We start from the raw sequence: 71,127 nt of genomic DNA, 5'->3' as shown, positions 1-71,127 counted from the left end.
CATGGAGAGGAATGATTGGGAGGAACGGCCTCCCTGATCTAAACCAGAGTGGTTGTTTGTTGTTGGACTTCTGTGCTAGTCATGGATTGTCTATAACCAACACCATGTTCGAACATAGGGATGCTCATAAGTGTACTTGGTACCAGAGCACCCTAGGCCAAAGGTCAATGATCGATTTTATAATCATTTCATCTGATCTGAGGCCGAGGAGCTGTGGTCTTAGGATCTTAGGTGCCTCAAGGGGCGGTAACCCACGAACACCATGGTGGACACCGGTGGTCAGGGAAGCCGTCCGACTGAAGGAGTCTCTCCGGGATATGTTATCCCAGAGGACTCCAGAGGCGGTTGCAGGGTACCGAAGGGCTGCAGCCTCTGCCGTGAAAGAGGCAAAGCAGTGGTTGTGGGAGAAGTTTGGAGAAGACATAGAGAAGGACTTTCGGTCGGCACCAAGGTGCTTCTGGAAAACTGTTCACCACCTCAGGAGGGGGAAGCGGGGAACCATCCAAGCTGTGTACAGTAAGGATGGGACACTGTTGACCTCAACTGAGGAGGTAATAGGGCGGTAGAAGGAGCACTTTGAGGAACTCCTGAATCCGACTAATACGCCCTTTATGTTAGAGGCAGAGCTGGAGGATGATGGGAGATCATTGTCAATTTCCCAGGTGGAAGTCACTGATGTAGTCAAACAACTCCACAGTGGCAAAGCCCCAGGGATTGATGAGATCTGTCCAGAAATGCTCAAGGCTCTGGGTGTGGAGGGGCTGTCCTGGTTGACACGCCTCTTCAACATTGCGTGGAAGTTTGGGACAGTGCCAAAGGAGTGGCAGACTGGGGTGGTGGTTCCCCTTTTTAAAAAGTCGGACCAGAGGGTGTGTGCCTATTAAAGGGGTATCACACTTCTCAGCCTCCCTGGTAAAGTCTACTCCAAGGTGCTGGAAAGGAGGGTTCGGCCGATAATCGAACCTCAGATTGAAGAGGAACAATACGGATTCCGTCCTGGTCGTGGAACAACGGACCAGCTCTTCACTCTCGCAAGGATCCTGGAGGGAGCCTGGGAGTATGCCCAACCGGTCTACATGTGTTTTGTGGATTTTTCTGCGACCTTCAGCACTCACTGGATCGGTTCGCAGCCGAGAGTGAAGTGGTTGGGATGAGGATCAGCACCTCTAAATCTGAGGCCATGGTTCTCAGCAGGAAACCGATGGAGTGCCTACTCCAGGTATGGAATGAGTCCTTACCCCAAGTGAAGGAGTTCAAGTTTTTGTTCGCGAGTGAGGGGACAATGGAGCGGGAGATTGGTCGGAGAATCGGCGCAGCAGGTGCGGTATTACATTCAATTTATCGCACCGTTGTGACGAAAAGAGAGCTGAGCCAGAAGGCAAAGCTCTCGATCTACCGGTCAGTTTCAATTCCTACCCTCACCTATGGTCATGAAGGCTGGGTCATGACCGAAAGAACGAGATCCAGGTTACAAGCGGCCGAAATGGGTTTCCTCAGGAGGGTGGCTGGCGTCTCCCTTAGAGATAGGGTGAGAAGCTCAGTCATCCGTGAGGAGCTCGGAGTAGAGCCGCTGCTCCTTCGCGTCAAAAGGAGCCAGTTGAGGTGGTTCGGGCATCTGGTAAGGATGCCCCCTGGGTGCCTCCCTAGGGAGGTGTTCCAGGCACGTCCAGCTGGGAGGAGGCCTCGGGGAAGACCCAGGACTAGGGGGAGGGATTATATCTCGGGACGCCTCGGGATCCCCCAGTCGGAGCTGGTTAATGTGGCTCGGGAAAGGGAAGTTTGGGGTCCCCTGCTGGAGCTGCTCCCCCCGCGACCCGACACCGGATAAGCGGACGAAGATGGATGGATGGATGGAAGGTTTTAGCGTGTATAGAGCATGTAAATTGGTAAACTGTCTTTATTTCAACCAAAACTAGAGTTGTGATGGTTGGAAAAGTGGAAAGACGACCCAAAACGGCTTTTCATAGTTTTATTTAGTTTCTGTCGACTTTGAATGAAGTGTATTTTAAAAGGCTAAAATTATTTATTTGCATGGAGTCTGGTGGCTTTAGTGAAGGCAATTTTGGATGTTTTATATTTAAAAAAAGATCTTACTCTTTAACAGAAAGGTCGACCTCCTTAGAAATCCTTTCCATAATGTTGTGTCACAAACCGGCTCACAGCCTGTGGCAAAAAAAAATGAGGGGACACCAACAACAAGTATAGGCCAATCGCAAAAATACTTTATTGTAAATCCAAAACTATTAACTTTAAACAAAGAAAAAGGAATGAGATGTGAGAATGTCATAATGTAAGGTGTATGTAAAGTGCATGGGTGAGTGAATCTGTATGTGTGTAAATGACTGAATGGAAACTAAGTAAAACTATAAAGGAACAAACAAAACAGGATCATACCTGGAGGAGCAGAGAGAGAGAGAGAAGAGTGGTTAGAAGCAGTTTAAATACCCTGAGCCCAGGTGGCTCCAATCACTAACGACCCTCCTCTGCCTGCAGGAGGAACCACCCCTGCACTGCAGAGGCGGGGTCGTAACAGTTGTCAGACACTTAAAATATAAATCTGAGCCTGTCAGTGGCAAAATGAGCACTTTTGTGAACGTAAATACAATCTGCACAATTGACCAATTAACTTACATTGTAGCTTGTTTCGCTGGCTATCTTGCCTAATACTGGACCAATGTCAAAGATGGTTGTTCCCATCATTCACTTAGATACAAAAACATAGGAAAATAGGGTCCAGGTTGAAAATAACGGTAGTTACCCTTTAAGGACAGAAAAGGCCTGACTTTGTGAAGCAAAGTGCTCAGCTTATATGAACGTTTGCAAGGGTCGTGCCACATGACAGTTTAAAGCGCTTATGTTAGCTGACATCTTTTACTGTATTGTTTTTAATAGGATGACTTGCAGGAAATCTCACTAATAATATCAGTGTAGCGGACTCTTTGAAAGTTCTCATCCAGCATCTTTAAAATGGATGAGATTCACGAACACACACATTTGATCATTTCTGGCAACGCAGGCCTCAAGCCTGCCTCGCTGCAAAATCTGCAAGTCAGCTAATCCAAGGACAGTAGGTCTTTACTTTTGGATTCACAACTTAGTTGGTTGACAGCGATACATGATGTCGACGCTGTCGGGTGAAAACCTTGTATGTCCAAAACTGTTGCTTTTCAGGAAATGAAAAAAGGCTAACGTGAGTTTCATCACTGTTAAATATTTGTAAAACCCACAGACAGACATAAAGGGTGACCAGTATGAAAAAAATTGAAATGGTCAAAATATGGGGATACAAGGTTTCTGCCCGACAGCGACAATGTATACAGTAATTTATTATTAAAGTCCAATGGTATTGCTATTGGTGCAACAAAATCCTTTCATACCCCAATGTTTCCATGCTGATGTTTAGCAGATATAATGTTTACCATGTTCACCATCTTAGTTCAGCATGTGTGCAATTGGCTAATTAGCAATGAACTAAAAGTACGGCTGGAGCTGACAGGACTGTCGTTATGTGTACAGTCAGTCATAAACCAAAATAATAAAAGCAATGGACGTGTTGACCTGATGATGGTGCTTAATGAAAAGTTAAGGCATCGCCGAAGATGGAACAAGGCGGATATGAATCTGTGTTCCAAATGTTATAACAATTCCTCCAACAGTTGCTGAGACATTTCACTTAAAACCACAAACGTGAATGTCATAGTGGTGCTCGAGGAGAAGTTAGAAGATCACCAGTCATCAGGATCAATTCTCTGGGGGCCACGAATGTCTGTACCAAATGTCATGGCAATCCATCCAAGAGTTGTTGAAATATTTCAGTCTGAACCAAAGTGTTGGACCTACTTAGGCTGGCTCCGCCCTCCTACGTACTTCAGCTCAATTTTCATTTCCCTTCAGTACTCCGTCTGGGTTCGCGGTATGTTCTTGGGTTTTCTCCGGCCAAATATTTGGCGGTCCAATCAGCGAACAAAGGGAATGGCTGAGAACGATGACGTTGAGGACGTGCGTTAGAAAGATGCGAGCAAAGCCATTCGGTCCGTTGTGGCAACGCTGCTGAATATCCAGAAGTTAAAGCCCGAGCAAGAACAATCTTTGCTGAGTTGTGTTGGTGGCCATGATGTTGTGGCCCTCCTCCCCAAGGGGTTCGGGAAAAGTTTGATTTTCCAGCTCGCTTCGTTAGTGGTGAAGGAGTTGGCTAAGGCTAATGCTAGCGATGTTAATGCTAAATATAACCCGATACGTCACGACCAAACGTCAGCAATTGGTTATGGCAGATCCAGAATGGCTCTGGGCAGATCCAATAGTTTTAAACTTCAACAGAGTACCCTCCTTCAAGGAAGTCAACACTTGTCAATGGAGAGTGGCCAGACTCTCTGTACAAACGAAATGTACCAGAGTCTGATATTTTGATAAATCTTCTATTGACTTAGCTCAACTTTACTAAGTTGGACTGATATTTTTTATTTATTTTTTTACTTTATAAACATTAACATTATAAAATCACACAAATTGCTACAGTCCACTTGTAGTGTGCTGCTGCTTGCTTGCTTGCTTGCTTGCTTTGCATATTGGCTGCGCTGTGAAAAACACTGTTACGTTTGCAGTTTTTTAATTAGGTCATCATCACTTTGAGTTTAATCTGCTCATGTTTACTGCAACTAACACACTCCCCGAGGAGCATCCCAACATATTTGTCCCCAAGTAATCTCAGCCACTGCTCACATTCATTTATATCAACAAGACTTGCACTCATTGAAAAAATGTTTAATTTGTTTTTGTTGATATGAAACCAGACTGCAGGAAGAAGCGGGGATGTATTGTATGCAGGCGATCGCTGCAGAATGTTAAGCAGGAGATTTTTAATGTGGAGGAGGTCATTTGCTTTGCTGTGGCAACTGACCGGCAGAGGAATGTAGTGAGGGGGGAATAAAAAATTCTTTAAGGTCCAATTGTGTGGCTGGTTCAGATGAGTTTTATTCACTGCGCATTGGAGACAGAGGTCCACAACAAGGCTGTGGAATTCTCTTTGACCAGAGGGAGCGTTCAGAACAGTGGGAATTCTGAGTTTTTGGCTCACAGGGATTTCTTTTAAAGACGTTAACCTTAATTATTTGAACCCCCGACATTGTAACATTATAGATATTACAGAAAATGTGGAAAAGCATAGTAGTTCTCCTTTGATAATCAGTGAGCAGGAAAGACAATAGGACAAGATAAAACTGAAACTATTAGGTAATGCATTATCTTCTACATAAAAAAAAACCGAGGCAAGGTTGTGGTTCTCCTAAAGGTAGTTTAGAAATCTAGATGTAGAATCAAGTTCGGCATGTGTTAGTCTATATTAAAAGCCTTTTATGTACCTCTTAACAGACAGAAGTGTATTATAGTGACACAACAGGATTGACATTTATATGTGTAATATCTCAAACAATTTCTTCTTATGTTGAAGCAGTGTGCCATGGAGCTTTCACAGATGTCATGTATGTGCCACTCCGAAACAAGATCATACAGTATATAACTTAATATACTTAATTATAACTATAATTGCTGACAATGATGTTATGCTTTTCACTGAAAAGCATTGAGATTGAAGCTAATTGTGTTGCATTCATAGTAACCTTTTAAGCATTACATGTACATCAATGACTTTCCTTTTGCTCTTAAATCGGAAATGTTTTTTGTAGAGTTTTTAGTCAAACGTGTGTGTGTGTGTGTGTGTGTGTGTGTGTGTGTGTGTGTGTGTGTGTGTGTGTGTGTGTGTGTGTGTGTGTGTGTGTGTGTGTGTGTGTGTGTGTGTGTGTGTGTGTGTGTGTGTGTGTGTGTGTGTGTGTGTGTGCTCGTTTAACTACGTTCGTGGGGTCCAAAAACTCGGAATACACTATACTTGTGGGGTCCGGACAGCTTTGTGGGGCCAAAATGCTGGACCCCACAACTTTAAAGGGTTGTTTGAGGGTTAAGACTTGGTTTTAGGGTTAGGGTTAGAATTAGGTTATGGTTAGGGTGAGGGTTAGGGTTAGGCATTTAGTTGTGATGATTAAGGTTAGGGTAAGGGGCTAGGGAATGCATTATGTCAATGGCGGGTCCTCACAAAGATAGTAAAACTCACTGTGTGTGTGTGTGTGTGTGTGTGTGTGTGTGTGTGTGTGTGTGTGTGTGTGTGTGTGTGTGTGCCTGCCTCTGCGCCTCTTTCACATTAAATCCATCATTAGAATTCTGTTTGATCAACTTTGGCCCCGCCGTATTATGTATCGTGAGCTCATCTACACACAATGACAGTTAAGATATGAAATGACTGGGAATCATTTATTGGTACACATAAACAAAAAAACATCCGAGTGTTGGTTTTAGGCAGCACTGACAAGACTAGTTGATACGTTGGTGATAATTTGATGAGATCGATGTCATGTTGTGTGAATCACTCCCTCCTCTAACCCGCTGAAGACGCAAAGTCACAGAGCTCGTTTGGATGTGTATTACAGCATTATTTTATGTACAGTAGTGGATAAACAACATCGTCTCTTAGAAATATTTGAGTTACGTTATTTCAGGATAATGCTTTCGCTGCAGAGTGTCTGTCAGGGAGAATTTAACAGCGGGGGATAAAACTGTCTGCTCGAGACACTATATACCTCTTGTCCTGGAATAGGTTGAAAGTGGTGCCAGCTCTTCTCCATGCTATTCCAAAACTTGACACAGTATATTGAGAGCCTTTTAAATGCTATTGATCAGCTCCCCATTTAGCCTCTGTCTCTATTCCCATGTTGCTGTTTCTGCTCTTTATTTCAGAGTAGACAATTATTTCAATATAAGAAAAACACATAATAAAACAGGAAGCATTTATTGCTTCAAAAATGCCTTCTGCAATGTTGTCAAGGCATATTTATGGAGGTATATTTCCAGTAGAGAGAAGGCCGCTGTAATATGCTGTAATGCATTGTTCCCGGTGCTAAAAGATGCATCACATTTCTGCCTTGCCTTGAAGACGTGACTCACTCTCTGCACGCCTTGATGACAAGATGAATGAAATTAACATACCAGTCACTTGTAATCACAATATTTAGCCAGCTGATCAAGTTTAGCCCCCCTCACAGCTTTCAAAGGGCAGCAGGTGAAGTGTTGGGATGCAGGTAAAAGAGACAGGGGTGTCAAATTCAATGAGCTTCTTCCTTCGTTACTCATTCAATCCTACCCCACTGTTTGCAAATGAAAGCCCGTCCACAAAGACGTACAATCACCTTCCACCTGGTGACACTGCAGTATCTTGTCAGAGGTGCTTTTCATCTCTAAATGGGCCCCAGGTTTTCCCACTGCTCCCCTGCTCTCAATATACTGGCTTTGAAGCATGCAGGATGCAGCCATCTTTTCTTATTCCTGCATGGTATTGCACCGACTGCTTCTCTGCATGTCATTTAAGAAGCTTGAATCCCAAAGACTGCACACTTTTTTTTGTCATTCTGTGGGGATAAAAAAAAAAGTGCTTCTAGTAATTGTTTCAACCCTGACTTTGAGCATGAATAGACACCTGTAAGAGTGGGAGTTTGAAGGACTTGCAGAAGGCATGATTAGTTCATTTATGATCACTGACAACGATGAACTGTCTTGGAGGAGAAGAAAGAGTGGTCATTTGCCTTCGTTTGGAAAGGAAATCTTAAGATGGCCCAATCTGTACTTGTGCACTAATTAAAGGTGATTGTGTCTGGCCATTTTGAGTCCACATGCTGGGTCACCGCTGGATAGCTTGAAGTCGTTAGCGATTCATGATTGGCCCAGTCAGAATCCCCTTTAGAAAAAGCATCAACTCCGGTCCCAAGAAATCCGACTTCATCTTTGTCTTGTCAGAAGGATGTTGGCGAGATGTTGCCTCAAAGTGCTGAATGAGTATTTGATTTTATGTCCAAAATTAAATCTCATCTGATCTCCTCCTAGACAGCCCGTTGGGAATAATTAGACGAGTTGAATGAGGGTGGGTGGATAAGGCAGATTTATTTGCCTCTGTGATGGACTTTTGTCTCGCTGCAAAAGGTATGGGAATGTCATCATCAATCCAGCTTTGTACAGTGTCTGTTTTTTATAGAAATATCTTTGCATATGCACTGTGGGCCTTTGGACTGACAATTCAAGCATAGCTGTCAGCTATTTTCAGCGAACAACATGTTTGAAGTGATGATTTGCATTGCCAAACCTTTTTTTTGGGGCAGCGTCAACTCTATGGAGGAAGATTTGCAGCAAACCGTGACCAATATGTCACAATTGTTAGTTTGATTTGATGCAGCACTATGTGCATTTTTGGATGTTCTGACATGACATTTGTTGGGTTGTCGTAGTCAAATCAAGTTTGACCTGCGGTACTCTCTTTATCCAGTCACTTAAAGCGACATGGCCCGTCTCTTTGTCGTTTGAAACATGTTGTCTAAAATTGTAATTTCTATGCTAATGTGCGACAAGAGTAAGTGATTTGGCCTCATTTTTATATCGACAGACACTGAACATGAAACACACGTTGCTGGTGTTGCTCTCTCAGTTTGAAATCATTCCAACTTCTTTCAAACATGAACACCATTTGCTTTTTTTCTGCCTACATGTCAGTTTAAGTTTCTACCCTTTTAAACGTGTTTCTCCATTAAACAGGTAGAAATAACTCAAAGAAGAATAGAAATGAAAGTGTCTCTTAAAAGACTTTTGAATATATGTTTTTGACTCAGATCAGACTTTTTTTTTTTTTTTTTTTTTTTTGCATTTTTTGGACTTCGTGCCAAACTTGCTTTACAAAACGGGTGTAACACCTTGCACCATGATTCTTTCCTCCTCCCCGATCGTCACCACCTCCACTCCCCCCGTGTTTGGTTCACACAGCACCACCATTCTCCAGCATGCTCACATTCAAGTAACGGTGTGCCGCTTCACTCACTGTGTATCCCACTTCTGCTTATCTTCATCACTTCAGGTATCATGACAAACAGGAAGTGACCAGTAACTTCCTGGGAGCCATGTGGCTCATTTCGATTACCTTCCTCTCCATTGGCTACGGGGACATGGTACCACACACGTACTGTGGGAAAGGCGTGTGTCTGCTTACAGGGATTATGGTGGGTTCCTTTCTTTCTTCATAAGTACTAGGGCTGCACGATATGAAGAAAATCTCGAATTGTGATTATTTTTGACTGATATTGCCATTGCGGTATGATTCACAATATTGGAGGGAATGATCATTTTTTTAAATCATTATTCTTATTTTAATTGAAAATGATTAAAAGAAATTAAAAATGATTATGGTAGTATAGGGATTTTTGCGAGGATCTATGCCAGACAAATATTTTTTCTTTTCTCTGTAGGATACGATTTTGTAGGCCGTAACGTCAATACTTAATTCAGAATGGTTTGACACATATTTTGCCATTAACAAATATTGCCCCCCCCCAAGCAATTTGTGATCGACAATCAAAAAGTCTCCTGAAACCAAATAAGGTGTGCAAAATGAAAATGTCAATTTGTAAATATTCATGTTTGAACTCCCCTCCATCAGCTGTTTGAGTCATGCTCCACTTTTTTAATGAACTGAATTTCAAAATATTTCTGTCTGAAAAACTTGAATACCGCTTGTTATAGTTATTTTCGCTCTCCTTTACTGATGTGGAGTTAGCATTCAGTATTGAAATAAAAAGCTGGTGATTCAAGATTTACGTGAAATGCCAAGCACAACGTACTGTTCCTACTGTAGTTAAATAACATTCCAAGACAGCTGCTTTGTCTTGTTTCTTTATTGCTTCATTATTATTATTATTATTATTATTAATGTAGTACTTACTACATTAATAATAATAATAATAATAATAATAATAATAATAATAATTAATAAGGGCTGCTCAATTAATTGCAATTTAATCAAAATCATAATATGAACTAGTGCAATATCCAAATCACAGGGGGGCACAGAATTTGTTAAAGGCAAAATGTGTCAAAATACCATTCTAATTTAATGAAATATTTGGCTGATTTAAAATCCAGCTCTGTGTCATGGCATTGTGGACAGTGTGTGTTAAGATGAACATTCGGCAGATCACAGCGGTGCTTCGTGGGTAAACCCGTACCGGTGCCATGGAGAGATCCAAACACAGTTCATCTAAACACACTGCCCACACAAAGATGACACAGAGCTTGTTTAAAATTGGCAAATTATCCCTTTAAGTATTGTGGTGCTGTCCTGGCCTACACATAGTATTCTACGGACCAAAGAAAAGAAATCCTCACAAACGGAGCCTCGCAAAAATCCCACCATGACATTTTTATATATTTTTCAATGAAAGTGAGAATAATGATGCAAAAAATGATAATTTAAAAAAACTTGCAATTAGATTTTTTCCTCATATCGTGCAGCCCTAGCGGTAAAGTTGCATTTTGAAAGCTCCCATGCAAAATGTTGCAGTTTGTTTGACCCTATCTTTGTGCAACAGGGAGCTGGTTGCACTGCACTGGTGGTTGCAGTGGTAGCCAGGAAGCTGGAGCTGACCAAGGCTGAGAAACATGTCCACAATTTCATGATGGACACACAACTCTGCAAACGAGTGAGTCACAGCATGCCACTGCATTTCCAGTAACTCTGATAATATATTGCTGTTTTTTACAACAGGGGAGTTGGATCGAAGAGTCATTTTTCATTTTTCAGGCTGTTAATTCAAATGCCAGTCATTTAAATGGTTTGTAGAGGCCCATAGAATGTTACTGAAACTAGACCTGCAAACATGTGTGTTGGGTTCCAAACACAGGATGCAACTATCTAGAGCTATGTCGAGGTAAAACGATGCAGATAAAAGAAAAGACAAAATGGAAAGTTTTAAAAATATATAAGATAGATATAAATATTGTTTATTCTCTATCCCACTAATAATCTTTCTATTTTGTATCTTGTGATCCCTTTTGGGTTATGACCCCGTCACTTTGAGAGCCACTGGTTTTCAGGGCGTCCGCCTCATACGATATATTCAAATGTCCTACATTGATACTAATCTTATAATCTCACAGTCAGAATTGTAAACTTGTAAACCCCCCCACACACACACACACACACACACACACACACACACACACACACACACACACACACACACACACACACATCAGTAGATCACATCAGTAGAGTCTGGCACATTTTCAAAAGCTTTTAAACCCCACCTGCATAGACCGGCATTTTAATAACTTTTTTATAATTCATTACTCCAGTAGTTTGCCGATCCCCATGATGTTTGCCGATCCCCTGACATTCCAGTATTTCATGCTTCATATTATATGTTACACCTTGTCACTCTGCTTTTGAAAAGCGCTATAAAGTTCAATTACTTTATTACTTATTTCAGCTTTCTCTGTAGTTAATATTTTCAGACAGTAACATTAGTCACAAAATCTGAACATATCAAACGAGTGCAGCCCCTTGGATAGGCACTGTACATCTTATGTCTTTCTCAACCTCGCTTCACAGGTAAAGAACACCGCTGCCAATGTACTCAGGGAAACATGGCTCATCTACAAACACACTAAGTTGGTCAAGAAGATAGATCACGCCAAGGTGCGGAAACACCAGCGCAAGTTTCTCCAAGCCATTCACCAGTGAGTCCAGCTCTGTGTTTGCTTTGTGTTACCTAATGTGCAATAAAACATTTGACAAAAATATGACAAAGTTGTTCACCACCAAGCACCAAGGGGAATCACTCGGTGGTCACTCAGCATGCCCAAAAACGTTTTTATGTTATTGCAAAACAGTTTTTAAGATGTTGAATCCATGTGATGGTCTTTTAATGTTATTTGTGGTACATACATATTTAGGCTATATTATTAATAGTTGTATTATTAAAGGCAGGGTTGGTAACTATTTTCAATATAGACTTTTTTTTTTTTTTTTTTTTTATATTGTTTGAAATGGCCTTTACACCCGACAGCAATAAAAAAACTTCTGGGCTCCAAAAAATGAGCCAAAAAGATCCGTCATCTGTAGCTGCTGTAATGCTGTAAAAACACCCACCAATCACTGCCTCGCGGTCCGCTTGGAAAGAACCAATGAAATGCCTCCTTGCCCCGCTGCGCGTACTCTACCCCTCCCATGTACGAGCCTGAGTCATCAGTATGATATTAGCTGTTTGCTTACTGGTTAATGAGACATGAAGTAAAAATTGCGCTCCCTTCTCCGCTCTGCTCCGAAGCAGCAACGTAGCGGTGCCCGTGCACGTCTGTGTGGGCGGAGCCCCGAGGGCAGCGGGGAGGGGGTTGGACGGAGCCCCGAGAAGACTTTCAAATCGCGCTTTCAAACGTTACCAACCCTGCCTTTTAAAACGAGCTGATGAAATGTAGTCGTACAGTACCTGAGAATAATTGGTAGCGTTTGTTACGATGTCCTCTCCCAGAGTAGCATTTACTGTGACTGTTATGCTCACACACATGTAATCTCACACTCACACAGACACATACACAAGCACACTGCAATCTAGTGTAATGGTCCTTCCTATTCCCCTCCCCGTGTCCCTCTCCCTCCGACCCCCTTTGACCCTGTGCTTACAGTGAGAAGTGTAATGGTTTCACTCGTTTCGTGAATGTTGTGGGGTTAAAACTCTGTACTGTGTTCTGTCTTTGTTTTGCTCTATCACTGCAGAGCTCAGAAGTAAGTTGAGTCTTCTATGTATCCTCCTCCTACTGTTTCTTCAACATCCTCCTCCTCTCTCCATGTCTGCGTTTGACATGCATGAAAAAAAAAAAAAAAAAAAAAAAAAAAAAATGCTGGATGCTGAACTGTTATTTTTTTGTTTTGTTTTTTTACTTTACTTCAGTGTTCCATTTACTTCCCTCTTCCTCCCATCCCCCCTTTTGAATGGAATGAAACAAAAGAAAAAAAAAGATATAAGCATCAACATTTTGCCACTGGTGTCAATAGTGGAGGGTTGTCTGGAGAGAACGTGTGAAAGTAAAAGCATCTTGCACAGAATGAGCTTGAAGCTTTGTTGGCCTGGTCAGCGGTTCATAATCATCTACGGTGTACTGTATAATGTTGCCCATGATTAATATAGCTGCTCTGGAGGCTATATTAACCTGCATCAACAGAACTCATCCTACACTCCTGATGGCTTTGTGATGACATGAAAACACACACACGCACACACACACACACAGAGAGAGTGACATTGATGACATAGCACACAAAGACAAGACACAACACGTAGGCTGTGGTTTTGTAGAATAAGATTGTACTCCTAATGCGTTACACCAATAAGTAGCGCTTTTTAGCTTTTAGCCCCTATTCTTCGACAGCCATAAGGGATGACAAAGCCCGAGCAAACAGACCCATACGAGCTGAAACGGTTTCCCACAGAGATAGAGCCGTAAGCGAGCAGTCTCACTCTGCTCTGATATACCGATTTGCACATGAATAAATGCCCTTGAATGTCATCCTGTCTCATAATTTGCCGAACAGGGATATTCTTCCTCTCCCACATCCAAATGATGGCTGTGTGATGCCACCGTGAACAATGACACATTATTGGCATCACCGTGAACGGTTCTTACAGGGCCGTAATGTATTTGATAAGAGATAAAAAAATAAATAAAAAAAAGGCACAATGTTGAAGGCGTCACAAAACATGTCCGATGTATCGTTGCGCAAGTTAATTGAAGTGTCTTATGTGGCTGTATGTTTAGCAGTGTCATTAGACTTCATCTTTTATCTGTGGCACACACACACACATCAACCCATGTACATACACACAGACAGACACACATTGAAAGACTCACGTTTCATTGTGCACAAAGTCACTCACAGTCACTGCACGCTTACCGAATGACCAGTGTGTATATATGAAGTCCTACCACTGAGCTGTGTGTAGCACTGACAAAGGGCATGTCATTTATTTCCTTTGTTGATGTCTTACTTTTGGGTGGAAAGAGATGGGAATGTTTTGATTTGAAACAAAGATTTTGGGGTTTTCTTATATGGAAGCATATTGCATTCTTGCTGGGGAAAAAAAAAGCATCATGTTTTGTCATTGTAGTTATACCTTTTTGGCATTCTATTGAATTTGTTTCCTCTTATTGAGAAATAAGTACTTTTTAGGTTGTAACAAGACCATCTCACAGCATTAAGACTTTCTCATTGCAGGGAAAAATACTTTCAAGGTAAAAGGTGCTACTTAAGCACTGCACTATAATGAGAATAAGATCTTGTTATAAGAAAAACGGATAAAACATGATAAACAGCCTTTTTTTTTTTTTTCAAAATGAGCGTAGTATGCTTCCGCAATTTTGCATGTTTCGGTTGGTATTGCATTGACCAAGAACAGGAATGCTTGTATGTATATATATGCATATATATTTCTATATATATTTATACATATAGATATGTAAAGACCATATATTTCCCGTGCATGCAGGCAGTCTTCTCTCTTTTCAATGTCATCAGTGAGAGACCAAGCCTGATAAAAAATGTGTTGTTGTTCCTCCTCCTTCTTTTCTTCCCTATTGGCACTCTCTGCTCCTTCATCACCCCACACAACCTGTCTCTCTCTCTCTGCTCCCCTCCTGCAAACCACCCTCTATTCCCTTATTCCCTTATCCACTCTTCTTCCCCCTTTCTCCTTTGTCCATTTCCTCCTTCCCCTCCTCTTCCTGTCCTCACCTCCCTGTGCCTTCACAAGACTGCGTAGTGTAAAGATGGAGCAGAGGAAACTCAATGATCAGGCCAACACCTTGGTGGACCTGGCCAAGGTAAGTCTCCCTTCTGGTGTCACTTTGAAGTGGATGTAGGGCTGGGCGATATGGAGAAAATCAGATATCACCATATTATTAACCAAATACATCAATGTCGATATTGGGTTGACAATTGGTGCTTTAACAAAACAGTTTCACAAAATAGTTTCACAATGAGATTTTAGATGAATAATCATTGATAATGTGGATATAAGGACTAAGCGGTTAATGACAAACGATAGAACAGCTAGAACTTGGTGTAAGTTCAGAAAATGACATCACTTTACTGTAATGCAGCCTTTAGAAGCAGGAAAAGACAACACCAAATAACGATATTACGATCTCCAACAGCTAAGATGATATCTAGTCTCTGATCATGATATTGATATATCGATATATTGCCCAGCCCTAAGTGGATAGAATCAATACTTAAGTGATTGCATGACCAATTGTATGCGAAAAAGGCGTACTGTACACCACCTGCCCAGCACCAGACGGCATACAATAGCTAGTATTCAATGTAGACCAACTGTCTCATTCTTGGTAGGGTTAACATGAGCTCTAAAATCACAGGTGACAATAATGGAAACAAGTCCAGGACTACCAAGAGTATTGATATTTGTCAAATAACTCAAATCAATCTCGGCAAAGACTGAACTCCTGTTTCCCGTAACATCTTATTGCAGTGTAAGAGTTGGCACACAGCGTAAACGGTGTCTGTCTGTGAGAGGGTAAACGGTGTCATGCCTGGGTAGCTTCTGTCCCGCTGTATAGACGTCTGCTGAGCCACCCGAGCAGAGCAGAGAGGGGATTCAAAGGGAGGTGCACGACTGCAGCCTCATTTGATGTGGATGGCATTTGCACTCCAGTGTGTATTTTAAAAAGTTCTAAGGCCAACTCCTTTTAATGTGTGTTTACTTGCCCTTACTCTGCTCGACGGTCAGACCCATCTGTGTACAACCTACAGTAGTTCAACGGCTCAGTGTCTCTTTGTCAAGCCCCATGGCGAAGTTACCTTTTGATTTCTGGGTTATACATAAAACACAAATCATTTGATTGTCTAACAAAGGCCATAAAAATGGGTAAAAAGTATTTTGTGTGCTCTACTGGTGACCATTAAAATGTATGTAATGTCATTATTGTATATTTTATAACGTATACAATTGCCATAGTTTAAATTGGAAGAATTGCATGCAGATTCCACATACATTAACATTGGCCCTACTGCATCCAGCACAGGACAATAAGTGCCTGAATAATAGAGATGCTTTTCATTATATGAATGAGTTGTGCCAAGCATGTACATAAAGCATAAAAGACCTTCTCCGGCTATAAATGGATTGGAGAAGCTGGTTGTGAAACGGTGGGAAGATAAAATCAATGCTGACTTTCGGAAACTATGGTAGCTCCCCTTCACACTGCTGCCTGTCATTATTTCCTCGTCAGACTCAGTAAGTCAGATTTTGAATGTCTATTCATGTCAGGCTTTTTTTTTTCTATATATATATATATATATATATATATATATATATATATATATATATATATATATATATATATATACACACACACACACACACACACACACACACACACACACACGAAAGTTACGTATTGTAACTCCAGCTTCTTTGAGTATAGGCATAGCCCTCGAAGAGCTGTTGCGCGAAGGGATAAACCCAATAGCAACAGCTCCTAGAGTGCGAAGCCTATACGAAATAGAACATCTCGCACCTCCTGTAAAAGTCATTTGTTGCATCTCTCCTTGTGAATATTAAGTTTTTTTTATCTTTCATCTCCCGCTTTACTCCGGCCCTCCTCATCTTTCTTCTCTGTCCTCCTGTTCTTGCACCGCCCCAAACACATTTCCTTTCTCTCCTTCATTAGACCCAGAATGTGATGTATGACCTGGTGTCAGAGCTGCAGGAGCGCAGTGAGGAGTTGGACAAGCGCATCGGCACATTGGAGGACAAGCTGGACCTGGTGACGGGCAGCCTGCAGGCGCTGCCCTGCCTCATCTCCCAAGCCATAACCCAGCAGCAGCAGGACTTCCTGGACGGCTTTGTTCACCGCTTTCGGCCCGCCTCACTAGCCTCCGAGCGCTCTGAACGCTCCGAGCGATCCTGGACTTCCACCGCCCGTAGGCGGCGCTCTCCCTCCACAGCACCACACACCTCCTCCGATAGCGGATAGCGTTGACACACCCCTCTGCAATCGCCTTTGAGCGCCACCTTTCCCCAAACCAACTCGTCACCTCGTTCTGTCCTATCCAAAGCCACCCCCCTGTATCCGCTGGCCTGAGTCCATGTCTGGACTAATAATGAACCCATATCCTGACCCCCTGACCTGATCCTTGCACTTCTTCTTTTCCCTCCCTGCCACCCATCCCCTCTCCCCTTGCTCCACACCCAACATCAAATCCAAAAACCAATTCCTCTGTGACTGAGCCTCTCAGCACAGGACTGGATCAGAGCTACTCCAAAAGAACAAACAAAGACTCAAATCAAGACAAAAACAAATGCATCCAAAAAAAAAGTAAAAGAGAAAAAAAAAAATTTAAAATGACTGAAAAACCGAGATAAAGTAGAGATATGGTTTATGTTTTAGCCATTGTATGGCTGTTCAAGTTAGCTTTTTTGTAAAAGCCCTTGTATAGTTAAAAAACGACTGAGTTCAGGGTTGCTGGGGTGAGAGCTGGCTATCACACCGGAGAGTCCTTAACCACGATGGGGGGGAAGTTGGTCTGTGGAGCTGAGGGCCTCGCTCACCTGATGGCCCGCCGAGGCCACGGAGGACATTTGTCCACCCATCCGTCCGTCTATCTGTTTGTCCGGTGAGGAGAGCGGGACAAACCATTGGATTTCCCTTTCAAAAGACTAGTGTCATGGATTCTTTCCCGTAGGTTAAGCTGAAAGCTTTAGACAAGGCTTCAAAAGCTCTGACTCCAGGTCAGTGTTTGAAAATGCACTTAAGGGGGAGGGGAAACTGTCACACATAAGAAGAGCAAAGGGAATGCATATGGCATTACTACTGGGTAGGAAAAATTTACACAGTTGCCAACTTCAAGGTTTCAGCTTCCTTGTTCTTACCAAGGGAAAATGAGAGCGACTATCTTTTTTAGTTACATATTGACATGTGATTTTTCAGTGCCTGAATGTATAAATAGTAGAGGGTTATTTAATTACTAATTTCAGAGCTTTTTTACGATGTTAACAGTCTAAATACAGCATTGCATTCCTTTTTCAGATACATTCCTCTCCAAAAATGTAAAGAAAATGTCTTAATGTAATGCATAACATTGCCTCCATTACACAGCAACTCTAAATGTTTAGAAAACCTTTTTTTTTTTTTTTTTTGTTCTTTTCTATTTCTACTAACACGGTGAGAAATGGAAAAAGTTCAGAATAAGCGAAAGTGAGACCGACTGAGAGAATATTTGTGAGCGTGTTTGTCAGAGAACGAGTTCACTTTTTAGCTCAATGCTGCACACTCATACACACAATAAGGAAAAGTGTTGTAGTCTGCCTTTCTCAGCACCGCTAATTAGAGCTTCCTGTGGTCCTCAGATGGTGGCACAGCCCGAGGTCCGCTGGTATATATGGCCACACAGGGGCACACGGCACTGGTCAAACCGAGAAACAAACTCTGCCCCTACGCATGGTTCCGTGCAAAAATGACAATGGAAAACAATCTTCCTCGGATGACTTGATTTTTCCATGATTTTGATTTTATTATGTTTACTTTGGTTTGGTTTTCTTTCTTTTTACGGAGATACTTAGGGGTTTTTAAGAATTGCAGAAGCTAGAGAGTTTCAGTAATATCAATCTGCAATGCATTCCCTGTTTAAAATATGAGGTGAAGAAAAATCGCTATTACAAAAGAATCTTGAAAGGATACAAATAAAAGTAATGAACAAACTTTGATGAATGGGTCGCTCTGCAAATTTAAAAGAATAGTTTTGGGGAATATAATTATTTGTTTTCTAGGCGAGCGTTTCGATGAGACGATTGATACCGCTCTTGTACGGTAATTATGAAGCTACTGCTAACTAGCTAGCTTAGCTGAGTGTAAACACTGGAAACATGGGGAACACCTAGCCTAGCTCAGTCTAAAATGAACACATATCTTGGTTGTTTAATCCGTACAAAAACTGAAATGTATATAGTGTAGTCACTTCCCTGAGTCTCCGCTGGTTGCCTGGCAAACTCACATTGACAACACAACTCCAGGAAATGGGTCATGAAACCACAACTTGTCATTTATACACTTGGGTTTTTGTACGGATCAAACAAACATAATATAGCTTAATTAGTGAGCTTTGGAGGTGCTTGTAAGTGGATTTTATGACCTTTGTACAGCAGAACCATACTTTTTGCTGTCTTTATGCTAAGCTAAGCCAATGGGCTGCTAGCGGTAGCTTAATATTTACCGTCATAGCTTGTTTATTAATAATGTATTCATTAATATGACCTACGTGAGCGTTTGATGAATCAGCGCCCCTAGCGGTGGCAGGAAATACGATCCACAGGGAGTTTTCTGTACTAGAAAACGTAACGGTCCCGGTTTTAACCACACCGTTGACGTTGTGTAACAGTCACAGTTTGGTTAGGTGTAGGCACAAAAAAACAAACCGACATGACATGCAGAACGTGACGTGAAGTTGAAGAAAATATTGCCATTAACTTTTATTTTCAAACGGGACGCAAACCCTCTGCCACAACCTGCCACAACCTTACATGGAATTTGGGGCTCTTATACCATAGCCTGTTCTCTCCCTATTCAGCCCCATTGTACCGAATTTGGTTGCAGTGCCACCAGAGTTCCACTGGGGGTGATCGCAGGCGAGTGCAAAATAAATTGGACTCTATGGAGCTAGACGGCTAAATTTGTCTCTTTCACCTGATTGTCGTTGAGAAATCTCAGATTTGATTGTAGTTTTTGAAAGTTCAACATGGATTATAGGTCGAAAGTTGAATGAACGAGTACTTATGTCCTTTAGATTTCTTACAGGTTGAGTTGTCGTTGCCCATGACATGCTAGCATTCTGCTAATGAATGCTGGTTGGTCAGTGAAGGACTGATTACGACCAGAGATCCTGCTTGACGGCATCCGAAGTGGAACCAGAATGTCAGAGTGAATATTTCGGCGTGGTCTTTAAAACATTAGCCAACCTTTTTCTAGCACGTGTATTGACAGGGAGAGCCTAACCTGTCAGCTGTGTTGTCGACGCCTCGAGAGAACAAAGGAAGTGACTCAGAGCTTGCTGTAAAGCAGTATCTCTGGCCGTACGATGTATAGGACGCCGTTGACATTTTAAAAGGCTTTTTAGAAGAAAAAAAACACTAAAAATCTAACACCCAGCAGTGTGTATTTTCTTAGCCTCCCCTTTCGAATGCAACATTCAAATTACTAGACAAAAAAATTATATCCTTAGAAAAGTTGATTTTGAGGGGTATAGCTCCGTAGAGTCCCATTCATTCTGCACTCGCCTGTGAGCGCCCCCTATATGGAACCAGAGTGGAACTGCAACCAGTTCAGAAGCCGGAAGTATCCCGAGAGTGGAACTTCTCCCCTTATTAGAAATTCTCTTCTTATACTTTATAAGTCCTCTTATTTCCTGCTTTGCTCCCGTCATAACAACTACGGCCACTAGAGGGCGCCGCCACTATAAACGTAAATCGTCACCTTCCTAAAATAATTGCCTAAATCATTTTTTCAGGTTTTTCAGAAAAACACAAAAAATAAAACTGCCTAAGTCACATGCTTGACATAGGCAATTATACTAAAGGTGTAGAATCACATGACCTGTTCAACTGAGGATGTAGGCAATTTTACCAGAGGTGGCCATCACCATGAGGAGATGATTTAGGCAACAAAATCATTTTTGTTAAAAAATGACTTAGGCAATTATTTTAGGAAGGTGACAAAATATGAGTCCTAATTGCTGCTTGAAGAAACGACTTATGTGGGCGTTGTTTGGGGGAGGACAGTCTCCATGAGAGTGGTATCAATCTTATCATCAAACTCTGAGCAACAAAGTGAATAATCGTATTTCTTAAAATGTCAAACTATTCCTTTAACATTACAATATCATGCCTCCGTTTGGTCCTTCTAAAAGACACGAAACACATTCACTATGATAAAGGAGAAGTTTTTTTTTTTTTTTTTATGTGAAGAGAAATATTTCAGATCTTTTAAGTAATTTTTTTCCAAAGTACATATAAAAAGGCAGATCAGAACGCCAGTGGGTTAGCGGGTTAGCATGCTGTCCTAAAGTAGTTTGAATGGAAGATAATCAGAGTCTCAAAAGGATGTCAGCGCTAAGAATCATCTTGATGGCCCCTTAAGCTAACAGACAAATAGGATCATTATTATTTGCCGGGATCCCAATTATTTCCAAGCTGTTTTGGGTCGAATCGGGGGGGAGTCTAAGCCCTGTGAGACAGTGACAAGTCCACTCTCCCACCGGCTCTGGACTGGCCAGAGAGCCCTTCATTTAAGAACACATTCAGTTTGCCACGAGTGGAAGTTAATCAAGCATGACTATTAGCTTTTTTTTTCTTTCAACTCGAGTTGATGAAGCATGACTCTTTACTGCCCCCCACCTCCTGCCACTTCTCGTACAGTGCTACACTGCGCCATTCCACTAGGAAGGGATCTATCACTACAGCCATTCCAGTCTCTCTTTCAATCAGTGTCGTCCAATGAGTCAGGGCGGCTAATGGAGGTCTGTCTGCTTGATTGCGACCTTACCTGCCTTTTCATGTCTAAGGTTACCACCTCTTCATTACATCGCGGGTTTAGCCTCGCGTTTGTCATCTGTCATCATTGAGAACATCAGGTCCCCCCACGCTCAAAGAGGCTTCCCACATGGCCCGCAGCAAAGACCTTAGAGTGGTTTGAATGACAAAGAAATAAAAAAACAGAGAAGAGAGAAAGATGAGAGCAATAGCTCAATTACTGACAGACGTCCAGTTTGGCCCGGGGCGGGGTGAGGTGAAGGGCAAGAGAGCGGGTGTCCTGTAAATATGACCTCATTGTAGATGTCGCGAAGTAAACGGGACAAATGGTGAACCGCAGGGCTAAAGGTAGCTGGGTGCATTACACAGCTTGTTGCAGGTATGCGGTAGAAAAAACATCTAGAAAGGATACAAAGGATTTGAAAGTCTGTCAAACTGAATTTAACATTTGATTAATTTCACTTTTTTTTGTTTTCTGCTGATGGAGGTATAATCAGGTTCTGTTGTTTTTACCCTGTTGTAAAGGTTTGTTTTCCTCTTCACCAACAAAGTCCTGCCAAAACACCATTCCAATATTTAATAGTGACCCAATTTTCTCCGCCAGAAAATAAAAAAAATAAATAAATGCACAGTATTTTGTAGTGAAGTGAGGGACATTCATGTTATTCTGATGATGGTAGATGAGTCAACGTGATAAACGCATCCCAGAGTCTTTTATTATCCTGAAAAGTAGGCTTTCCTCATAGAGCAGGAATCAGAACACACTTCTACTGAACAAAAACAGAGTAAAAAAAAAAAAAAAAACCCCAATAAGTGAAGAAATGTAACCCAATCAATGTTCTGTGTCACTGCCACATGATGCATAATGTACGTAGTAGCACTGGAATAAATCAACTTTTAATGGATGGCAAATGGGTTTTAACATGTTCTCTGTATACTGTTCGCTGTCTCTTCGTTTTGCAGGTGAGCCTTTGTCCTAGCAAGGAGAGACACCACGGTCAAACCATTAAAGACTTATCTTCAGCTATGACCACAACTCTCTTCTTCTTTTTGGCAGCTGGTAGACGAACCTTTTATTTGAAATCACAACTTATGCTTTTATTTTTCCGTTGCTAAACCAACGCGATAACGGTCCAAACTCCTGCCGTGTATGTCCTCCAATCTGAAATTATTTTTTTTCTCACACAGGTTCCACCCCTTTTGAAAGGGAAATTGAAGCAGCTTAAAGCCAATTGTGACAGTGAAAAGTGAGTCGGCACGTGCGTTGACAGATACAGACATCACGTGTCTCTTCCTGTAAAACTGAGGCAGGGACATCCTAAAACCTGATTACAGGAGGATGTATTGATATAAACATAAACATCGCTCCAGAGGACACACAGCTGCTGAGGCGCTGGTCCAAGGTGAACTATGAGCTACACACACACACACACGCGCACAGCCATTAATGTTCAAATAACAAGCTACTATTCATGTCCACATGCACAAACAAGGCGCAGCCTGGTTAATTACAGCCAAATCAGGAGGGACTTGGCAGCAGACCGATATCCCGCAAGAGTGCTAGAGTCAGTCACCCTGTAGTTGTTGCTATACAACCCCAAAGACATGCAGCAGTGGAAACACAGCTCCTCTGCTCCTCATCCCTCCCATGTGAGCGCAGCATCATTGAATGATCGTTTCGTACATGATGTGGCGGTGACGGAGTGTTCGCTGTTCTCTGAACTCGTGAAGCGACTTGGACTCGCGCGCTAATGACTTGGACTCGAGGATTTATGCAATTCGTGAAATTGGATTTGAAAGTTGGATGAAGTTTCGGGCTGCTTTCATGTGTAATAGGCAGTGAATGGAGTCCCGGGCGCAGACTCGAATTGCTATTTTCTGGACTCGACTCAAACTCCGGTAGTGGTGACTCGGACTCTTCTTTAGTGACTCAGACTTGGACTCGCACTCGATCACTGGGGACTCGAGAGTTAACTCTGTGACTCGACCGCAATGCTGCGATAAGGATACGGTGTGATTTTCCAAACGTGCACTAATAGATCACAATCTTGTTTCATAGTGCGAGCCAAAGTGGAAAATTGGCTCCATTAGGACTGACTCAGCCACAGAGACCCAGCTTAGTTAATGACCTTAGCAGGTAAGGTTTCCAGTATTTCCTTCTGTAATAATGTCAGTGTCTTAATGAGCACATGAAAGGCAAGAAAAGAGGCATCAAATTACCAGAGATCTCCCCTAGAGGGTACTGAAGATGAGTCCACGGCGAGGAAAGACAAGACAAGACAAGACGCGAAGAGAAGGAAGCAGGTTGCAGAGGGCTGAACATGACCCCTTGGACTGGGGAAGAACAAGGGGGGCGGAGTGGGCTTGCAGGGTGTTGAGGATCATCCCAGAGTGTGAAAAGGTCCTTCGGGGACAGCTTGAGGCAGGCACGGCAAGTCATTTATTGAATTTATTACAGGCCCCACTTTTCTCCCCGTCTGCCCTGCGAGCTAATAGCTAGAAGCTGCATTATGCTTAATGCCCTCCCTATCATTTCCAGCTTACGTGGTTTGGCATACACTTGGGGAAATCAGAGATAATAGGAATATTGATCTTGGTTTTTGGCCTTTTTTTTTTTTTATTTTATTAATGCACAATGCTGTAGTGGTGGTGAGTGGGTGCGAAGGGCCTTTTCATTCCAACGAATGTTTTTGAGTGTCATGGATTTCAACATCTATCTTTCTATCTCTACCTATCGGTCTCTCGTTCTCTCCGAGAGATCTGAGGCAGAATGAACAGATACAAACGAGGTAGTCTGTTGGAGGCTGCCGTAGCTTCCCTGCTTCATTTAGCTCTGAAGGAAGAAAAGAGCCTCTTTTTTTTTTTCTGGGCCCTCGAGCAATGTGGCAGGACTTCGAGCATGGACGTGTACATGTATGTATCTACAGTGTTGCGTGTGCACGCTCTGGTACACACACATAATGTATACATGTGGCTTCCCATTTGTCCTCCATTTGACAGAATCATTTCAGCCAAGGCTAGAAACCCAGATCTATGATCCCATCTAACGTCACAGTTTTTAATCCGTTAAAAAGATGAACTTTCTCTATACAGCCACCGATACTTGCATCACTCACTGCCTCGTCTGTTGATGCTTGATCACCCAGTACGTCACTATTTAATGACGCACTCAAAGACGGGCTATTGATAGATACCTTTGACCACTTTGAAAGGAACATAAGATAAGATATTTCCGGCCAACACACCACATAAACTGTAGCAAAAGCAAAACATTGTAAAGCCACTGTAAAATATCAGAAATGCATAGAGCTCAATAAAAAAACATTACAATAAAGGCAAGTCAAGGCAAGTTTGAACGTATAGCACCTTTTGAACACGTAGGCAATTCAAAGTGCTTTACTTAAGGCAAAGCCGAGGCATTAGAACAATATTTAAACACACAACAAAAAGAAATGGTAACACTTTACTTAAAGGTATCTACATAAGAGTGACGTGACACTGTCATGAGCACATGACACGACACTGTCATGACACTGTCACGACACATGAACTCTAATCCTAACCATAACTTGTCATGACAAAAACCGAATGACCCTTACTAAAAGAAGCGTTATGTCATAAACCCTTTGTGACTTGTTTATGTTTATGACACGTTCATGACAGTGTCATGTCACTCTTATGTAGAGATACCTTCAAGTAAAGTGTAACCAAAGAAAGTAAATTAAAATGGAATGGCACACCGACGAATATTAAATAAAGTGAGTTGCCCCAAATTAAATAAAGGAAAGTCCTGTAGCGAAAATCAATAACAGGAACAAGTTAGATGAGTTTTAATAAAGGATTCCTGTTTAACAAAAGGAAAATAAAATCTCCTCCTCCGTTATTATAGTTTTACACTAAAACTGAAACAAACAAAAATAAGCTATGACAAATATTGTTAGTAAACTGATAATAAAATCTTGGTTAAAAAACTTTTTTAAATAAAAGTGAATGTACATTTTAGTTTTTTTTAGCTATAATGTTTCACTACCGAAAAAAGGAGAATGCATTTATTTTCATCAACGGACTTGACATTCCAGGAGATGCCGCTGTGTCGCAATTTCTTCACATCCGACACTAAAGTTGCACGAAGATTAAACATTAAAGCTATAGTGCGTATAGTTTCTGTCGCCCCCCCCCATGAGGAATTCTAAGTAACGACAACAAAACTGTCGAAGCATCCACAATCAAAATTCAAATCCAATTTATTTATTTGTCATACACAGTACAATGTGCGGTGAAAATCATTGTGTACCCGTTCCGTCTCAATAAAAATAGTAAACACGAGAAAATGAGGTGGTGGGTGGGGGGCTAGCCACAGTTCTCATTCAGCGGACGGACAGCCTGAGGGAAGAAGCTCCTTCTTGAAGGGTGAGTAACAGTGATCCAGGGTTCTCTCTCCTCTGGTGGGGCATGTGATGTGCTGCCGAAGGTCAGGTCTGACTCCTCTTCAGGTTAGCACTGTTAAAGCCGTTATAAACTAGACGCATCTAAGGTGGCGCGCGACATCGTGATGTCAAAATGACGTAAAATCCGGCCGCCGGGTCCAATTTATTATTATATAATTATTTTTCTTCTTCTTCTAGTCCGTAGAAAGGGCAGCGTCGGTAGCCTTCGCTCATTAGCGCCACCGCTGTTCAGGAGAAGACTGCGGCTAGTGTCACGACCACCACGCGCAAGTATAAATAGTCACGGAGATTTCATGACGTCACATTTACGTGCGCCAGCTGGGCTGCGGTCACTGTAAAAACGGCCTTTAGGGCCCTATCTTGCAGCCGGCGCGGTGAAGCGCAAAGCCCGACGCAAGTGTCTTTGCTAGTTTAAGACCGCCGTAGTTGTCAATTTCCCGTCCAGCGCCCGCGGCCTTTAAATAGTAAATGCACCTGCGCCCATCTTTGCGCCCATGGGTGTGCTGGTCTTACAGGGAGGTGTGTTCAGGTGCATTCTTGGCGTATTGCCATCTTGAGGCAGCGGGAAGTGATCGCGCCATTGACCAACAAAAACCTGGTCTAAAGTCAACAGCGCAGCATTTCATTGTTATTTTAACAGCAAATTAGTAAAAAGCACCTAGGCTCACGCACAGCACGCGCACACTATGCCTGTTACACACACAGGGACGCACAGCAGCACACAAACATGCAAAAGATTACAAATAAAAATATTATGGTGCAAATCCGCCATCATAATAGCAATGCGCCAAGGTCCAAACGCGCCTGGCTTTTAAAGGGAATGGGAGATGACACTCTGATTGGTTTATTGCATGTTACGCCCAAAACACACCTATGAATTAATGAAGACTCTAAGTACAACCCTTTAGAACCACGCGCCCGGCATACGGACCCTTTTTTTGCCAGGAGCTTCACGCCGTGCGCTTAGATTGTTAAAATAGGACCCTTACAATCCCCGGCTACGATGACAGCTGCATCCTGATGTTCAGCCTGGTGGTTAACGAGAGCCTCCTCCCCTCGACTTTCAGTCTTGCATGTCCCCCTGGTAGTTAATTCTGGCTCTGAGCACGTCCAGCTTGTTTTCCATTGACTGGACGTTAGCTAGCAGGATGCTGGGCAGTGGTGTGTGGTGTGCCCTGTTCCTCTTTCTAATGCCTGCACATTTCCCTCTTGGCTTTCTCCGTGACCTAGCGCATCCGTTGTTGTCGTTGACGGCTCTCCTCATGATCTCGCTGGGCCAGGTTGGATCAGGAGTGAAACTTTCAGGGAGACAGCATGAGTACCGTGTATTTAAAAGTGTCTTTTTGTCGTATGTAGATGACTTAGCTCAGGTTAGATTAGTAGATTTAGTAAAATAACAGAAAAAAAAAACCAGACGGAGCAGGTACTATGGCTCCCGCACTCACCGGCGCCATGTGTGTGTGTACCGGCGCCATGGAAATCTACAATACAAGCCTTCCGTGATTGTGTACCCCCCTCCCTCCTCTTTGCATCAACTGATTTGACAATGGCTTGAATGTAACGGACGTTAATAAAAAACATTACGCACTATAGCTTTAAACATCATGTTCACAGTTCTCCAACCATGTGTTTTGTATGTATATGTAGCTAAATTCTTTTGAGACATTAAACAAACTAAAAAATAAATATATAAATATATAAAAACTAAAACTAAACCTTTCTGGATAAACTCGAACCAAATTAAAACTAGCAAACACACTCTGAAAACTCTCTTAAAACTAAACTAAAAATGAAATTTAAAAGGTCAAAATATTCTAACCTTGCTCGGGTGGGAAGTCCTTCCCAGCTCAGGCTTCTGACTTCCGAGGTAAATGGAACGCAGCATTAGTATGGTTTGACCTGTTGAGCAGCAGGGCTAGCTGTTTCCCCGTTTGTTTTTGTGCTAAGCTAAGCTAAGCTAACCGTCTCCTGGTTGTAGCTTAGTGCCAGTGGTGATCTTCTCATGACTTTCAGCAAGAAAGCAAATGAGCATATTTTCCGGAAAATTTCAAACAATTCCTTTAACATTTGCATTACTTAATCTATCTCATAGACATTTCACATTGATTTAAACACTTCCATCCATTCATTCATGACTTATTTCAAATATTCATGTTACTTTTATTAGTTAGTACTAATTAGTGTTAGTTAGTTAGTTAGTTAGTGTTACTCAGGGCAGCGAGACCTGTGTGTGCGCTCATTTATTAACTATTTGGCATGTTAGGCCTTGGCTTTATATAGGCCTACACAGCCGATAACATGACTCTCGCATTGTTCCGCATATTATTTGCAGCTGAGCAGGCCCCTGTGCTGGCAGTAGAGGACATGCACAGCAACAACAGATGAGCTAGCCCCGGGCCAAGGCCACTGGTGGGAATCGCTACTCACTTGAGGAACTGGGTTGCATTGTGTGTTTACTGTAATGTATTGGCTATGAGTACTGCAGTGTGTGTGTGTGTGTGTGTGTGTGTGTGTGTGTGTGAAGGGGGTGGGGGGGTCACTACAAATGTCCTTGCCTTGAGCCTTCTCTACATGAAAATCTGCATTGCTCTGTGAGAATGGCTGGCACACAGTAACATCGCATTATACAGCAGGAGTCCGACACAGAGGGTTAAATCTTAATGAGGAGAAGACTCACTGCTTAAGGGGAGTGTTGCAGTATAAAACAGATCGGACACTGGTGGTTTTATTAAAAATAACCACCTGCACTTTGCTACTTGGAAACATTATGATATCTCAACATCAGAATGTAGCCGCTATTTAGTTCTATTCTTGACACAGGACTGAAGATGCATGGTTAAAAAAAAAAAAAAAAAAGACCTACGTAGATGTTGGTGTTTACAGGGTTAGCCAGGTTCGGGAACATTAAATGCAGCAGAGGGAAAGGGTAAGTGGGAAAAAGAGAGACAGTAGGTGGGATTGAGAGAGCCGCAGCAAACTCTGAAAAGGGAAAGAGAGAGGTCTACGTGAGAAGCACAGGAGCTTGCTGCCCTCTAGTGCCACACACTCCAGTTCCGTCCGTGGCAACAACACAATATGACACAGTCGAGAAGAGAATGAATTATTCATAAAGGACGGGATGATAAAGCAGTATTTCACAGATCTTGGATATGAGATGTAATTGATATCACACGGCTAATATCAAACACATGCTTGTCTCTACAAATGAATGTAATCTTGATGACGAGCCGCTGTTTTTGATACTTCAGGACAACGGCTTGGCTTGTATATGTACACAGAAGCAGTATTAATGAGAGGATTATCATATGTATCGAGTCAATGATATGTGATCCAAGCGGCCTAAATGGTCAATCAGGCCCTTTTTAAAGCCCCTGGGTTACATGCCTATTTTTATGTTAGCTCACCAGTGGTGGAATGTACTCAAGTACTGTACTTAAGTACAAATGTTGAGGTACTTGTACTTTACTTGAGTCTTCCACTTTCTGCTTCTACTCCGCTACATTTCAGAGAGAAATCTTATGCTTTTTACTCCACTGCATTCATCTGACAGCTTTAGTTAGTAGTTACTTTACACATTAAGATATTTGCCCACAAAACACATGTAGTTTATAAATCATATTTGATTATAAATTAAACTACCCAACAATATACAGGCCTACGCGTCCAGCTGAAATCATTAGACCATTTAACACTTGGGTAATTGACAGAACTGTTTGGATCGTTTCCAGTTTCTAAAATGTGAGGATTTTTCTGCATTACTTTTGATAATTCAAGTACATTTTCCTGATGATACTAACATACCTTTTACTTAAGTAATACTTTCAATGCAGGACTTTCACTTGTAACAGAGTATTTTTACAGTGTGGTATTAGTACTTTTACTTAAGTAAAGGATCTGAATTCTTCTGAATATTTACAACACTGTAGCACCTCCTCTCCTCTCATTTTTATGAATGTCAACAGTTTCAGTCCTCCCACACACACACACACACAGATTACCCTAGTAGTGCCAGTCAGCAGCAGCACAGGGGCGGTTCTGGTTTAATGTTTAAGCTTTTACTCCCCCCCCCCTCAGTTCTACACACACACACACACACACACACACACACACACACACACACACACGCTGGCCAATGGCCCTGCGTGTGCGGAACTGAGCACCCGGAGTGAGTCACCTGAGAGACTGAAGAGGCTGAGCTGAGCTGAGTGGGCCTGCTGGGCACGGTGGCCATTTTACAGTACGTATCAGTTCCTGTTCCCTTACAAACAGCCTCTCCAAGTCCATCTGCATGACCAGAGAGACAAGTCGGGGTCTAAAAAGGTGAGAGAAGTAGTTGGTTTTGAGATTTTTGTCTTTGTCTTAAAAACAAACATGCTCTGTGTTATTAATGTGTTCCCACTTTGTGGCAGTTTCCATAACTGTTGGCTGTGTATTAAGAGGTCGTGCAGTAGCTTGCTGTGAATCACAGCGCAGCTTAAACTCCTCTGTTATTAGTCGGGCCGGAGCTGGGCTGTAGTCATGCTGTGGTTCCTCTCCGAGTTGTTCTGCCAAAGCAGAGTGTGGTGTTTGTCTAATACCAACCCACACTATTTGATTCTTGTGTTTAAAGGTCTATTCCGCTAATTCTTCTATTCTATTTTCTTTATGTTTACCGTGATGGATTATAGGCCTACACGAGTCAATAAAGTTTAAAGCTGCTATAATCAATATTTTTATTTTAACAAGGAATCAAATGACTACTTGTAAGTGAAAATGGTAACTCACAGGACACATTTACACCTGGTATTAACATGTGATCTGCATCTGGATATGATATATGGCTAATGACTCCGAGCCAGGTGCATTTACACCTAGTGTTAAAAGGCGTTCTCATTATCTGGATTCTGCATACATTGTGATAAAATATCAAGACGCAAATAAGTTATGTATAACTTATAATAATAATAAGTTTCTTGTCAAAAGACATAGTGTGTCCCAGGTCAAGGAAAGCGATGACACAACCATCATTCATTACTCTTTTTTTTTTTTTTTTTTTTTTTTTTGGTGGTTTTACAGTTTATCACATACAGGTCACAGACATTTACGTCATATAGACAAATACTGTACTTATAACAACAACCGCAAACCCCAACCCTTTCCCTCCCTACAAAAGCCAACAGGCAAACCAAGAAAGTAGATCAATAAAATGAATAAATCACAAAACGGAAAGTGACAGACATAGTAACAACGTAATTAAAAAAAAAGACAAAAAAACTACAAACTTTAGTCAAGGCATTATTCATAGGTCAAGTATTTCAGCATCCTCAGGATTAAAAAAAGGTACAAAAGTGTGTTCTTCTGGTCCTTGATGTGCTGCAGCGCTGGGTTCCATGTGCTGTAGAACCTCTTGCCAGACAGTTCATATCTCAGTCTCTCTATGTGTAAGAGGCGCATCATCAGTTCTACAAACGTCATTCCTTTCTCAACAACTTTTTGGAGGGAAGACTTGCTAACTTGCTAGTTGTAGCTTCCACTTGTAGCTGCATGTTTTGTCTAAATGAATGTGGGCACACTGTGTGGACAGCATGGCTGAGATCCGATCACAATGCGAGCCTGACCAGTTAATAAATATGACTCTTGCACATTCACAGTCGTTTGGATTTGAGTCAAAATGAGAAACGTGTGAGCTACCGAGGCCCAGGTGTGTTAATTATACATTTTAGAGCATATAATTATGGCATAGGCAATGCTTACATGCTTATTATACATAACAAATGATTTCTCGTTTTGCCCCCACAGTTTCTCCCTCTCCATGCCTCACAAGGACTGCGTGATTATCTCTTTCTCAATGAATCACCCAGATCAGCCCGCAGCATGAAAAGCTGGAGCAGGAAATTCAAGAGACGAGAGCCTGACAGTGTGCTCGGGTCCTCCTCTAGCAAGAGGAACTCCATTAGTGATCCACCAGTGCCTGTGTGGGTTACTCACACACCCACACCAGATAATATCACAGATGATGGTGGTACAAACTCCATAGGCTGCACATCCAGCACATCCGCACCGTACGCCGAAAAGGAGGAGCAAAAAGGGAACATGAAGGACGGGCTGAAATCCCTCATCCTTCAGTCATGGGGGGGCTTCATCCATAAATGGACAAAGGAAAATGACAGTTTGAGTGCCTCTGAAGCCAGCACCAGTAGGATCCAGATCCTTCCTAATGGCACCAGGGTGAGCCCTCCTGTAAGTCCCCTTCTGGAGCGCAGGAACTGGGGGGAATCACTTGGCAACTCGAGCCAGAACTCCCATAAGCCCTTGTTAAGGGAGAGCCCTTCTGATGATCTGTTCGGTCAGGGCTTGCGAGAGGAATCTCTCCTGACCAGTATCCACCCTGCAGAGTACTACGCCGAGAAGCTGGAGGCCTATAACCTGAAGTACTCTTATTTGAAATCCTGGCCAGGGTTGCTCAGACTTCTTGCCGGACTTCAGCTCCTATTTGGGGGCATGGTCTTAGCCTGTGTCATCTCCTACGTACACAAAGACAGTGAGTGGTCCAACAGCTACGGAATCTATAACGGTGCATATAACAATGGGCTAGGCATGTCTGGGTACAGCTACAGAGGTCCTATGACCCCCTTTATACTGGCAGTGGCTGGGGTCTCCTGGATTCTAACCTTCATGCTCTTAGTGATAGGAATGACTATGTATTATCGCACCATACTCCTCGACGCCCCCTGGTGGCCCCTGACAGAGGGCTTCATCAACGTGGCGCTGTTCCTGCTCTACATGGCAGCGGGGATCGTCTACCTGAATGACTTGAACCGCGGGGGGCTGTGCTACACGACAATCGGCGTTAATCCCATTATAGCCAATCTTTGTCGGGTTGATGGGGGCCAGATGGCGGGAACAGCTTTCATATTTATCAACATGGCAATGTATCTGGGAAGCTTCCTGGTGTGTCTGAAGATGTGGAGGCATGAGGCCGCACGTAGGGAGCGGGAGTACTTTGAGAGCAAGGTACAGGTCATTAAACCCATGGAGATTTTAGATGAAAGACAAGCTCATTGAAATTCAAAGTGTGTGCGTGTGTGTGGGGGGGTCATTTTCATAAAAAATAATGAAGTTCTAAGTTCGAGAGTTGAATTTAGCTGGATAAGGGAATAGCTCCTCATGGATTCAGTATAGGAGTATGGTTAAATTCACTATATAAGGCCTGTCTGTGCTGCTCAGTCCAGACTCATGAACCGTTTGCACATAAAGCTACAAAAAGTAATGCACTTTAATACGTTGTTGTTATAAGTTCATTTTTAGGTATTAACTTACTCAACACAGAAGGCTGAGATATTCAAACACAAAATGTGTGCATGGCCTTCAGCAACTACCAAACTTTTTACTGTTTGCAAATAGAGTCCATGTCATCGAGCCTCACAGCCACCACCTACGAGCAAGAAACAGCATGGACAGCTAATATATTTGATGTCAAATAAGAAAGGGTGAGAGGTCAGGAGTGAACATAATTCCATCTCCCAGCTGAGGGAATGCAACTTTAGAAGCTTAGCTTGTCAAAAGCAAAAGAATGGGGCAGTTCTTTTCTCCGGCTGTAGCCTACATTTATTTATTTTTTAAATTAGGAGTAGCTTAACCCAAATTTTGCTCCTAGGCCTTATAATAATGGTGACACAGGCCTGCACACATAGTGGTGTACTATCACATATTTTCATTTTGCTGGACTCAAATTCTTTTAATAGGCTAATGCTTTTTTTTTTTTTTTTTTTCTTTTACCTTAAGCCCCAGGAGGAGTTTCATCAGTCCATCCCACTCACCCTTCAAAAGACAAAACACATATCATTCAAGGATGAAAACGATAAAGATTATATCAATCCAAATGCACTCCCCACTGAGCTCCATAAGAACCCAGTCAGCCTGTGCAGAGCAACAGCACCTGAATACACCCCCAAAGTACATATCGTCGCAGACTACATCATGTGAGTGAACATTTAAACTATGCATGGTAAAGGGTTATATAAATATTCCGACTTTCTTTTCTCCACAAAATATTTCTCTCTATATATTAGCCATACGTGCTAGATGTCGAGGCACGTATTAATCTTCCCTAAAATCCTTCCCTGTAGAAAGTATCCGGAGATCAGCTGCGTGGAAGAAAGGGAAAAGTACAAAGCCGTTTTCAACGACCAGTATCAGGAATACAAGGACCTTCACAGAGAAATGAGCACCACACTAAATAAGTTTAGAGAGCTGGATGCCACGATGGCACGACTCCTCAGAGAGGGAAAAAGCCAAGAGGTGAGACTGATGTAAAACAACCTTTATTTAACCATTTCATTAACTGTATAAACCATTTCTGTGATTGGCTTGCACGATTTAGCTTGAGGTGAAAAAGGTCCTTATCAGGCCTTCTCATTTACATGCTAAATATATCTTTTTTTCTCGATGGCTGTTTTATGTCATGTTTTGTGCAAACCATTTGGTTTTCATTCTATTTATCTTTTAGGATCAGCAGAGGATTCAAAGCATTTTGAAGAAGTATCAACAGAAAAAGAGGGTAAGTTTGTGGAAAAAGTGAGGGCACTATTCCCCTCATGTTTCCCATCTGTTCACTCTCAAACATTTGGAAAAAAATAATTGGGCAATTATATCATTTAACCCAGAGATATGTTAGAATTGCTTACTGTTGTGTAAACACCCAGGTCACATTTGCTTTTCTTTAATAAAGCTGTGCACTGATGCAAATAATATTGCTTCCACCGTTAAAATTGACTTGAAATTCTAATTTAACGCAGCTACATTACAGAATGAATCAGGCAAGACGACAGTTAGCAGAGGGAAGGAGAAGAAAGGGACAGATTTAGGTAATGGAGAGGTTGCAGCCATTAATCAAATAGATTATTTAATGTGCATGTGTTTTCACAGGACCCCGGCTTCCTCGAGAAAAAGGAACGCTGTGACTATTTGAAAGCTAAATTAAGCCACATCAAAAACAGAATCCGCACTTTTGACCAGGAAGCCATGGAAAACGGTCGGACGTGAAGAAGAACAGAGTGAAATATCCGCAGCGCCAGATGAGTGGACAAAACAAAAATCCTTTTTGTCACTGATTCTTTGTCTCTTTTTTGTGATTTGTTGCTTCCGTTCATTGATTGCATTGAATGTATTATATTTTGAATGGAAACCGTGTTTTGCACTCAGGATGGACTAAATTGATTATTGGACATGTTTGTATAGCATCAACATGGAACATGGTTTTTATGACACTATTCTTACAATTCTAACATTATAAGGGCTAAATGATACATTCCTTTCGTACGGCGTTCATGTCATGTTGAATTTTCCTTGTTTGTAACATGTTGATTCTAGTGTAAATGAAAGTTCTGCCAGTGATTGCAATTTTTATAAAATAAAATAAATCAGTGAATGTTTGTATGATAGTTTCTTTAACTTACATGCTGTTTCTAATTTGCACTGCCATTTTATTTTGCCTCTACAACTTATTTTTGACCCTGTGTCGGCAGTTGTTTGTATGTTGTAAGTATGTGGGCTAAATTGTTTTGCTGCTACCTCCAAGTGTTAAAGGGGTGTTTGATAATCCATGATTTTTTATTGTCCTTGAGCTTCATAATTTCCTTAATAGGCTTCAGAGGGGTTTAGTGATTGAAAGCCATGAATCATGGCACTAGTATTTTGAGTTGTTACCTTATCAAACTCAGTAAACAGACACTTGAAATATTTGTTAGTCAACCATTGACTTGAGATTGTGCCGGTCCTCTGGCTGTATATTTTAGACAGCAGTTAGCCTCCATAGAATTAGGAGCCTGATAGGGTTAGGATTAGGTTATTTGTCAACTAGTCTCGCTTCTGGCGTGTCCACACAGCATTCAGGGGTGGGAGAAAAACGTACTTTGGTTTATTGGCATTTCTTTAAACCAATCACAATCGTCTTGCTAAGCGAAATAGCCTCGGGAAGGAACTTGTGTACGTTCACAAGTTGTTATAGTCGTGCAACAGAAAACTCAGAGAGGACAGATAGTCTAGCTAGCTGTCTGGATTTACCCTGCAGAGATCTGAGGAGCAGTTAACCATAGTTCCCTATTTTAATTCCAAAGGCCAAGGGAACTTTATCAGGATGCATAGTATCCTGGATCCATGAAATAACTGGCCTTTAAAAATAAAAATCTGCCTGCCTCTATGGGAATTTAACATAGGTGTGTACTGACTTATGCCCCCTGTATTTTAAGGAAGAACATTTATTTATTTACGATACGTTATTCATTCACAAATAAAATTGGTGTCCTTAAAAGTTGGATTTTTCCTCATTTTTTTTAATTAAGGCATTAAGATCAATTTCCAAAAGATAATTGTTTTATTCCTCTTTTCAGTCAACTTTAGCATCGGTGTATTCACTTATCCTTAGCACTGTATATATACACTATAAAAGTTCAGAGAGAAAAAAACTAAGGTGACATCTTCAAATTCTTCATTTTTGTCTGAACAACATTCACCCAAGAATACATTTCTATATATAAAAAAAAAAAAAAAAGTATATATAATGTTATGGTTTGTCCAAACCTCCCTAAATGAACTGCACTGAGAGTAGTCTTTACTCTTTCATTTGAAGCCAGCTGTAGCCTATAGAGGCTCTGTAAGAGACCACGTGACGCCGCCGGGTCATTACCGGGTGAACTGTGCTCCCGCTGAGACACAGTGCCGCTCCGCAGCTTTCATTTACGGGCTTTTTTTGTTAAGAAAAAGTATCCATCATGGGAAATGACTCGATTTACGATCGTAGCAGAGGAATAAAAAGGACCGTGTGCTGTTAAAGAGACTCCCATGAATGACGCGACATTAGATCAGCGGAGCTGGACGGGTGCCAAGTTTTGGGGAAGGTTTTCTATAGTAGTCAACCTGGGTAAGTTTACACTCCTAACTTTTTTTTTTAACATTGCTTAAGTTGTTAGAATGTTCAAATAAATTTGTCATTTTTTATTGTTGATCAATTATCTGATTTGTTGAATGTTTGCAGAAGTAATAGCCTAATAATGGAAGTTTAAAGCATGCTGTAGATATGAAACCGTTTTATATCTATGTTGGAAATGACTAAAGTGGTCAGATATTCGGCTACACGTGGAATAGAGAGTGGACAGAAGCTTAATATTTAGTCAGAAGTTGAATTTAATCTTAATTTGTTTTCATGTATTTTATCTAGTTTGGATGAATGACGATTAAAGAACAGAGAGAGAGGCACGTTATAACTTACATGTTGCTATGTATTCTCTTAACTTATACTTATTTATTATTTGTTTATTTTTAGAGCGTCTTGTACTTTTCCCATATTCCTTGCAGTGTGAATTTCCCCATTGCGGGATTGATAAAGGATTTAAAATCTTGAAGTTATCAAGAAAGAAAAGCTCTTTCCGTTTAGTTTATTCTGACTTTCTGAGAGCAAAATTGAAAAGTAATGTAAACCATGCCAATGATTAAAACAAACAGACAGTTCTGCCACACCTGACTGATCTTATTTTGGAGCTTCCCCTTCTCTCTGAGTGAGCACAGGTGCCCACAGCAAAGGTAACAGAGCAGGGCAAGGAACAGGGCTATGCTTTTCCTCCATGCATGGCTGCCCAGGCTGCCTCTGATCTGCTGTCTGTATGAATTATTGAAGCCTGTTGGGTTGTGTTCCTCTGGGGTGATGAATATAATGGGTCTGCACTACAGAGAGAGAGAGAGAGAGGGGGGGGGTTCATGGATGGGCTCAGGTGAATGAAGGGCAGAGAGGTGCATGCTGGACACTGGTGGAAGAAGTAATCAGATCCTTTACTTCAGTAAAAGTACTGATACCACACTGTAAAACTACTTTGTTACAAGTAAACGTCCTGCATTTAAATTGCTACCTAAGTAAAAGTATGTAGCTATCATCAGGAAAATGTAGTAAGTAAAAGTACTCAATGCAGAAAAACACTCACATTTTAGAAACTGGAAACAGTTCTGTCAATCAGTGTTATGTTAGCTAATCATTTCAGCTAGAATTGTAGGCCCGTCTATTGTTGAAACTACATCTATTTTGTGTGCAAAAAAATCTTAACGTGTAAAGTACCTAGTAACTAAAGCTGTAGTAGAGTAAAAAAGTATTACAAAAGTATTGCTCTCTGAAATGTAGCGGAGAATTAGAAAGTGGCATGACAAGAAAAGACTTCCTCAAGTTTGTACTTAAGTACAGTACTTGAGTAAATGTACTTTTACTGTTTCATTCCACCACAGATGCCGGACAGCAAAAACTGTTCACACCAAATTAACAAAAGTGCTGAAAGGTCTAAGCAACAAGCATTTAGAGTATTTGATTTACTGCATTCAGATTTTCAATTTCAAGAGTCTAGTTTACTTATCAAGGCATCACTCCAGAGGATTGAGATAACTCAAGGTTAGAATAAGTTGCTGTAGAATAAAGCTGTTAAATACCTCACTTTGAAGTGGTGAAACATGTATAAGTGATGTAAAGTGATGACAAGGATGTTGCTTTTAGCATAAATTAATTGAATCCTATTTTCCCTCCCTCCTCTAGGTGAAATTGCAGGGACAGCCTCTAAACCATGTATGAGTCTCGGTACTACGATAGCCCCCCTGTGTACAGCCCGCCTTACAGCACTCACTCCCACAGCTTCTATCCCCCAAGGAGCGTCCGCTCCCCCCAGAGCCAGTATGTCCCCTACACCTACGATGTCCCTCCGGGCTCCAACTACATTGAGGAGAAGCCTCAACACTTCTACCGCTGGTTTTCTCCTCCTGGTTTCGTCAAAACCTTCCAAGGAGTTACAGTCCTCATGTGTTTCCTCATCTTCGCCTGCGTGGCTTCCACCTTGGTGTGGGACATGAATGGATTTGGGTACGGGGGCTACGGTGTCGGGGCCACAGGGAGTATCGTTGGGATGGAGTCAGGATATTATGGAGGCAGCTACGGCTACGGTAGCTCCTACATGACACCACAGTCTGCCAAGGCGGCCATGATTTCCATGGTGGCCATTAACTTCCTGGTTTCACTGGGCTTCCTGGTGGCAAGTTTCTCACGTTCACGGATCATGAGGGGATGCAGGTTCTACCTCACCGTGTTCATTTGCGATATCATCTTAGCTGTCCTTCAGGTGAGTCTCACTAAATGTTGATTCCGTTTCTCTTGTCAGGTGACTTTAAACATCACACACATGCCAACATGCTGCAGTTAGGTGAGAGTTAAGTAGGTGGGAACAGAAAAAACTTTGCTTATTACACATCCAGCACATGAAGCAAAGACACATTTGGAGTCATGTTTCTGGCCATCTGATGAATTTGATTCTAATATTCACTCTCCTTTTAGCTCTGTTTTGGTCTCCACCAGCTCCAGAGGGAAATATCTGTCTCTCCAGCTGCTAAATGTGTTCACCTATGTTCACCAGCTAGTCGTTAACTGTGTCTGTCTGCTGTTTAATCCTGAGCAGGTAGTGTACAGTCTGTTTATAAGAGCTTTTTTCGCAGATAGCTGCTTGCTGTCTGGAAACGAAGTCGATAAAAATGGTGAGAATAAACCACAACAATAAAGTTGAGTCTAAACTATGAGCTAAAAGAGGCTAACGAGCTCCGCAGTGCTGAGGGGAACTACAGATTAAGGTTTACACATTTGATCCATTGTTTATGTAGCCTATGTAAAAAGATTGATTAGCACAGCTTTAAGCTTGATGTGTCACTATTAGGGGTGTCACGATTCTCCAAATCCACTATTCAAGTTGACTTTCCATTTTAGAGTCACGATTCAATTACATTTTCGGTTTAAATATTTTCTTTTCAGCAGTGACGACAGTTCCACAATAAGAGCCTCGAAATGGCAGGAGGGTACTTTACAACAAAAGTTTCTTTCTCAAAATGAACGAAGTGCAATTGAATGCGCTATTAGTTAAACGAGGCGAACATGAATGCACAATGGAGTCCCGTTGGAGCCCACATGCTTTACCTTCGTTGTTTGTTTCCATCACTCACTCACAGGGAAGGCAAAATGTTGCCACACCGGTGACTTCAGGGAAGCAGGAAGATTTTCCAGTTCTGTTGTTTCTCCGTTATCTCAGACTCAGACAATGGCCTTTGTGTCTCAAAAAAGCTGCAGGCTACCGCTAAGCTAACGTTCCCGTGTGTCTTTAGCTGCATGCTACCAGCCGGTAAGCTACGCTGTGTCTGTTTTTTTTTCTTCTTCTATGAACGGGTGCAAGTAGGCTGGGGTGGAGAGAGAAAAAAAAATACTGAGGGAATTGCCGATCCTCATTTTGATAAGTTTTCGATTTTAAAATCAACATCGTGACACACATAGTCACTATCCACCCCAGCGTCCTGTTTCAAAAAGAAATCATCACATTAAGGAAGTCATGGGACATTGAGAGTTAACACTGAACTAACCATGCATGGCAGAAAACTGACTGACTACATGAGAACACTGGTTGTATCTCATTCAAAGATAACGTGGAATGCATTTAAATCATTACTGTGATTAAACATGCTTCTCTTTTGACTTCAAGGGCATCATCGACATCATCTTTGTGATCGGGGTGAACCCGATGTCTCAGAGCTCACAGAGCATGCTGTACAATCCCATGCTGATGATGTGCCAGAGCATCCAGGGCAGTCCCAGCCTCAGCGGCAGCATTGGGGCCGGTTTTCCTGGGGGGTTCCCCATGTACAATCAATACCTGCACCACTACTGCTACATGGATCCCGAGGAGGTTAGTGGGATTATTCCATTTTGTTTTCATCTTTTCTATGTAATTCCATCCTGATCAATGATTTACTCTCTTTCCTCAGGCGGTTGCATTAGTGTTGGGGCTGATGGTGGTGTTGGCCCTGTCCCTGTCTGCTTACTTCGCCTACAAGACCCGCAGCAAGATTTGGCGCCATGGCAAAGCTAACATCTACTGGGACGAGTCGCTGCTCAGATCGTCAGAGGGCCAGGATGTACAGGACTGGGTGAGTAATGTCTCTTATGTTTTTATTATTTATTTCTTCATATTTTAACAGAGGACAAATGGGGGATTGTGTTTGTGTATATGAGTGAGTTCGGATGATATACTACTTACAGTAATCCACAAGACTTGCAGTTTACGTTTATTTCTGTTTTTCTTCTTCAGCCAGACAACCAAACAAAAGCTTACAATCTCATGTTTGCTCTTTTCAAGTCACCTGCACGTTTAAAGCTCAGGGCCGATACATACACATCGTCAAGTCTCTCAGCTCGTACCTAGTGACCATTTGGTTTTGTAGACTCACATGAACCCGCTGCTGTTGACTCAGAGAACGCTGCTGTTTATCTTCGGCACACCCAGGTTTCACTCTGTCTGATCATTAACCAGACCAGAGATAACCGCTGCATAGAAACCACATAAAAAGGAGCAATAAGCATGTTATACTGTTGACCGGTGTGGCAGTTCACTGAGGTGTCGCGTCGCTCGCTGTGACCGAGCCAACCCCTTTTTATTGCCTTCCCCTCAGCAAACCCCCGGCCCTACTCGTGCCCTCTTCTGACGTACGGACGAACGCCAGTTGCCTGTCAGCGGGGCGGATGTTTTGACCTATACTAAAAAGGAGTTGCTTTTGACACTTCCCTGATTAATTTAGTTTATAGAGACACACACGCTCTCCGTCTAAGGAGAAGCCCTCGCCGGGATCAGGGAACCCGAAGGCGAGACAAGAGGTTAGATACACACTACACCAGACGTCCTCAAAAACACGGGCTCTTATCCCCCTGTATATGACAAGCACTGCCCGAGGGGATCTTTAAAACCAATGATTTTTCTTTAGTACTCACGGTCTCAGCCATCTTCCCAGGGTCATCGGAGGTCCCTTCCTTCTCAAGGACGCCAGCCTTGCCCTTCTTGGTCGCCGGACTGAAAGAGGGGGATGCTCAGAGGCTCTGACCAGGCCGCGCGGATAGGGAAATGCACTCCCACTAGGAGATAACAGGAGGTCTGCATGTCCAAGTCGATCCACGCCGGGAGGCAACTCTCCACGGGCGGTTAAAGAGGAGTCACTAACCCCCGTAAGGGGGAAACACTTCTCGCTTGACAGCAGGCAAGACGATCCCAGAGAAAAATAAGGAACTGGCAAAAGTTGGCTCTCCTAGTCCAAAGTCGGACTCAGGTGATTTTTATTATTTTGTGACAAAAGCAGAAATTAAAAGCAAGTGGTCCTTTACAAAATAAAACTAAAAATAAAGATAAAGCCTCCGCTCTAACAGAGGTATTTAAAGCTGCTTCTCTTTTCCTCCTGGCTCTGTGTCTCCCACACTCATAAGAGGGCAGGTAATCTCCTCTCTGGTGTCAAAGAGGGCAAATAAATCTTCCCCAAAATGCAGCAAAAAGAGCGTCTGGGCAAACTAAGAGAGAAGAGGCACTTTTTGGCCTTTGTTTAACAGAGGTATTCGAAGCAGCTTCTCAGAGATAGTCTTTTTTCTTTTTCTTTTCCTCCCTTACACTCAGCGAGCGCAAGGGAACCCCTCTACAGCTGAGAGGGGCATAATGAATCTTTCCCAATGCAACAAAAAGTGCAAGGGTAGATGGAGAAGGCTTCATGGCATCCCGATGCCACGTAAAGCGCTTGGGTAAAAGAGCCCGAAGGGAGCCCAAAAGGGACCCAAAAAGGGACCCAAAAGGGCTCAACAGGCACCCAAAAGGGCACCCAAAAAGGGGGCTGCTACGCGGCAAAAACACTCATATTTATACACGATAAACATTTTACTCCTCCCAAAATTATCAAAGGGACGTACTATATGTACTTCCCTATCCTTGTAAGGTAATGTAGGAAACACTTCACAAATAACGTTACAGTAATGAACCTCATGAACTCTACAGCTCGTGTGCTGTGTATGGCCACATATGCGCCATCAAGACGCACACACACACACACACACACACACACACACACACACACACACACACACACACACACACACACACACACACACAGCTGCATGCACCCGTCAAGGCCGCAGCCCCTGCCTGTGCTCCTCTTATCTGTCTAGGTGCTTTCCTACACTCTTCACATTTTCTCAATGAGAGAAAATATGTTATTTTTTGCGTTTTCAGCACACACACTAAGCAATGATATAGTTTGCTTTTCAAAACACATCTATCTAAGTGATTATATGGTTATTCTGTTAATACTAACAACGTTATATATGTTGTAAAGCAAGGAATGACAAAGATTCTGCTATTTCTTTGTTTTGGGGTTTTCATCTGGCCTCGTGGACAACAATACAATGTCCTGTTAAAGGAAACGGGTCAGGAGGATGTAAGAGCAACACGTTTTCAGGACTGAATCATTTGAAAGCAGTCAAAGAACTTTCTGTGTTTTCTTAAACACAGAACCACTTAGACAATTACTAATGATGTGTCCATATCAATGGGGACATCAGCGCTGACACTATTCTCTATATAATTAATGGAAAATGATATCTTTGTCACATTGGAACATTTGTCGTATTGCATCGCGTAAATCCAAAACATTTGGAAAAATTAGGAAAGGTAGCAAACTGTGTGTCAAAGTGGCAGAACATCTTGTGGGAACTGGCAGGTATGACCTCATAAAAAAAAAGATAACTTTTACACACAAAGACTCTTCATCATAAATTGACAGGTCTGGTCAAATACTTGAAATGACCCATGTTTTGATGACTATTACAGACTTTTGACTAGGGATAGGTATCGTTAGGATTTTATTGATACCCATGTGGATATCAATACTGCTTATGATTACCAATACTACTATTTATCTAGCTATAATTTGGTGCAACAAAGATTCAACAGTTATTATATTTTTACTCTTTTGCAAAAATAAATGAAGTTGTTTCCTGAGTTTCCTGTATATGTAATAAGGGAGAAGTCATTGCTACAACCGTCGGGTCTAACAACTCAGCAGTACAAAATTAGTTTTATCTGGTTGTCAGAAGCTGAGCAGCTTGTCACTAAAATGGAAATAGTTAATTTAATTAATTAATAATTAAAAGTTGTGTAGCCTAACACATTTTAGTTTGAATAATCATTCCCAGATGCCCAGTGGGCGCCCGGCGGCGCCACATAAAAACCGATAGCAGTATCTGTTTGTACAGGAGCTTAACAGTACTTCAGTACTGACCAGTCCGGAACTGGTACCAGTTTAGTATTGGTTACTTGATACCCATCCCTACTTTTGGAGGCTTTGGTAGCTTTGTGATGTTGTTATACTGTGGATGAGTATGGGTAGGGTTGGGTATCGTTTTGATTTTAACAATTCTGATACCAATCCCAATTCTTCCTTTTGATTACGGTTATTATTGATTCTCTATGCTGATTCTTTGAGGGTTGGAGTTGAAAAAAACTTGGCGCGTTATAAATTTGGAACCGATTGGATTCAAAACGATTCCAATAAAGAAACGATTCCGGAATTGTAATTTTGGAAACGATTCCAAGTTGAAACTGTTTCTCGTTGCCCAATCCTACGTATGGGTGAACAAAGCAGAAATATCTGGCGACAGTTTGAGAGCCGCTGCCTCAGACCGTCAGCGCGCCAGCATTTAGCAGGTATTCCTGCTGCTTTGGAGCCCTGTGAAATCTGTGCTGTTTGTGCTTCACAGCAGTAGCTTCATGTGGTATTTAGCAGTGATTAATCTACTACAGTCACAGTGTATCATGTCCACCATGACTCATTATGAAAAGGGAAGAAAGCTACTCACTCACTTTATCCAGCGGGGCCCTGGCCTACATACCGCCTATCACCGCAAAGGGTGCAGCGAGGCACTTTATCGAAATGCAGGCCTTATTCTGGGGCACTCTTGTATTGCAGTGAAGATGCTTGCCTTGCAGGGAGGCATATATAATGTATGTGGCATGTATAATGTATAAAAAAGGTTGAGTTGCCTCAGTGTTGCTCTGTGAATCCCTTCAGAGCGTGGTGGCGCTAAATGATTCAGTATGCAAAGGGACTGCTGCAGATTAGACTCCTGGCAAAGAAGTCATTTCCCTGTGTTTTGTGCTACATTTTTATTGAACAGAACTGCAAAAGAGTGTTGATTGAGAGAAAAGATTGTAGGATAACTAGACAAAAACAAACAGGAGAGTTTTAATGGTATTTAACAACACACAATGAAAAAGTCGCTTATTATAAATGGGCTCTGGAAAATTGTGATGCCATTATGAATGAGAATAATCGGCAGATTAATCTGTAATGAAAAGAGACCCTGAAAGCTCCCTCTTTAGCACACATCCAGATTTCCTTGTCCCACTTCTTTGGATTTTCAGCAGAAAGTGTCAATTTCACACAAACACTGACCGGACTGTCACAGTCCATGCAGCTTTCTGGGACTTTCTCTCCACACGGAGGATCATCTTCCGACTCCACATTCATCAGATCTGTTTCACAGGCTGCTGTTCTTTCTCCAGACATTTGCATCAGCTCACTGGAGAAATAGGTCAAAGACTGGAAGTCATTAATTTTGCATTATACAGTAAAACAGTAGAGTACATGAGACATAATACACCTTTTGTGTTTGCTGTACTCTGTATATCATTTGTTTTCTTATGACCATGCGTCATAAGAAAACAAATGGCAAGTGGCTGTAAAGGGTGGTAACAGTGCTGTGTTGTGGTGCAGGTGTTAAAATTGTCTGTTTGATAAGCACATCGTGCTGTTTTTTTCTGCAAAAGAGGTGCTCGGCTGCTTGTTTACCTGATACTTCAGGAAGATGGAACAGAAGAAATTTTTGTTCCACCGATTTCACTCCTGTCTCAACCTTTCTCAGTGTGCTCTCTCACACACACACACACACACACACACACACACACACACACACACACACACACACACACACACACACACACACACACACACACACACACACACACTATACTCGCTATACACGCTATAGCTCTCCACTACTGTACTTCGTTGCTTATGTGACAGATTTAGTGCAGAAAGTTTTTTTTTTCTTTCCAGCATAAAAAATGCATCTGACTCGCCCTGATTTTTTGTATCATGAAGCTAAATTGGGCATTATGTGTCAGAATACTACAGTGTTTTCCATGGGTTTGTGGAAGACTTTAAGTGCACGTATTTGGCAGGGAGGTTTAGGGGTCCTCCCTTTTAAAAAAAAAAAAAAAAAAAAAGGGAGGTTCTGTTTTTCAGTAAAAAAAGAAAAAATCAAATTTACACAAGATTTTACATTCTTTCGCCTTAGGTGGTGCCCAAAACAACTTGGGTGCTGCCCGTAAGCCTTATAGCTGTAGGGAAAAGCCTGACAATATAATGTCTATTTTCTGTTTATTGAAGATTTTCTGTCTTATTACATCTCAATCTAATGATCTGCACTGCGGGGGAACAATCCTCGACATTAAATGAAGGCATTTGGATTTCAGTCTCCTGATGTTGTCTTAGGTGAACCATGTTGGAGAGGTACGCAGCACCCATCAGGCACCAACTGTCGTCGTATCAGAGAGAGCAGCACCTGACCTGAGGGCAGAGAACAGTGTCGTCTCCTACGGCAACGGAACAGTCAGCATCCACAGTGAGGGATATTATAAAAGCAACAGGTGAGTGATGGTCACAGCTGATGAGTCCGACACCAGATCACTTCCGTGCTAAAAACACAGGGCACGTCAGAAAAACATGTTTCAGTCCTGAACCTTGAAATGCACGCATCTTACTTCCTGTCTGGACAATGATTGATACCTAATGTTCATCTGCTCTCCAGACAATGATTGAATAATAATAATAATAATAATAATAATAATAAGGAACACATATTCTTCCCTTAGTGCAGGGGTCTTCAACGTTTTTTAAACCAAGGACCCCTTAACTGAAAAAGAGACAGAGCAGAGACCCCCTACTACATATATTGTTGAAAATGAAGTTGCAAAGTCCTAAAATAATGGCCTAAGTCATTTTTTGACAAAAATGATTTTCTTGCCTAAATCATCTCCTCATGGTGCTGGCCACCTCTGGTAAAATTGCCTACATCCTCAGTTCAACAGGTCATGTGATTCTAAACCCTTAGTATAATGTCAAGATCGTGACTTAGGCCGTTTTATTTCGCCTAAGTCAAAAGACAATGTGACTTAGGCAATTTTACAAGCTTTTCAAAATGGCAGCCGCTTCAAGAAGAACAAAAATCTACCACTCTATCACTGAAGTTATTTCAATGATTCAGGGCTCGTCCCCAATTGGTAAGTGATGAGGTTGCTGTGCATGTAAACACACTGATTGTTGGCAGGGTTGAAGGTTTAAAATTGCCTAAGTCACAAAGGTATGTTAAAAAATGTGCCTAAGTCATTTATTCCTCTTTTGTTGCATAATTGACAGACATTGTTATTAGTATGTCAATAGTCATCTATTGACATAATAATTTTGAGTGAAATTATTAATAAATATATATTCAGTATTTGGTTCAGTTTTTTGTGTTTTCTGAAAAAATGACTTAGGACATTATTTTAGGAAGGTGACGATATTTGACTGGGCCTGCAATAAAGTGTAGAGCGGCCTAAAGCCTTTATACATACTTTTTTAGTGCATTGAATACTAAGCTATTAAAATAATAATTGTTGGTATGATTTTGTAAATCATGTTTTTAATGTTCAGTATACATGTGGCACAGTGAATCCTTAGGATGAACTGGATCTGCAGATGGGCTTAGTGACTACCTTAACTATTGGCTGGTAAGCCTATCATCAGTGGGGATTTATATTTGCTAATAATATTATAGATTCATGTTAAGACATGTTAATTTCGAAAAAACTTTCAAAAAAGACTTTTTATTGTTTTTGAATTGGAGGGATTTTACTTGCTATTTGTCTGATTTAATGGCTTATTCTGTACAGAACACGTGTTCTGTGACTGATAGCTACGTTTATAAGTCAGAGAGACTAAATCTGTTCAGATTACAGATCATGTACAGTCTGTCAGCAACAGAGCATTTTAATAGCTACTCTGTCATAATAAAAACAACTGGAGACTGTGTACAAGCTGATATATGGGTCTGATAACATTTTATTAAATCAGAATCTGCCCTAACAGGATGTGAGTGTTTCTGGGACTTCCTGTTCAGCCCGAAGGCTGCTGGAAACGGCTGGAAACTGTCCGACTTGACCGCAGCTTTTTGTCACCGCCCCCGGTTGCTGCTGCCGCCTGCTCTCGTTCACTTTACAGGCGAGGCGCAGCTCATCGCGAATGAGCCTAATGTTTCAGGCAGAGGAGCTGCAGCTGTGGGCAGTGAGAGAAACATAATGTTTTTTGAACATCAAAGCATGTAAACCTATTCTAGCAAGGTCAAGTTTATTTATAGAGCACATTTACAAGCAGTCACTACTGCCCCAAAGTGCTGTACAGATACTAGATACCGGTAAACATTATAAAAAGCAAACTAATTAGCCAAAAAGAAGAAGTAAAAACCCACTGAAAACATAATATCCCAGAAACAATAATAATTAAAACATATGTAAACATGATTACAAACAATATTCACAATGTCACAGCTCAGCTTGTGTTAAAAGCCATTTCGAAAAGAGTTTTTAAAAGTGATTTAAAAGACTCGATAGAGCTAGCTGCTTTAATATTGAGGGGAAGAGGATTCCAGAGCTTAGGACCTGCAACTGAAAAAGCTCTGTCCCCTCTGGTTTTCAGTCTGGATCTGGGACAGTCCAAAAGAAGCTGGTCATTTGACCTAAGTGCTCTGACTGGGGTATGTAAAAGCAACATATCAGCTAGATAAGAAGGTGCCAATCCATTTAAAGATTTAAAAACAAATAATAAAATCTTAAAATGGATTCTGAGAGCGACAGGCAACCAGTGGAGAGACGATAGTACTGGGGTAATGTGGTCAAAGCGCCTTTTCCCTGTCAGCAGGCGTGCAGCCGCATTTTGAACTAATTGCAGACCCCAAGAGTACAAATATGATGCTGAAAATGAGTAAAATAGGGGCTCTTTAAAAACTCTACTGAAACTCAAAGTACTTGATATTAGAAGTCCAGGCCTGGATATACTAAGAGAGCTTAAACTCTAATAAATCAAATAAATAAATGCAACATATATGAACATATATCAATCATCTAATACCTGTCTTGCTTTTCCATACTTTCTCTGCTGACAACAGTAATGGTCGGGGTGCTGAGCCTCTGTGCCAGAACGGCAGGGTCACAGTTGGCTCCAGCAGCTCCTCGGAGGAGACTGACAGCATGAGGAAACCTCCTCCTTATCACGTGAAGAAGGAACGGAGGAAGGGCCGAGAGCCCAGGCCTGCTGCTCGGGAGAGGATGGAGTCCCCGTGTGAAACCGGTTACACCACCGGAGACACTGGCAATGAGCTGGACCGGGACCACACAGATAACCTTTACAGGTGGGCCACTTCTCTGCTGCCTGCCACTTAAAGGTCCCATGGCATGAAAATTTCACTTTATGAGGTTTTTTAACATTACTATGCGTTCCCCCAGCCTGCTTATGGTCCCCCAGTGGCTAGAAATGGCGATAGGTGTAAACCGAGCCCTGGGTATCCTGCTCTGCCTTTGAGAAAATGAAAGCTCAGATGGGCCGAAGGGGAAAGGTTACCTCCCCTTTCTCTGCTTTGCCCGCCCAGAGAATTTGGCCCACCCATGAGAGAGAGAGAGAGACATCATGGCTTTCAAACGAGCAAAGTGGCAGTTGGTCAAGGCCACACCCCCACCCTCCACCTTGCCCCCCCCCCTCCTCAATAGGATTTAAAGCTACAGACACAGAAATGGCACATCCTAAGGAAAGCTCATTGTGGGACTGGCTCTAGTGGCTGGAATTCTGCACCAAGGCTGAATTTCGGGAAAGAGACTTCATATACAGTATTAGGGGACCACTAAGGTCTATATAAAAGAGACTTCAGATACAGTATTAGGGGACCACTAAGGCCTATATAGCATCCAAAAAGCAGCATGTCATAGGACCTTTAATACTGCAATCTTGGTGTGCTTGTCATCTGAGTAAAGCACGTTTATTAGTACAGCACATACTACGTGGGGGCAGTTCAAAGTGTTTTTTTCATAATTCAATTAAAGCAAAATACAGGAAATACAACCCAAAGCATTCCAATACAAACTAAAAGGGTAAAAGCCAATTTTTAGATTTAAAAAGTTTAGTGACTGTAATCCAACTGAAAGACCTTTATTTCAGTGAGTTTCACTGAATGGCTGTACCATCTATAAGCTCATTCAGATGCCTTTCCTCTCTGTAAAATAACAGAATATTTTTTTTATTTATTGTTTTGTAGTATAAGGCAGGGAAAGGCTGAGTTTAAAGATGCTGAATATCATCTTAAATGTCAGTAGCATGAAGCAAGACAAACTCAGTGTCAGTTTTAAAAACTAAAATATTTAGGACCATTCTTTTTCTAATTAATTACAGTATTAATGGAAAGAATGTGTCAATGTCCTAAAAAAGTATTTTTCAGAAGAAAATGCTGCAATACTACAAATACTGGCCAGCATCACTACTGTCTTCAAGGCAATTTGGCCAACTCTTTCAATTATTTTTTATGAAAAAGTGGTAAGAAAACAAGTACAACAATGCTCATTCCCTTCTCTTTTTGCCTCTGCCTCAATAATAGTTTGAATGTAATAATCATTTCATGTCTTCATGTTTATCTCCCACTCCAGGCTGTACCCAGAGATAACTTCAGACGAGCAGCGCCGGCAGTACAAGAAGGAGTTTGACTTGGATCTGGCCCGCTATAAGAGCCTCTGTGCCGAAATGGATGACATCAGTGACCAGATGCACAAGCTGAGCCGAGAACTGGACATGTTGGACCAGGGCTCCATTAAGTACCAGGTAGAGAAAAAAAGGAGGGAGGAGTGCAGAGTGGAAAAATCCAGGACCAACTGCCAGGGAATATATAGAGTCATCTGTGCCTTTTAATTATAAGAGCTTAGATCATCCTCAGTGTGAGTCTGTTGGACTGCCATAGAAACACAAAGCAGTCAGATGTCTTTTTTTGTGCTACAATATCAGAATTGTCAGGTTTCCACGGGGTCTTAAAAAGTCTAAAATTTCAAAATTTATATTTTAGGTTATAAAAAAAAACACGGTCTTTGTAGACAGCCTAGGGTCCACACATGCCAACAAAAACAAAGTGGTCCAACCTGGACTATGCAAACATACACAAACTGTGTTCCAGTGTTCAGCCAAACATCAACAAGAAGTAACGTCACCCAACATCGCTTAGAGCACCTTTTTAAAAAGTGAAATGTGAAAAGTCAGCACAACAAAGAAATGTAGCTCAGCGTAAATTCAGACAGGGAGACTTCTATTACGTGGCTTCTCTCCCTTTCACTGATCAGTTGGGCGGTGGGTGTTACGGTTCTGTATACCAATTAAGAGCGGGCACTTAGGTTTTGACAAATCACAGCTGACTACCGTGTTTTAAAGCTGTTCTCTCTCCTGCTTCTGTCAGTTGTTTTTCAGACTATAGTGCGACCCGCCTCCTCCCCTTCCACCTTCAGGCCTTTTAGACGTGTTCTCAGTCTTCTCCCGGCTGTCGGCTTGTGTTTCGTTTTCGGCTTTTTCTCGCCACCACCAGTGTCTGGTTTCCATTGGGGGATGTGTTTGGTTTTCCTAAACCATGATATTTGCATAGATACCCCTTAACAATGGAGACTAATCTCCAAATAATTTGTGTTTGTACTTACTTGGTTATCTTGTTAATAAATGTTTGCACATCTGCAACGAAGTCTTTCCTGATTGAATTTGTATTCATTTTCAGGGTGTGGCAGACGAGTATAACCGACTCAAAGACCTGAAAAGGGTGAGTGGAATTAGATCAGTGGTCTCATAATGTGAAATTAAAGGAATACCTTTTTGGGGAATATGCTTATTTTCCTTTCTTGCCGAGAGTTAGATGAGATTATTACCACTCTCGTGTTTGTATAGTTAATATGGAAGCTACAGCCATCAGCAGCTAGCCTGGCTCCATCCAAAATCAACATTTCTTGGCCGGGTGCTGTGACTTCCTTTAGTCTCAGCTGTTATCTAGTTACCAAGTTGCCAAATTTGAATTGCAACTGAAATGAATATAAGTAAGTAAGTAGTCTAGTTTAGCACATAAAACTCATAAAACTGGGCTAGCTGTTTCCAGCCTTTATGCTAAGCTAAGCTAACCATCTCTTGGCTGTAGCTTTCATATTTAACATGAGAGCAGTATCAATCTTCTCATCTAACTTTCTACAAAAACATCAAACTATTCTTCTACTAGTATTGCGCTACTTCTGATAATTTGGATTGTTTAATATCCGCTTGCTTAAATGTCTCTTTCTTCTAGACGTCAGACTATCAAGCAAGGAAGAAGCAGTGCAAAGAACTTCGGGAAAAACTTTTCCACATCAAACGCCTGGTGAAAATCTTTGACCAAGGTCTTTGTTAGTATAGTGTGTCTTAATAAAATCTGTCCAAACGGCTGAGGATGAACACTGACAGATGTGTGACCTGGCTAAAGAAACAAGGCTGTATCCTCCATTTTCTCTCCAGTTTTACTGCTTTGCTGTTTGAATAGTAACGGTTCAGCTTCAGTCACTGAACCTTGAATGTTTTTGACCCGAATGTTTACAACTTCTGTATTACTTTTGCAGCTGTGAGAGTGGATTACTGTCGGAACAGCGCTACTGGTAGACTTTTCTTTGCTTCGCTGTAACAACATGGCACTGTTAAAATTATATTTATTATATATACTGTTAGTATTATAATTTAATACTGCTTAATTGTTCCAGAATGTCGTAGTATGGGAATTAATGAATCTCAGCTTTTATACAGAAAGAATGTCATGAGTGAAGATATAACAACAGAAATGGGAGAAAAATATATTTATCATGTTCATACTACTTGTATTATGGTTTTCTACTATAACATGTTTGTTTGCTTTAATGTTCAAGAAACACATCCTTTTTCTCATAGTGTCTGTATACCTGTATTCACCCTCTGTCTGAAACGTCTTCTCTGATTGGTCAGCGTTTTTGTGTCTTCTGCATCTGCGCTCTCTGCGTCTCTGCACCGCCATTGCAGTCGGGGAATGACTGTAACAGCACTGTGGTGGCACTTTCTACCTACTGTAGATATAGTTGGGGTTCGGTACCTAAACCCGGTGCTATTATGGCACAGATGCCTAAATAAACGGTACCTCTCATTTCGGTGTCACTTAAATGTCTGCACTGCCCTGTGATGCTCTGAAACAGACGTTAGAGACAAAAGAAGCATCGCTGCACATGACGCTAGTTAACACTACACTTGGCAGCAGGTAACGTTAGCCTACCGTTAGCTAGTAGCTGAGTTAAACACTGTTTAAATGCTGACAGCTAAACGGTCTAACGTGTGTCTGTATTTCACTGTAGAGGATTCCAACAGTGGGACGTACAACAGTCTGCAGCTGCCGTTGTCGGAAAAACAACACAGATGGTGCGTTTACATGAAACCGGTAAGCCTCGTGGTGCATTTAAAGTTATTGTAAAAATACCCTTATCCCATCTAGTGGTTGGTTTTGTCGTTCAACAGCGATTCACTGGTGAAATAAGTTATTGTTAGTACATTTGTAATAAGTCATTAAAAAGCAATAAACAAGCCGTTCCTTAATGATAGCGAGATGTTCGTCATCGTCTCACGTCATTCACAACAGTAGAGACTGACTCAAGAGCATCATATGTGTCATATCAGCTGTAATGACATGAAGATAAGCTTCTTTTTGACATCTAAACATGACAGAGGTATTTTCATGTAAATACATATATAAAAAAAAAATCTAGGAGCTACCCATCTAGTGGTTGATTTTGTCGTTAAACAGCAATTTATTGGTGAAATAAGTTATTGTTATAGGTTATTGTTAGTACATTTTTAATAAGTCTACAGTCCTTTATGTCACCGACTGTTGTTTTGTGCTCTTCTTTTTTTCTTTTTCTTTTTGTAAGTATTGTTTCTGGCACCGTTTTAAAAGTATTGTATGAGCACCTGTATTGAAAAAAAATGATACCCAACCCTTTATATAGTATAGTTGTGACATCATAACTGCATGAAAGTCCTGATGGCTCGTTTAAAGCCACCGTTTCTGAATACGGGCTGTGTGCGTTTCTCTGTGCGATTGAGCACTTTCTCAGTATTGAAATACTGCTTCAAAATCAAAAAAAGACATGACATGCCACTTTTTTACAATGGGATCTTTAAATAAATCAGCAGTTAAGAAACCTCAGTTTTTGGCATATGAATTCACTTTCATTAATACACTTATACATTTATGGTACATGTTGCAGTGTTTATTTGGCATTCTTCATACAGATGTAATTACAACACTTTTTCAAGTAGTTTGAAAAAACACAAAGCATAACAAAAGATACACCGTCAACTTTTGACTCTTTTAATAATGTTGCCGTACACGTGACATTTTAAAAACGTAAGAACTCAGTAACACAAAGATAAGAAAACATTAATATCATATTTGTTTTTTTTTCTCGATGATGCGGTCGCGTGAGCTGTTGCCTAAAAGAAGAATATCCAAACAACTTTCAACAAGGCCCTGCGGTAGATCAAGAAGCAGAGTTACATCCTTCTACTTTGCGTTTGAAAACCAAATACAACCAACTTCAGCATTTAGGGTTGACCTTGTTCTTTTCTTTCAAATGTTGTATTTGTGATTTTGTAAACTCGCCCTTTTGACATACCAGTGTGAGATAAATCCTGGTGGACCAGAGAATCAGGGCCCGTCTGCTTTTAACTTGTCACAGATAGCGAGATGTTTTGGCATCGAACGTCCTCCAAGTGCAGTCCCCCCACACACACACCAGATTTCCATCCTTTACAGTATCGTCTCACATCATTCACAACAGTAGAGACTGACTCAAGAGCATCTCTGTGTCATATCAGCTGTAATGGCATGAAGATAAGCTTGCTGTTTTGACATCTAAACAGATGACAGAGGTAATTTCATGTAAATACATATAGAAAAAAAACATCTAGGAGCTAACAGTGAAAGCAATACTTTAATGTTTAAATGAACCTTGAATTACATAACGTAAAAGAATTAAACCGTCTCCACTTAGCAGAGATCCAAAAAAACATTTGAACATGCAAAAAGACATAGTTGGCTTCAATATATACATTTCAATACAGTTTTTTTTTTTTTAAGGGATCATTAACCCCAGAAACAGCATTGATCGACGTAAACTGGTATTTAATTAGTAGTGTTGGTTATAAATTCTCTCACCACCAACTATAACTAATTCTTGAATCTTGAGTTGTTTAACGAGAACCCGAGTTAATGTCAGCCTGCCATTTCTTAATAATAATAATAATAATAATAATAATAATAATAATAAAAAGCTTGATCCAAACAATGTTTAATAGCTGAATTCTCCTTATTCAGTCAGTCAAAACTCATATCCGAAACAAGTGAAAATCACTCGGGGGGAATCCTTTTTAAAAAGATACAAGACGAATGTTTGCGGTGCCCATTTCATATTTCATATTTGTCCCAAATTTATAATGAATAACAAGGCAGTTGTCAAAAAAGAAGGCGGTTTCTGGTGAACAACATTTACAGAGGTTTGTGTTTTGGAAATATCAGACTGAAGCATTCTGATGTCTCGCGAGGTATTAGTCCACTCTTGTGTACTGTAACTGTGGCTTTTTTTTCTGTGAAAAATCTTCAACTACAGCAACCGTGTAGTGAATGAATGTGAATGCATCGTTCACTTTGATGGTCAGGCAGTCACAAGAGTCCGTTCATCTCTTTCTCTCTGCTTTGTGTACTAATTATTCTATTTAGAAAACCATCTCGGAGGATGATGTGTTAGACTTTGGTGATTTTTCCTTGGTTTTATTTTCTTTCTGTTCCATTTGATCAGCTCGTTGACCTCGTCCTCAGCGTCGAGCTGAGAGCGCGGTGAATTCAAAAGTTTCTCTTCAACAACAAGGCCTTTACTTTCTCTTATATTGAGTTCACCGCTGATCCAGTCGGTCCTTTCTCATCATGATACTGTATTGTAATGTTATCAGCTGTGTGGATAAAAAGGTCACCGTATCACAAATGGTGAGCCGTGGAAAATGAGCCCAGTGTGGGGGGGGGGAATTGTTCTGCCGACTTTCAGCTGTGGGACAGTTTTGTCCTCTGGGATGTATTTGTAGCAGGGTGCTGCTGCCCTCTACATGAAACTGCAGCGTCTTTAGTCACTATGGCATGTGGGTGGTGACATGACTGGCTGTGGTGGCCATATCGGAGCCCAGCATGAAAAGCTGGTCTCTGGCCTGAGACCTGGCACCAGAACGACTGGGTTGGCAACAAGACAGATCCAGCCTGGCGCTGGCTCGTCTCTCCACTGGAGGCCCGTGTGGAGACAGAGAGCTCGTTTCATGAGGGGGAAATAGAGCGCTTACAGTACAGTACATATGACGGCCAGCTGGCACTGCAGTTTGACAACCACACAGATGGATAGTGATGAGTCAGGAGGTTTCCTGTGGGTCCTTGTCGTCACAAATCCCGGACGGAGACCTCGCCCCTAAAGGGGGCTACTGTCCCGGGACATACGGCCAGCTGATGGAGCTTCCGGAGAGCTGCATGTCACGGATCAGCGTCTCGATGGGTGTCTTTCCTACCAGGCGCATGAAGAAGAGCTGCGAGATGAGGCTGGCGGGAACGGCGCGCAAGGCGGGGAGGCGCAGGAGCAGGCGCCCGAAGCGCTGAGGCTGACTCGGGTACTGCATCCTCTCGTACTCTGTCAGAGCCACCTGAGCCTTCTCCTGCAGAGACTCCACGTGGACTGGGTCTGTTAGACCACAGGCATCTGAGAGGGAGGGAGGGAGGAAGGGAGGAAGGAGGAGGTAGTTACTTAATAGTGTGGGCTGGTTACATAAAGAGTCGTGATGAGCCGAGAGGAAGGTTGAAATCCCAGCAGATAATGGGATAAAATGCCCCCAAAGGGAACACAAAATACACAAATACCTTGCCTCAGCATGTCTACACTATAAAAAGAACACATTTAAAACCTATAAACCCTGATCGTAGCTTTAAAGAAACAGCAGGATGGGGTCATTTAGTTTTAAAAAGATTTGAATGCTTTCGAATAAGTCATACCCACTAAGCAATTTGTTTAAGGAAGCTACTTTAAAAAAAAAAAAAAAAAAAAAAAAAAAAAAAAAAAAAAAAAAAAAAGTCTTAAAATGCACTGTGCTGCATAATGATCTGTGACAGCACTAAATTATACAGCATATATTGCATCAATGCATTTTCATGAATAAGCCAGGAGATGGTGCCATAGTCGGTGCATTCCCAGATTAGGGTTGCAAATGTACCTGCAGTGTTACTGCTGTGGGCCTGTGATGTGCTTCCAGACCCATGTATTGTTGTGTTTGTTTGTGTTCAATTCCTATTTATGGTTATCTATTAGAGGGGCACCCCAACTATTGTGCACATGAAGATCAGTTTCCTAGTCGTGCTTAGTCCTCCTCAGCTAGTGGAAACAGCTGTTTAGTGTCTTCTGTGGCTCTGCAGAAGCTTAGTTAAGTCTGAAAAAAGTAACCCTGATGACATGATCTCAGTTTAGGCTTGGAGACTACAGATTTCTAACCGAAAGCTTGCGTTTACCAGGCGGGGAGGGTCTGACGAAAGACGTTATTAAGTTGCATTATGGGAAATGTAGGATCCAGTGTTTTGTAGGATTGGGCATCAAGAACCGATTCCTACTTGGAATCGTTTCAAAAATTATGATTCCAGTAAGAATCATTTCTTTATTGGAATCGTTTTAGGAAATGGTTTCCAATCCGATCAATGCTTCCCAATTTAATATGCGTAAGTTTTGGTTTCCGTAGCGGCCAGGTGCTTGTTGTGTTGCAGCCTTGGAGCACAGTAAGCAGCACTCTAGTGTGGCTTTATTTTACATTGAAAAAGCCCTGTAAAAGTGCAAACCACCATTGAATCAAAATAAAACTTTCCTCTTATTTGTGAAAATAGGCATGTGACCCGTTTCAACTCCACCCTTCAAAGAATCGGAATCGAGAATCGATAAGAACCGGAATTCTAAAGGAAGAATCGGAATTGGAATCATAATTGTTAAAATCCAAACGATGCCCAACCCTAGTGTTTTGGGAGATCACTAGAGACTAAAAGTCAGAATACCTATGTATACAGCTCTGTAATTGCCAATGCAGCACTCATTTTGACCAGTCTTTTTTTTTTAAACGGTCTCTCTCAAGTCCAAAACCTTTACGGGCAACACTTAATGGCTGGCGTGCCCCAGCGATTCAGTGGTCCTGCAGAGCATCGTGTTCCAATAACATAAAACAGGAGAGCAGTAACAATCACCTGGTGAGAACAGCGCGATGGCCTTGAGGCAGCTGTACTCAGCCGAGTCCACCTGCAGCCGGGTCAGCTTGTCCACCTGGTCCTGGAACACCCTCACCTGGTCCATGAAGGACACCACGCGCTCCGCAGACATGGGCGAGGAGTGGAAGCCGGCCGCGGCCAACAGGGGAGCCATGTGGAGCGGCAGCGCCGACTGCGCCGCGTTGAGGATGAACAACTCGCTCCAGCTCAGCCTCAGGAGGGCCACCTGTGGATTTTGTTAGCGTGTTAATCAGATTGACCTACACCCTCACCATCCATTTTTAATGTTCACTGTATTCATTGTATATTTATGTTTTGTTGCAGGCAACCTATCCTGTTTCCAGCGGTGGAAGAAGTATTCAGATCCTTTACGTAAGTAAAAATACTAATACCACACTGTAAAAACACTCTGTTACAAGTAAAAGTCCTGCATTGAAAATGTTACTTACTGTAAGTAAAAGTATGTAAGTATCATCAGGAAAATATACTTAAAGCATTAAAAGTAAAAGTACTTAATGCAGAAAACTCCAAACGATCCAAACAGTTGTGTGTTTAATGGTCTAATCCAGGGATCTTCCACAGGGGGTCCTCAGAGTCAATGCAGGGGGGCCTCAAAATTATTGTTAATTAAAATGTTGTAAAAGTCTTAACATGAATCCAATATTAGCAAATATAAATCCCCACTGCTTACTGGCCTATAGCCAAGGTAGTTACTAAGGCCATCCACAGATGTGTGCCACATGTATGTATAACATTAAAACATGATTTATAAAATCATACCAACAATTATTAATCTAAAAGGTATGTATAAAGGAATTAGGCTGCCCTACACGTTATTGTAGCTATTGTAGTTAATATGCAACTTTATTTTATAAAATATATGTAGTAGGGGGTCCCTGCTCAATCTTTCTTTCAGTTAAGGGGTCCTTGGCTTAAAAAACATTGAAGACCCCTGGTCTAATCATTTCAGCTGGACTTGTTGGCCGTTATATTGTTGGGTAGTTTAATTTATAATAACACATCGTATTTTATGAACTGCATGTGTTTTCTCTGCAAACTTCTCAATTTGTAAAGTAAGTAAATCTATGAATGCAGTGGAGTAAAAAGTACAAGATTTCTCTCTGAAATGTAGCGGAGTAGAAAGTGGCATGACAGGAAAAGACTCAAGTAAAGTACAAGTAATTCAAATTTGTACTCATGTACAGTACTTGAGTGAATGTACTTAGGGACCTTCCATCACTGCCTGTTTCTGTCCTACATTTCCAAGAATCCCATCTGATAACAAGGGAATAACTGCAAATTATGCATCCAAACACATCAAATCTAATCCGCTAACCTGGTCTGACACCGGCAGCTCAGGGAAATAGGGGATGCTTCTGGCCCACTCCACGGTGCTGAAGAGTAGCCTGGCAGCCAGTTCACAGATGTTATCGATCCCCATGGCGTTATCGGGGCCCGCCTGCTGGTTGTACTGGTGTCCAAACCGACTGCTGGGGTAAGGCTCGGCTCGCAGCAGCTGGGAAATCAGCTCGGACACCGGCTGACCCCCGCCGCTTCCCCCGTTGTTGTTGTTGTTGTTATAGAAGTCACCGCCTCCGAGGCCACTCGCGCCACCTATGGGCGTTATAGAGGGGCTGAGGCTCGGCTGAGGGGGGATACGTCCGCGTTGAACTGCTGTAGTTTGGTTGGGGTACAATGGGGGAGGGGAGAGGGAGAGGGAAAAGAGCAGATAAAGAGAGGAGAAATAGGTGAAGGACAAGGGGAGGTTTAGGAAGGGATTTGGTGAAGAAAACGGAGAGAAAAAAAAACAAACTTAAAACTGAGTACAGCCAGCGTTGTATGTCAGATTATCAGCAGACAGGCTTGGCCCAATTAGGAAACTATTCCCCAAGATTAAAAGGAGGCACAATCAAGCCCAGACTGATTCCTCAAGAACGGCGTGTAAGTGAGGAGAAAATATTCTTGTGCTTGTGCTCTTCAGGTTAAACACATGCCTCTGAGAAAAGAGTTTACTCTCCATTCAAATTTTTAAATATTCATTCTGGAAGGGAATTTCAACATGCTGTTGCTGTAACCTTAATGTACCCCAATCTTAACACACACACACACACACACACACACACACACACACACACACACACATTTATTCTGCACTCCAAATCACCCTTTGAGAAAAATCACTTAGTGTAGAGAAAGCAGCGTAGCCGTGACAGACCGCATCACTGCCAAAACCGAGACAGCAGGGCAGGCTACTGAACAGAGATACACGCTCATTTGGGGATATGAATTCATGTGGTAAGCATCTGTTCTGATGACGTGTCCTTGAGCAAGACACTGAGTCCACTCCAGACCCAGGACTGCGGCTTTGTAGCTGACCCTGACCTCTGACCTCTCTGCGGAGGTGGTCAAGCAGAGGCAGTGTCTCTGCAGGGAGCCATAACGTGTCTCATTAGCATGTTTTACCATCTGTGATTATGAGGAGGCAAACAACTCAGAGTAGGGCTGCATGATATGAGGAACATATGCAATAACGTTAGGTTAACGGATAAAAAAAGCAGATATTAAAATGCACTCGGTTCTGCATTTCTGCTGCTCTCAGTATTCTGCTTAAATACAACAAATTGCTTGTTGAATTTAAAACAAATGAAAGCAAATCATTCCCAACGTGCTTTCATTGAACAAATTGAGGTGAATGTAAAAAGGGACCACTAAAAAAAAGAATGACAGTTACATTTTAAAGTGCAGTTTTTCTACTGATATTTTCTTTCAACTAACACACAGAATCTGGGAATGTCTTTCGCGATATGACGCAGCCTTCGGTGATGCTTTTATTGCGCCAGTTGATATTGAGAAAATATCTATATTTATATAGTGCAGCCCTAACTCAGAGACACATCCGATACCCTCGTTTATAGCGTTCAAACTACGTCTAGGCGACAGGGATTTGTTTCTGTGGATCTATCGGCATGACGTTGAATGATGCTCCACCATAGGCTCCGACGCTTAAGGTGAAATCTCCATATTGGATTCTGCCTGATCAAGCTACCATGCCGAGGGTTTCTGCAGCTTCAACCGGAGGCTTAAGGCTCTGGGACGCAGGTGTCTTAGCACTGTATCCCTCTCAGTCACTCTTACACAAGCACTAGATTAAGCCACTTAATACATGGCATTGAGCTGACACACATGGCTTGCCTAGCCATGATAGGGCCGAGACAGCCATGTGTGGCATTTTCTCTGCACTATGGAGCTCACAGAGCAGAAGAGGTGAGATAATGACAAAAGGTTAATTAAACTAGGATTGATTTGGGGATTTTATGTCCTAAGAGCAGCTGGTTTAAGTAATGGGACAACTCTCTGAGGCTCTTCACTGAAGGAAATATCAATTATTTTCATGTTTTATACCAATTCAGTTACGGTATTTGCAATATTGCACATGTACAATGGCATTGTGTTCCACAGTGTCTCCAAACCTTTCCAAGGGATCAAAATGGATGACAGATTTATGGATCAGAGTGGACAGATACCTTCTTTGCGCATGCCAACACGGAAACACTTCTTCAGCCGACAGTACTGGCATTGGTTCCTGTGGTGCTGGTCAATCTGGCACTCTCTGTTTGACCTGAGAACAGAAACACATGATGATGGGATTATTAGGGGATTGATTGTTACCAACCTTCTTTTGAGTTTTAGCAACTGAAATGAATCATTTTGTACCAATGCAGTAACAGTCTGATTCAGTGCAGATGTCTGACTTTGTGATCCGCTTTCACCTCAACAAGTGGGTTTCTGATTTTACTTTGGTTTTCACTAGGGCTGCACAACATGAGAAAAATGTGCAATATGCGATAACGTTGTTGAATATCCTGATAATATTACTTGCGATAAATAGAGATTGAAGTGTACTCCGCTCCGCATTTCTCCTGCTTTCAGTATATGGCTCAAATACAACAATTGCTTTTTGAATTTAAAACAAATGAAAGGAAATAATTTCCAACAGTCTTTTAGTGAACAAATTGAACATTGAATGGAATATAAAAGGCACCACTGAGAAAAGAATGACAGTTACATTTTAAAGTTCCGTTTTGTTCTGATGAAAAAAATCTCATGAGTGTCTTTCGCAATATGTGTATTGCGCCAGTTAATATTGCAATGACAATAAAAAAAAACGATATATTGTGCAGCCCTAGTTTTCACGCAGAAAACAAACCTATCCAAAACCTAATGACAAATGTGTAGCCAATCCTACTTCAGTGCTCACTGTGCTCAGTGATGCAAAGTCTATGCAAACCATTTGAAAGGATGTAAAAAGCTGTTCTGTTGATTATATAAGTATCTACGGAATGATTTAAAGTGCTCTTGAACATTAATATTGCATCAGATTTACCGTAAGGCTACAGGCAACGTTAGCATGCTTGGGAAGCAGATGATTATATCATTCAGTGTTACTTCAATCTCATCTCTCCACTGTTCTTATGTGTACTCTTTTAGAGCTGAAACAATTAGTTGATTAATCAATGAATGCTTCAACAGAAAGAACTTTTTTGAGAATCAGTTCATTGTTTCAGTCATTTTCTTTTTTTTTTTTTAGCAAAACGTTCCAAACATTCACTAGGTTGCATTGTCCCAAATGTGATGACGTGCTGCTTTTCTTTTAAGCCATCATTTTAAATTGAGCATGATTACATTTTGGACTTTGGTCAGACACAACAAGCAATTCGAAGACATCACCATTGGCTCTGAGAGATTGTGAAGGCTTAAACAATGAATCAATTAACTGTAGAAATAATTAGAAAATGAATAATGAAAATAGCTGCAGTTCTACACTCAACATCATAGTTACGGAACCAAACCTGTATGTGGTGAGTCATTAACAGTAAATGGAGTCATACAACAGTGGTTGTTGGATATAGCCTATTATAGACACCTTTTATGTATGGATGTGTGTATGCATTCTTAATTTCACCTAGAAAAAAATACTCAAATGATTATCAAAATAGTTGCCGTAATCATCATGTATTAGTAATCAACTAATCGGTTCGTTGTTTCAGCTCTATGATAGTGACGCCTCTATTGTAGGCTATAATGTTATGTGTGTGGTATGATTTTTTTTTTTCCCACACACGTTGCTTTGTGTAACAGCAGCAAAGTTAAATTCAGGAATATTTTGTTTGAAAAATAACTTTCAGATAGAAACAAAAACAAAAAAATGCCAGAAATACATCGTGTAGAAAATGTGCAAATAGCACTGACACAAAACTCAACTACTTTCTTAGAACTACTACAGCAGCTACATAGGCTATGTCTTATGGAAACACAGCAACGCATATTACGCATATAACATGCTATAACAACGTGTCGCAATAATAATAACCGAAGTAACATTACACATGTTCCGTTTTCAGCAGGATTTTTAGACTTTCAGACAAAAAAAAACCAATTACCCATAATGCCCCGCTCACCTGCAAGTGTAGCTGAGGTTGCGTCTGACGCTCCTCTTGAAGAAGCTCTTGCAGCCCTCGCACGTGAACACGCCGTAATGTTTCCCGCTGGACTTGTCCCCGCACACCACGCAGTCCACCACGCACGACTTGTCGTCGTCTCCGGCCTCCATGTCGCTGCCTCCCGCCTGGGGAGAGCCGTCTTCCTCCTCCCCCCTCAGGTAGCTCTTGTCCCCCAGCCCGTTGGTGCCCCCATTGGGATCTCCCCAGCCCCCACTCACCATGGCCATCGCTTGGTTACCGAACCACGGCAGAAGAAAACGGGACAGGCAGCCAAGATGTGTGGCTGCTGTCAAGGTAACATAAATATAAAAATAATGATAATAATAATAATAAAGTCTATAGAGTGTTTCTCCCTCGCCTGGAGAGAATTAGTAGTTTCTGCTTGCCTGTGCTCTCACGTGTTAAATAGGACCCTTGGATTATTTTAGAGTATAATAGCACAACTGAGGAAATAAAAAAATAAAAAGTCCTCAGGCTAAACAAGCAGATGTCAATGAGAACGAAAAATAGGCTACAGCATCGAGGAGGAGGAGGGTGTTTGGCAGAAAAAAACAAGAGCAGTTCAGTCTCCTCCCACTCCACTATGACCTGGAAACAGTCTCTCAGTGGCAACTTTTTAGTTTTGCATGCCTGTGGATTTCAATTTCCCCCTCCCCTTTCTTCTCTTCTCCAACTCGTAGCCTTCCGTGTTTTGTTTTTCTTGTGTCCTTTTTATTTGGACCCGATTCCTGAGATGGTTAAAGGGCAGCCTGCGCCTCACGCTTTAGCCAGGGGAACCTTTTAAACGGGAAACGCAATGAGTCAAACATACAGTGCACGTTCTCCTAAAAGAGAGCAATGGCAGAAAAGAAATTAGCAAGCAAATGACATGAGGTGAAAAAAATAAAAAAAATCCCTACCAAACAGCTCTCCACTCTCCCAGCTCTGTCTCTGTAGCAACAGTAATGGCTGAAAAAGGACCTCGGTGGAGCTCGCCTTAGCACATGCCTGGAGAGGCTATGACCAACCCCTCTTAAAGCACCCCTTACGCTGAATTTGTCTTTGCTCGACACTAGGCAGCTGTCTACCGAAAGATTTAGCTCCTAAATACTTCTAGAAATGATGTCAAGCTTACCTCCGTGTTAAATGTGCTGTGTCTATGGCTTCCCCTCACTGGGAAATAAATCCTTTTTTCTAGCTCTAGACCTTCCTTCCATCCAGCGAGGCTCAGAGTGCAGACACAGCTCTCCTATTCTGCTGTAATCCCCTCGGCGGCTGCAGCGCTGTGACCCACAGTGAAGACATTCCACATCGTGCCAAAACAAGTTGACGTCCACACAACAGCAGCATCACTTTTATGTGGCCCGTTGGGGTTGGGGTTGGGGTTGGAGGGGGGGGGGCTTCTTTCCTTCGAGGCACCACCGGGCTGCAGAGGCAGCAGACGAGGCGACGCGGGCCGCCTGCGCTCCCCTCCAAAACACACAAACGCGAGTAGATCCTCAACACGAGGAAGTGATCTCGCTCTCTCTCTCTTCCCTGTTTGTTGTAGCACGAGTGCTCGGTTGTGACGATGTCCTGCGTGCTGCTTCCTTCCCGAAACAACCCCCCCCAAAAAAAAAAAAAAGCAGAAGAGCATCCGTGTGCTCAGCCCTCCATAGTTCCTGTGGTCGCTTTCCAGCCACTCATGCGGTCTCCTCTCCTCCAGCCTTTTGTCAGTGCTTGCCCACCAAGAACTAATGACTTGTGGTCTAGCCCTGCGTGCTGCTCTTCATCCGCATGTGTGTTTGTGTGTCTGTCCAAAGCCTTTTCCTATGGCTCAGGCGAGCTGGATGTGGGGGTGGAAGGGACTGGTGCTGCTCTTCTCCTCCCTCCCCCCTCTTTCTCTCTCTCAGGCTTCAGAGTCCACAAATCGAATTATGATTGAAGAAAATGGTCACAGACGGAGACAGGCTGGATTTCTCAGCGTTGGCTCTCTCTTCTTTCTTTTTTTTTTCTTCTCGCCCCTCTTTCCCCTTGTCTGTTTTCATCCAACCTATTTGTGTATGTTTGAGAGAGAGAGAGAGAGAGAGACAGATCAAGCAAAGCAAGAAGAGAGAGAGAGAGAGAGAAAGAGTGTGTGCGCAGAGGGGGAGGGGGCAGCCTGTGTGTATGTGTGTTCGTGTGTTCCCAGGGATTTGACACTGCTATTCAAGCCCTGCGGTTTCCATGGTGCTGGCTGCCTTATATGGCCAATGGAGTCAAAGAGCAAAGAGAGTGGGCTGTGTGGGGCAAAACAAACACACACACACACACACACACACACACACACACACACACACACACACACACACACACACACACACAGGAAGGATGTGGAGGATCTCTCTCAGAGATGCAGAGAGCATGACCCCATGGCTTCAAAAAACACCCTGACAATACCAGATTACCCTGAAGCCCCTGCAACAAATACAAGCCATCCAAGCCCCTGCCTGGCCTTTTGTCTTTTAAAAAGCAATTAAATGTTGGGTTAAAAGTTTCAACATTGCAGTACACGATTAAAGAAGCTGTGCACAGCAGCAGAGAGGTGAGCTTTATTTCTCAAAGGGAGGACATCTATCGTTCCCACTCGAGTAACACACTTTGATCTCGCTTAATGTGCGAGCAGCCCGCTTAAGAACAGCTTATTGTGCTGGAAATAAAGGTTACCGTTTTTTTTTTTTTTTTTTTTTTTTTTTTAGTCGTTGCTCATTTGCTCAAGGAACCTCTGTCTCTCAGCGCTTTGTGGAGCACACAGTGATTTGTGTTCGAAGTTACCCAGAGAGGTCAAATCGACTTCCACACCCCCTGGCACGCTAAAAAGCCCAGGGTCAAATGCAGATGAAGGAGGAGAGGATGCACAGCAGCCGCGGATAAGAGCTCAAAGAGATAGGTGACGAATCAGCTTGTAAATGTGCAGCTCTTTGGGGTTTAAGTGGGGGTTGCAGTTGCAGATATGACAAGATGAAAGTGTCAGTCCCCCGAGAGATTCACTATGTGCAACTTGTCGTCTTATCTAGAGAGCGTTTACAGGCATTCTTCGTCCCCGCCTTGCACCACAACAAACACTTTTATGGCATTCTTAAATCTAAACCCAGCTTTACCCCACCCCCCACCCTGTGTGTGTGTGTTTGTGTGTGTGTGTGTGTGTGTGTGTGTGTGTGTGTGTGTGTGTGTGTGTGTGTGTGTGTGTCCTGCCCATTGTGTGGCTAATGGGTCATCAGAGGGTTTTGTGTGTGTTAATTTGAATGAAAGTCCCTTTTAATTAGGCCGCTGTGCCTGCTTATTGTCACTTCTTGTGTTGGGGAAGATTAGGCTTGTCAAATAAAAGGTGCTTGTAAAGGTTTGTGTGTGTGTGTGTGGTGTGTGTGGATGAGATCTCCACAGAGCTGTTAATCAATAGTTTTGTACATAATAAATAGTCAATTTGAGTAATGTGTTTTTATTTATCGTTTTCTTTGATTATTGTTAATTAGTAGATGTCATCTCAGCATTAATTCCACTCTTACTGCTTGAGTTACTTTTCTGTCTTAATGAATACAGTATGTCATCACATGGCATAGTTTTACTGGTCACTGATGGCTGTGTCAAACTCAACACCGTCAGACTAGCGGTAACATCCATGTTGACTTTTATTTCGGTCATGTGTTTTTTTTCTTTTCTTTTTTGCTTTTTTTTTGCTACCCAGCAACAGCTTATCCCAACTCTGCCCCAGTGCTCCTGTGGATTTAAACCCCTGGATCAGGCTGATCTCATGAAGTGGCGTGTGTATGACACGTCAATTCGTATGTCATTATTGCCGTGTTATCAAGACGCATGCTCCCTTTTTTTAGCATGTTTATCAACGCCGTTTGGCCTCCATTGACTTACATGACCTTGCGATTGCATGTGAATTGACGCTGAAGCCAGTAGTATGAAAGGGCGAAAATATAGAGGTTGGCCGGGGTGGATGATGGGTAAAACACAGGACTTTCGCCACGTTTCCTTTCCACGTTTGTTCTTTTCCTAAACCCAACCAGTTCTTCTTTTCCTAAACCCAACCCGCTCGTGACTTTTCGTAAACCCAACCGTAGCCTCGCGATAACACGCCACGTGGCTTTAGAAAGTGGCGTGTATGTTTACGCTGTGACGTTGCAGACTGCCGTCCGCTGTATACAGCGTAGACAAACACGCGGATAGCTCAAAATGCGTACAGATAACACGTCACTTGGCTTTAGGAAAGTGCCGTGTATGTTTATGCAAAGTCATGATGTCATGTTGCCTGGATACTGGACTTCTTTCATGTAGTCATACATGTAGGTTTAGCCTTACCAAATTGTAGCAGAATATTGACAATTAGTAATTTACATTTAAAAAAAACGGCTATACACACATTATACAGAAAATGTCAAATACAAAGGAAAAGTATGATGAACGATGAATTCAAAGATAAGAGATGCTGTTCGTGCCTATCATTTCCACCTCCATATATGTCTGTCTGAGAGATACCACAGGGGGCAGGAGTGATGTGACCTTTGAACCAACTGTCAGGAATGTGTTTGCACCACCCAATGAGGAATCCAGAAGAAATGCAAGACTGCAAAAAACGTCTCCCACTCTGCCACCCCACAGATATACAGTATTACACACACACACACACACACATTTGACAGTAGAGCAGTCTAACTTAATAGCAACTTTCAGTTCCCAAACTGTATTTAGACTAAACATATTAAAGGGTCAGGTTTCCCAAATCACACTAGCCTGGCCCCGCCCTCCTACGTACTTTTCAATTTTCATTTTCCTTCAGTACTACATCTGGGTATGTTCTTTGGTTTTCTCCGGCCAAATATTTGGCCGTCCAATCAGCGAACAGAGGGAGTGGCTGAGAACGATGACGTTGAGATTGTACGTTAGTATGAGAGCTGTAGTTCCGTAATGGTGCCGGAAAAAGATGCATGTACTCAACAGAGTACCCGTCAACACTTGTCAATGGAGAGTGGCCAGACTCTCTGTACAAACGAAATGTACACGAGTCTGGCTAAAATCACACTAGTACTGAAAGTAAAAATGTACATTGTGTGCTGTTAGTGATGCAGTATTAGCTGCATTACCACACTTGGCCACTGGTGAAAATTGTCATTGTGGTTGACCCTGCCACTTATAATTTTACTACCATCGAATTCTCAAATGAAACACAGATCAGTAGTGTCCATGTTAAATAAATAACCGGTACCCTCAAATTAATAGATGTCAAAGCAAACAGTTTTGTGTAAAACCGCCAAAACCTAAAGTGTATCTATGTATTTCACATCAAAAATCTAAATCAAAATACATTAAATGTTTCCCATGACCTATTTTGCCCTGCATTATACCCAGTGACAAAGCAAGGCTTGCTTGTGTTTTTTTAAATCTCACTTTCACTCATTTTCATCATCTGTACTCCGATCTGTGCTCTTTTCTTTCTTTTCTTTTTTTTTGGCCAGAGGAACCGTTTACCCGCAAAGCTAGCAGAGACCGGAAAAAAACACACAAGTGAGTTGAAGAGCAAGTCTGTTAGCTCGGCCTACCCTCTCTGGCTACCATGGGAAACGCACAAAATACTACGTAATGCGTTGTTGTCAACTAGTATTGCTAACATTGGCTAACCTGGCTAGAGTCCTCCCACCCTGTTAAATATAATGTTTTTTCCGACTTGTAACTGGAATGCGGTCAACTTGGGTGTAACGTCTTTCCTGATCCCAACTTCCGAGGTAAACGGATCGCGTCTCTAACTGTGCTTCAGCTTGTGACTTGTCCCGGGAGTGACACCACAGACACCTAGTCTATATCCACGACGTTCCGCTTCCGGGATTGCTCCGATGCTGCTGGAAATTTCGCCGGATGTCCGTTACCTTCCATGTTGTTTGTGTTGGAATTTTAAACTCCGGTGGATTTCTGAGGACTATGGTTAACTGTTCCTCAGATCTCTGCAGGGTAAATCCAGACAGCTAGCCAGACTATCTGTCCAATCTGAGTTTTCTGTTGCGCAACTAAAACAACTTTTGAACGTACACACGTTCCACCAAAACAAGTTCCTTCCCGAGGCTGTTTTGCAGCGGCACCGTGGCTCTGCCCGGAGCTTAGCGTCGCCCATGAAGATTGTGATTGGTTTAAAGAAATACCAATAAACCAGAGCACGTTTTTCTCCCATCCCGGAATGCTGTGTGGACTCGCCAGACCTTCCTTTGCGGCGCTGTGGAGGAAGGTCTGGCAATGCAACACTACAGACACCCAGTTCGTACTGAAAATGCGAGGCCTTTCATCAATGGGCCATAGGCTCAATCACCATTTTGTTACTTCATTCGCCAATAGGTAGTGACTTAACAGACATTTATTTAAATTAAAATCTTGGAGATTATTACTTTAAACCATAAACAAATAAAGTTTAACCTGAGTTAGTTTGGATTTCTGCAGTGTTAAAGGTACCTTGTGTCGGAATTTCTCCCATCTAGCAGTGAAATTGTATTTTACATTCAAACGAATAGTGCTCTCTAGCGCCTCGCTTTTTCAAATGCGTGTTGCAACTACGGTAGCCGTTATGTACCAAGAAGCTATGACAACATGTCTTCCAATTTTTGCTTTTTTGGCGACGAGGATTCCTTCTCCTGTGGCTCGGTGATCCTCCATTATGAACTAAAGTGCAGTGCAGGCTTTCAAATTTGCCGGGGCAAAAAAAAAAAAAAAAAAAAGCGCCTCTCACTGATCTCCTTCTCGGTTTCAGCCGGTTTCAGTCACGTGGCTCTGAACGAAAACGCGTTGTGGATTAGCTAGACAGGTCAGCTAGTGCTTTATGTCCCTCTCAGCAATCATAGTTTTTCAAAATGGCGGAACGACATGGAAGCCTCCTTGGACTTACCCGTTCAATGTAAATACAGATAAGAAAGTCTTCGCTTACGAGGATAAGTCAGATCATTGGCAGAGGTCATTTTACACCATTCATTTTACATTTTATGAATGAAGACATTGATTTTAGCTAATAAAATACTTCAACCACTACACAGTGTACTTTTTTAAATGTCCATATCTAAATCCTTTCACTGCCCTGCTGGCTTTTTTTTTTACTGCTGCCATTTGAAGACACTGCACCTTCTGGTTTTCCAGTGTTACGCACACACCTGTCGGGTCTTCTCCCACCGCCAGCAGTGAGTGTAAATAAACAATTCTACTCTACCGCAGTATCACACATTTGTACCCACCACCATGTCTCTGCCAGAAGGTCTGAATTATTTGGTTCTCTACCTCCAGCTTCATGATGTTGCCTTGATGGATGAAACCTTCTGAAAATAAAAAATGTCGCCAACAGCTTGTGACTGGAGCAGCATCGGCCCTCTGATGTTTCCGGAGCACTAAGAAGACAATGTCATTGTCCA

The 71,127-nt window shown here is 42.0% G+C and overlaps 4 protein-coding genes across 10 annotated transcripts in view; 3 read left to right on the top strand and 1 right to left on the bottom strand.

The window, feature by feature from the left end:
* The window catches only part of kcnn1a (potassium intermediate/small conductance calcium-activated channel, subfamily N, member 1a), a 49,797-nt gene extending 32,801 nt beyond the window's left edge, over positions 1 to 16,996 (top strand). For 3 of the 4 annotated variants that reach the window (XM_028592781.1, XM_028592782.1, XM_028592779.1), the window contains exons 5-9: positions 8,942 to 9,083; positions 10,449 to 10,559; positions 11,471 to 11,598; positions 14,667 to 14,736; positions 16,606 to 16,996. In XM_028592781.1, coding sequence (XP_028448582.1) covers positions 8,942 to 9,083; positions 10,449 to 10,559; positions 11,471 to 11,598; positions 14,667 to 14,736; positions 16,606 to 16,911 — 757 coding nt within the window. In that variant the 3' untranslated portion in view covers positions 16,912 to 16,996. The remainder of the gene's footprint in view (positions 1 to 8,941; positions 9,084 to 10,448; positions 10,560 to 11,470; positions 11,599 to 14,666; positions 14,737 to 16,605) is intronic. The other variant, XM_028592780.1, reaches the window with a different exon arrangement.
* A 13,068-nt stretch (positions 16,997 to 30,064) lies between these two features.
* marveld2l (MARVEL domain containing 2-like) lies at positions 30,065 to 35,278 on the top strand. Its single transcript, XM_028592776.1, has 6 exons — positions 30,065 to 30,226; positions 31,685 to 32,899; positions 33,671 to 33,867; positions 34,015 to 34,186; positions 34,395 to 34,445; positions 34,814 to 35,278. The coding sequence occupies exons 2-6, from the start codon at positions 31,760 to 31,762 to the stop codon at positions 34,928 to 34,930; spliced, it is 1,677 nt and encodes a 558-aa protein (XP_028448577.1). The 5' UTR covers positions 30,065 to 30,226; positions 31,685 to 31,759; the 3' UTR covers positions 34,931 to 35,278.
* A 1,289-nt stretch (positions 35,279 to 36,567) lies between these two features.
* On the top strand, positions 36,568 to 53,063 carry zgc:154006 (occludin). 2 transcript variants are annotated; one of them, XM_028592777.1, is made up of 10 exons: positions 36,568 to 36,806; positions 38,457 to 39,033; positions 39,404 to 39,442; positions 40,432 to 40,635; positions 40,715 to 40,876; positions 46,313 to 46,467; positions 49,023 to 49,265; positions 50,548 to 50,719; positions 51,651 to 51,692; positions 52,206 to 53,063. In XM_028592777.1, the coding sequence occupies exons 2-10, from the start codon at positions 38,485 to 38,487 to the stop codon at positions 52,305 to 52,307; spliced, it is 1,668 nt and encodes a 555-aa protein (XP_028448578.1). In that variant the 5' UTR covers positions 36,568 to 36,806; positions 38,457 to 38,484; the 3' UTR covers positions 52,308 to 53,063. The 2 variants fall into 2 exon arrangements, with proteins under 2 accessions (XP_028448578.1, XP_028448579.1); XM_028592778.1 differs by lacking the exon at positions 39,404 to 39,442.
* Positions 53,064 to 55,656: 2,593 nt separating this feature from the next.
* Positions 55,657 to 65,339, bottom strand: nr2f6a (nuclear receptor subfamily 2, group F, member 6a). Of its 3 annotated transcripts, none has more exons than XM_028592784.1 (6): positions 64,642 to 65,339; positions 63,701 to 64,519; positions 61,766 to 61,860; positions 59,578 to 59,915; positions 58,221 to 58,467; positions 55,657 to 56,703 (listed from the first exon to the last, which is right to left on the bottom strand). In XM_028592784.1, the coding sequence occupies exons 2-6, from the start codon at positions 63,967 to 63,969 to the stop codon at positions 56,429 to 56,431; spliced, it is 1,224 nt and encodes a 407-aa protein (XP_028448585.1). In that variant the 5' UTR covers positions 63,970 to 64,519; positions 64,642 to 65,339; the 3' UTR covers positions 55,657 to 56,428. The 3 variants fall into 3 exon arrangements, with proteins under 3 accessions (XP_028448585.1, XP_028448584.1, XP_028448586.1); XM_028592783.1 differs by having other exon boundaries at positions 64,857 to 65,339; XM_028592785.1 differs by having other exon boundaries at positions 59,578 to 59,912; positions 64,857 to 65,339.
* Between the last annotated feature and the right edge of the window lie 5,788 nt (positions 65,340 to 71,127).

The sequence above is a fragment of the Perca flavescens genome, chromosome 12, assembly GCF_004354835.1.
Source record: "Perca flavescens isolate YP-PL-M2 chromosome 12, PFLA_1.0, whole genome shotgun sequence".
Classification (NCBI taxonomy): domain Eukaryota; kingdom Metazoa; phylum Chordata; class Actinopteri; order Perciformes; family Percidae; genus Perca; species Perca flavescens.
The sequence above is the reverse complement of the archived record's forward strand: the minus strand, read 5'-3'. Positions and strand labels throughout refer to the sequence as shown.

Coding starts and splice junctions, on each gene's coding strand:
- marveld2l (XM_028592776.1), top strand. CDS start 31,760: ATGAAAAGCTGGAGCAGGAAATTCAAGAGACGAGAGCCTGACAGTGTG. Junction 33,868..34,014: donor ATCGTCGCAGACTACATCAT/GTGAGTGAACAT, acceptor CCTTCCCTGTAG/AAAGTATCCGGAGATCAGCT. Junction 34,187..34,394: donor GAGAGGGAAAAAGCCAAGAG/GTGAGACTGATG, acceptor TTTATCTTTTAG/GATCAGCAGAGGATTCAAAG.
- zgc:154006 (XM_028592777.1), top strand. CDS start 38,485: ATGTATGAGTCTCGGTACTACGATAGCCCCCCTGTGTACAGCCCGCCT. Junction 39,443..40,431: donor AAACGAAGTCGATAAAAATG/GTGAGAATAAAC, acceptor TTTGACTTCAAG/GGCATCATCGACATCATCTT. Junction 40,877..46,312: donor GCCAGGATGTACAGGACTGG/GTGAGTAATGTC, acceptor ATGTTGTCTTAG/GTGAACCATGTTGGAGAGGT.
- nr2f6a (XM_028592784.1), bottom strand. CDS start 63,969: ATGGCCATGGTGAGTGGGGGCTGGGGAGATCCCAATGGGGGCACCAAC. Junction 59,916..61,765: donor TGTTGGCATGCGCAAAGAAG/GTATCTGTCCAC, acceptor ACCAAACTACAG/CAGTTCAACGCGGACGTATC. Junction 58,468..59,577: donor AGCTGCCGGTGTCAGACCAG/GTTAGCGGATTA, acceptor CAAAATCCACAG/GTGGCCCTCCTGAGGCTGAG.